Source organism: Nicotiana tomentosiformis, chromosome 1 (genome assembly GCF_000390325.3).
Source record: "Nicotiana tomentosiformis chromosome 1, ASM39032v3, whole genome shotgun sequence".
NCBI classification, from domain to species: Eukaryota; Viridiplantae; Streptophyta; class Magnoliopsida; order Solanales; family Solanaceae; genus Nicotiana; species Nicotiana tomentosiformis.
This window is the reverse complement of record NC_090812.1, coordinates 680,808-752,896: the sequence shown is the minus strand read 5'-3', so window position 1 is coordinate 752,896 and position 72,089 is coordinate 680,808. Positions and strand designations below refer to the sequence as shown.

Sequence of the window (72,089 nt, the reverse complement as noted above, 5' to 3'; positions counted from 1 at the left end):
GAGTTAGTTATTAGAGAAAGATTCTTTCTTATTTGTATATATAGGAACGTTTGTACAGTCTTTACACACAAGAAATATACAACATAAGAATATTCTCTCAGATATCTCTAAATTCCTACATGGTATCAGAGCTTTAGGTGCTCTTTCTCTCGTTTTTTTACATGGCTCCTTCAAATGAAGAACAATCAACTTTGTCCTCTACTACTTCTACTAATTCCACTGTCATGGATTCATCAAATCCTTACTATTTTCTTCCTTCTGATTCACCAGGAATGGTGTTAGTCAATACCCTCTTTGATGGTAAAGGATATGCATGATGGAACAGGGCTATTGTGATTGCCCTTTCAGCTAAGAACAAACTTGGTTTTATTGATGGTTCTTCTTCAGACCTACTGCAGATTCAGCTCAGTATAGGACTTGGAGCCTATGCAATAACATGGTCATATAATGGATCCTCAACTCTCTCTCAAAAGATATAGCTGAATCTGTTCTATACTCAAAAACTACAAGAGAAATCTGCAAAGAATTAGCTACCGGACTTGGACAGTGCAATGGTGCACAACTATACCAACTTCAAAAAGAGTTATCAGATGCAGTCCAAGGTGCTTCAGACAAAGCAGGTTATTTCACAAAGGTTAAGAAGATCTGGGATGAACTCAATACTTTAAACACCTTTGATCACTATTCCTGTAAGTGTATCTGTGGTGGTAAGATAAAAACCATGAAATTACATCCGGATGGAAGACTTATACAGTTTCTCATGGGGCTAAATGAAGGTTACTCTGGTGCAAAAAATAGCATCTTAATGATGGATCCTTTGCCCTCAATCAATCATGCTTACTCTTTGCTCATTCAAGATGAGAAACAACGAGAAGTGCATGTGGCATCATATCCCACTCAAGATGTCCAACCAAAAGTTCAATTGAGGACAGAAGCCCACAAACACACAAAAATTCAATGGAGGATTCAGAACAAATTTTGAGAAACAAAAAGGAGGAAAGTTATGCACCTATTGTAAGATGACTAATCATGTTGTTGAAAATTGTTATAGGTTTATTGGTTTTCCACCAGATTTCAAGTTCACCAAAACCAAGAGGTTTCAAACATCAGACACATCAATGCATCAGTTGTTGAGACTGAAGCAAACAACACACAGTCCATTCAGGAAGTGGGAGCAACTTTTAATGCAAATATCATAACTCAAGAACAGTTTTCACAGTTGTTTCAGTTGCTTCAAGAGGTGAAGGTTGGCCAACAAAATGAACAGAATTCTGATGCCAATGTCTCTACCAACTATGCTGGTATCATTACACCTCTTTTAAACTCTAATACTTTTTCACTATCTTGTCATACTAGCTCACATTCATGGATACTTGACTTTGAAGCTTCAGAACACATGACCCATGACAGAACCATTTTGAAAACCTCTTTTAGCAGCATTGTATGTTAATTTGCCAAACTCACATTATACTAAAGGTCACTCACAAAGGCAGTATAACAGTCCTATCTGATCTTGTTATGCATAATATCCTTTTTGTACCTGATTTTAGGTTCAATCTCCTATCCGTCCACAAGTTCACTAGTTAGTTGAATTGTTTATTGATTTTTGCTTCCTTTGGTGCTATATTGTAGGCCCCTTTAATGAAGAGGCCAGTGGTTCTTGGTAAAGTTAAGGAAGGTGTCTATCTACTCAAGTTAGCTCCACTCAAGCCTAGCTCATTTTCAACCAAAATCCAGCCCAGTTATTTCTCAGTTTCTTCTCAACAGTCTCTTTAGATAGAATAACTTCTAAGTCTATTTGTAATAGCACTATTAGTAGTGGTACTTATGAGTTTCCTTCTACCAGTAAACCTAGTCCTACTTTGGTTTTTCCTAATGTAAGCCTATGGCACAAAAGGTTGAGATCTTTGCCTTTTACTAGTATGAAGAATATTTCAAGTTTTTATTTGCCATCTCTTAGCAATTCTAATCATGATTGTGAAGTTTGTTCTAAGGCTAGACAGGCAAAACTTCATTATTCAATCAGTAGCATCTCTACCAAAGCCAATATACATGATGGTTATAGATATTTTCTTACAATTGTTGATGACTTTAACAGGGGTACATGGACCTATTTGCTTAAAACTAAAAGCAATGCATTCACCATTCTCAAATTTTTTCTAGCCATGGTAGAAAGACAATTCAATATAAAAGTTAAGATCATTAGGTCTGATAATGCAAAAGAACTGGGATCTAGTCTGTCTCATTCAGATTTCTTAGCCACTCATGGAATCATCGACCAAACTACTTGTGTTGGTACACCACAACAGAATGAGGTCGTAGAAAGAAAACATAAACACCTTCTAGAAACCTGTAGGGCACTACTTTTTCCCACTTGCCTTTGTCCTACTAGGGAAAGTGTCTTTTGACTGCTACTTATCTTATTAATTGATTCCCTTCAATATTGTTGAATTTCAGATCACCCAATAAAATTTTATTTGGCAAGGCCCTTTCTTATGATTCTCTTAGATATTTTGGATGTTTGTGCTATGCATCTACCCTATCCCATCTCTGATCAAATCTTGATCTAAGGGCAGTAAAATATGTCTTCATTGGTTACCCTTTCAATCATAAAGGTTATAAATTGCTGGTTTGGACAGTCATAAAATTTTTGTTTCTAGGGATGTCAAATTTCATGAAAATATTTATCCTTTCTCTACTCTTCCTCCCATTCCTACAATTTTCCCAAATATGAAACTTTCTTGCATGCCACACCTGGTGATCTACCCTCTTTTCCTCCTAGTTAACATGCATCTTCTCCTATGACTTTTGTCCCTTCTAATTCAATGTCAACTTCTATCTCTTCATCTCATATCTCTAGACCTATTTCTTCAAGGTTCACTTCCAGAATCCATTCACCTGCTATATATTCACCTAGAGTGTCTAGTCCCTCTTTCAGTCTTGTGCTTTCGCCCACTCCCTTGCCTGTACTCAGAAAATCAACTAGAGTCTCAAATTCCCCTCCTTATTTGGCAGATTATGTGTGCTATGATGTTTATCTCACTGACCTAACTTCTACTTGTTTTGCAACTTCTCCCTAACCTCTTATATTACCTTTTTGTTCCTTTTCTCATTTTAATCAGTCACTTCTTAGTTATATCTTACATATATAAGAACCTACCACTTTTTCTCAATCCTCTTTGCACCCATGTTGGCAGGAGGCAATGACAAATAAATTTGATGCTTTAGAAGCAAATCAAACCTGGGAAGTGGTGGAACTTCCTAGAGGATAAGGAGAACTTCCTTTCAAATGGGTGTACAAAGTGAAATATAGAGCATAGGGAAGTGTTGAATCATGTAAATCTAGACTAGTAGTTCGAGGGTATACTCAACGAGAGGGAATTGGTTACACAGAAACATTTTCCCTCGTGGTCAAGATGACCACTGTTAGGTGCGTTTTGGCAGTAGCGGTAAAGAAAGGTTGATATTTATTCCAATTAGATATTAATAACGCTTTTTCTCATGGTGACCTACAAGAAGATATATATATGCAATTTCCAGTAGGCATGAAACCTCCTACCTCTCATCATGTTTGCAAATTGAAGAAGTCACTGTATGGGCTAAAGTAAGCCTCTAGGCAATGGTATGCCAAGCTCACCGTCGCTTTGAGTTTCAAAGGGTTTTCCCATTCACTTAATGGATACTCTCTATTTTTTAAGAAGCCATCCAAGGGAGTTTGCATTCTTGTAGTCTATGTCGATGATATTCTTTTAACAGGAGATGATCTTGCAGAAATAACACTATTAAAAACTTTCCTTCATCAGAGTTCAAAATTTAAAGACCTAGGACATGCCCATTTTTTTCTTGGTATGGAAATTATTAGAGTCACAAGGTTTAATTGTTACACAAAGAAAGTTTACCCTTGAACTTTTGTTTGAGTTTGACTGTTTTGACAAAAGAGTCGTGACTTCCCCGCTTGAACCTTCCACAAAATTAGGAGTTGATGTTGGCGATTTATTGCTGGATCCCACGATTTATAGGAGCTTGCTGGGAAAATTAAATTTCTTAACTCATACGCCCCCAGATTTATCCTTTGCCGTGCAACATTTGAGCCAATATATGCAGACCCCTCAACAACCTCGTCTTAATGCGGCACTTCATTGTCTCCGGTATCTATTATCCAATCCAGGTCTTGGACTATTTTTTCTGACGGATTCCTCTTTCAAGCTTTCAGTTTTTTGTGATTCTGATTGGGGTTCTTGCCCGGAAACTTGTCGCTCTGTTAGTGGATATTTCATCAGTCTTAGTGGTTCTCCTGTGTCTTGGAAATCTAACAAACAACCTATCATTTCCCTCTCGTCCGCTGAGCCTGAATATCGCTCTATGCATCGCGTGGTTACAGAAATCACATGGCTTGTTTGGCTACTTTCCGATATCACTGTTTCTCCTTCACTTTCGGTACCCCTTCACTCTGACAGTCAGGCGGGCATCTATATCGCCAAGAACCCGGTATTCCATGAAAGAACCAAGCATGTAGAGCTTGATTGCCATTTTATTTGCCAACGGTTTCTCGCCGGACTCATCTCCCTAAATTTTGTTCCTTCTACTTCTCAAATAGGTGATGTTTTTATTAAACCTCTAACTGGGTTTCATCATCAACAACTCATCGACAAGTCGGGGGTCGTTTCTCATCCTTCCAACTTCAGGGGGGAGGGGGTGATGAGATACAAAATGAGATAAAGACAGAAGAAAATAGGGTTCTGGATTTTTTAGTTAATAGAGGAGAAGTGTTCGATAAAACTATGGAAATGAGGCCTCTTTCGTTAATGTCTATGTTTGTAAAAAGAAAGGGCCTAAAAGGTATTGGGCCTTCACAGCAGACCACCTCAATACAGCCCAACAAAATCAAAGAAAGGAAGCATAACGTTGCCTCTACATTCCTCCAGTCTGATAAAAGATCAACAAGTTTATTTCCTATTTCCTTCTAGAAGCAGTACACGTGTTTATAGAGAATACAACATTTTTTATTTTCCGATATTGGAATTCAAATTAGTTATAGTATAGCCAATAAGAGATAAGGACAGCTGGAGTTAGTTATTAGAGAACGATTCTTTCTTATTTGTATATATAGGAACGTTTGTACAGTCTTTACACATAATAAATATATAGCATAAGAAAATTCTCTCAGATATCTCTAAATTCCTACAATAATGAATATGTGTGAATTGAATACAATGTATATAGTCTAATTGAATAGAATAATATACACGCTATTTCTTGATTACGTCACTGTATTTATAAATACAGTCGCACGAATACATGAAATACAGTACAGTAGCAGCAAAATATATGTAGAATTGATTTTATTGAGTTAAATTAGGAGTGATACTCGCTAATTAATTCTCTTTTCGCTATTAAATAGTTGGACTCACTTATTTTTTAGGCAAATTCCGTTACTGTATTTATGAATACAGTAGCGTGAATATAGCGAATACAGTCGCACATCTGGACTACCCTATTACTGTATTCATGAATACGGTAGCGCGAATACAGTGAATATAGTCGCGTAGCAGCAAAATTTATGTAGAATCGATTTTGGTGAGTTAAATTAGAAGTGATACATGCTAATTGATTCTCTTTCCGTTATTAAACAGCTGGACTCCCTTATTTTAAGCGAATTCCGCAACTGTATTCATGAATACATTAGCGAGAATACAGCGAATATAGTTGCACAACTGGACTCCCCAATGTTTTTGGCGAATTCTACTACTGTATTGATGAATACAATAGCGCGAATACACACTACTAAAAAATGGCATATTTGCAACTGGAAATTTCTGACTTATATTTTTTTTTTTAATTCTTTCGACTATGTTTCCGATAACATTGGTAGCAACGTTTGGCACAAAATTTCCGGATAAAAAATTTCGACAGATTCAGTCGGAAACTAAAAGTCAAACTTTTTGGTTTGACCATTTACGACCGAAATGGACGCAAATCGGAATTAAAAAATTGGCCAATTTATTTTTTAAATGTGAGACCGAAACAGTTGTTGTTATTGCGACCGAATCAGTCGCAAAAGTCTTTTAAAACCCCATCCCCGTCCCCATTCTTTCTTCTTCTCTTTCTTCTCTTTCTTCCTCCATTGAGAACCCCCCCCCCCCCCCCTTCAGCCGATGGTTGCTGAAAAAGGTATGTCACTCACTTCTCTCTTCTTCCCCAACCCTCCTGTTTATTAAACCCATCCCCCATCTTCCTCAACCCCCTTCCCTCACCTCTACAATTTCTCCCTCTCCCCCTAATTGTCCCCACCCTCTTCCCTCACCCCCTTAGTTATACCCTCCCCCCTCCCCCACTGTCCCGTACCCCTTCCCCTTAATTATTTTATTGTTTTTTTAATTTTATTTTTAAATAGTTTGATATGGGTATTATTTTTAAATAGTTTGATATTGTAATGACCCAACCGGTCATTTTGACTTTTAGAACCCCGTTTTCCTAAATAAAACTCTCAGTATGTGCTTTTATTAATTTGTGACTTGCGGGGATGGTTGGTTCGGGATTTGGAAGTGTCTGGATTAAAATCGAAACACTTGGTTCATTAATTTGGTTTAAAAGCCCAAGTTTGACTTCGGTCAACATTTTGAGAAAACGACCCCGAAATCGGGATTTGACGGTTCCAATATGTTCGTATGATAATTTTAAACTTGGGCATATGTTCGAATCGGGTTTTGGACAACCCGAGAGTATTTCAGAGCTTAATAGTGAAGATCAACTATTTGAAGGTTTAATGTTCTTTAAATTTGGTTTGGAGTAGGTTTTGGAGTAATTGAAATCCGATTGGAATTCTGAGCCTGAGAATAGCTCCGTATGGTGATTTAAGATTTGCACACAAAATTTGGTGTCATTCCTTGTAGTATAAGTATATTTTGATACGTTCGGAGTAAGTTTGAAGAATTTAAAAATTCTAAGTTGAATCAATTTGGCTTGAGGCATGATTTTTAGTTTTGATGTTGTTTCGGGAGTTTCGAGAGTTCGAGAAAGTTTGTTTTATGATTTCAAACTTGATAGTATATTCGGGCGGGTCCCCGAGTGTCAATCGGATGAGACTCGGACCAAGTTGGAAATTGGGAGCCAAAGCTGAAGCTCCCAGTTGCTGTCAGAATTGCACTTGCGCTTGGCCAGTCGCAGGTGCGAGCTCGTAGGTGTGAGAGACGAGTCGCAGAAGCGAGCAGGCCAAGGCTGCCCAGGACCGCAGAAGCGAACAATTTTTCGCACCTGCGAAGGCGCAAGTGCGAGGGCAATGGGCGCAAAAGCGGCTTGAGCTGCAGGAGCGGCAGATTTGGCACAGAAGCGACGCCGCAAATTCGGCCCAGGCACCGCAGATGCGAAAATGCTATCTGGGCGGAACGTTAAAATGGGCGAGGCTCAGCATTTTTGCCCATTTCTCTCCATTCTTGGGTAGATTTCAACTAGCAACTTGAAGGTAAGTTAATTCTACAAACTTTGAGTTAAATACATAGATTATGGGTAGATTATAACCTGTAAATTTGTGAAAATCAAGGGTTAGAGGAAAAACCTAGATTTGTATAAAAATGAGATTTTAACCACGAAAATAATTATGGAATTGGATGAAAATTGTATATTTGAGTTCTTGAGATTATGGGTAACAATTTCCTCCGAAATTGTTTGGAATCCGGGCATGTGGGCCCGGGTTGAATTTTAGGAATTTACCATTTTGGATAAGGAATTTTATTTAACTAGTCTAATTTCGAATTATTGAGCATGTATTAATTATTTTATATAACTTTTGGATAGTTTCGAATTTTTTTGGCACCGAATTGAGATTTTACGCGACATTATGATCGGGAAGTAGGCTTTGAGACAAGGTAAGTCTCTTCCCTAACCTTGTAAGAAGAAATTTACCCCATAGGTGATTCTCATTAATAATTGTTACTAATTATAGGGGCTACGTACGCACGAGGTGATGAGAGTCCGTGCGTAGCTAATAATTATGCTATGTACAGGTAGTTTAGGACTCAAATCATGAATTACTTGTGATAATTGCATCTTTTATTTGATTAAATTACTAGAATTATATTGTAAATTGTTAGAGGAAATAGTAAAAGATCGAAACTTCATATACTCGAATTTTGTGTAAATTATTGAATTGTTAATAGAGATTGAACATCCTACTTGTTAATATTATAATAACTTCTCATTCCGGAGGTTCGTAAGAAAATGTTCTCCTTTCTTATGGAGCGGGCCGAACGCCTCGGCAGTATAGATGCATCTATGGATCGTGTCGTATGTCCCTCGGCAGTATACAAGATTAATACGACGTCAATAGAAATCATGCCTAATAATAATAATAATTACACGATACCTTAATATTTTAATTGTTGCTTGTGAAGTTAATTGATAAATTGGAAATTGTTAAAATGTAAGGAATTAATTATTTCTGCTTGTTAAGAAAATTATTGTTGTTCATCTAAAAATCATGTTTAATTCAATGTATTCTATTGTAATATTATTGACCCATAGTGAATGTCAAAGTCAACCTCTCGTCACTACTTCTTTGAGATTAGGTTTGATACTTACTGGGTACACGTTGTTTACGTACTCATGCTACGCTTGCTGCACTTTTTGTGCAGGACCCGAGACAGGTACTATCGGAGGACCTATCAGCGCACACCCACGTTATCCAGAGGCTTAGTGGTGAGCTGCCTTTCTGAGCTATTCCGCAGCAACTAGTGCCTCTTCTTATATTTGTATTCTGTCTATTTTATTTCAGACAATATTTAGAATTTTGTATAATCTACTAGATGCGCATACACTTGTGACACCAGGTCTTGGTACACACTAGTAGAATATGTGGATGTAATTATTTTACTTGGGATTTAATTTATCTTATTTTCTCATATCTTTCTTAATTTTTGGAATTTTGAAGAGTTTGATTACTCGGATAATTATTTTTCAGAAATAAATATATGTTTAAATCATTAGTTGGCTTGCCTAGCTAGGATGTTTGGCGCCATCACGACCTATAGGTGAGTTTGGGTCGTGACAGATATCTTGCCTCTAGGTTTTATATACTTTTTAGTTCCTTAATTGTATTAAATTTAAAACTATTTTAGAATTTTCATAGATGTTTATTTATAATTGCCATAGATTTATTTTTAGAATTGCCATAGATGTATTAATATTTAAGCTTGAAACTAAATACACTTTTAAAATTGAGGTTAGTACCTATATGTGGTTTTAACTATTGCGAAGTTTATGTATATGTGAAATTGTTAACTTTAGAGAAGAATGATTTGGTATTGTATTAAGTAGTTATCATTTAAAACCTTAGTTTTAAGTTTAAGAAATTAAGTTTATTATTGCTTCCTAAGTTATTAAATGGACTAATATTAAATTTAAAACTTAATAATTTCTACATTAAAAGGAATTTGTAGATTTGACAAATTATTGGCCATGTGTAGACTTTATGAACATATAAGAAACTATTTAAATTTAATTTATATTTTAAGAGATTTATAAAACATAGAATATGGATAAATGTAAGATTTCGAGTGTTAGTGAATTTTAATTTAAAAGAATATAATACTTTAAAAAAAATGAACCTTCGAATTTGTGTAACGTATTAATTATTTCAATGAAACAAGCGAGGATGAAGAATTATATGATGAAAATGAAACAAGTGATGAAGAATCATATGATGAAGAAAATAAAAATGAAACAAGTGATGAGGATTAAGCTATTTGTGTGTTTTATGACATATTTTGTATTTATAAGTTATGGTGTGCTTCATTGTAATATGTAATAAATTACTTTATATTATTAATGACATCTTTATTTTTTATGTTTATATTATTATATTTATTATGTATACTTTATGTTTATATTTGTTATGTTAAATATTTTTACATGTAAATATTTTATATTCATTACACAGATGGTTTATCGCGATACAGAAATAAAACAATCTAAGAAGAAAAAACACACTTTACCTACTAGAAGTGAGCTTCCTCCACCCATACCAAATATGAGCCCTCCTCCTATGCCTCACTGTCCTTCCTTGGTAGCTTCACAGTCATCTGACTTTTTCAAAGTCCCTCCCCCGTCTATCTCACTTCAGTATTACTCCATGCCTTCTTATGGTGGCTCAGCTTCGACCACCATTAATTTTATACCCACGCCTCATTTCCCAGCTTTTTCCCCGTGTGATCCTGCTAGTCAGTTTGGTGGCTCACCAACGATTGCATCCCCGAGTCATCATAGTAGCCAGTATGGTGGTTCATCTTTTGTGCCTCACGCATCGCCCACTCAATTATCATCTCCATCATCATCCACTTCAAGTATATCTAACTTGGATATTGGAGGCTCTCACACAGCTGCATCCCCATCTACCAGTACTTCCACAGTTGTTGGTACCATAAGACAGAGTACTGGAGGGATTGTACAGTACAATCATCTTCATCGGCTGATTATCGTTCCCCATGGCGACGGGTAAGTTTTCCTTCAATTTCCTTTTAAAATATTTTAATAAAATTTTACATATAATGAATGTTTATTTTATATTGTTAAATTTAATGCAGATTTTTGCCATCCTATCAGGCCACGCATATGGTGAGGGAATCTATGAAGCCATTTTTTCATGAGCCATGGAATTCCTGGAGACAAATACCGTACCATATCAGAATGAATATGTTGCAACAGTTTAAGGTAAGAATAAATTAATTTTTATTAATACTTATCAGCATTCGTCTAATATTATTTATTTAATTTTACAAGTTAGGTGCGTACGACAGCCTGCACTTGAAAATCTGGTGAATGAGAACTTCGAGAAGAGAGCACAGAAGCGGATAACAGATTCACATTATGTTACTAGGATAGGTGGCACCAGGCCTATTGGATATGTAAAGATGTCTGGAATCATCTCTTGGCAAAGTGGAACACCCCTGAGTAGAAGAAGAAGAGTGAACAAGAAAAGTTAAACAAAGCTTCTACTAAGGGTTGGGTATTGCATACTGGAGGCCAAGTTCTATTAGTTTTGTAACCCATCGTTTGAGATTGGTAATTTCATTATAAAATAATGTAAGTTTTACAAGTATGCAAATTGAACACACACACACACACACACACACACACACACACACACACACACACACACACACATATATATATATATATATATATATATATATATATATATATATATATATATATATCTAATTAATTTTTATTTTTTAGGAAAAGGAACATGGGGGATATGTGACTTATGTTGAGGTCTTTGCGGATACCCACAAGAAGAAGAAGAAGGACGGCACAAGAGAAGGATGGGTCGAACCGCGTGCTTCAGAGATATTTATATGATCCCAACTCCAACACTATATTATCTCTCCCTCTTGGTTTATTTTATTTATATAACGTATATTATTTTTATTTCACGACAAGTATCATATTGAACTTGATGCATGGTGACAAACTCAGCCTGAAGGAACTCAGCCAACTCCGGAGGATATGACTACAATTTGGACATAGGCGGCTGGTGGTGTGAATAAAGGTATAAATATTATATAATTATCTATTTTGGTATTAGTTTGAAAGTTGAGTGTTTGTATTCTTACTCCTTTTACTTTCTTTCCTTTATTTCTCTTGAAAATAAATAAAGGTCGAGTCTATGGGATTGGAGTACAACCATCCTCCATTCGTCCACCAGCAACATTATTCACTGGTGCATCAGTTTCCCAAGAAGACATAGAAGCTATGTGTCAAAAAGTGGATCAAATGTCGCAAGAATTTCAAGAAACTCAGGCTTTGAACCAAAAATTATTAAAAAATAAAAGCAAGAAAGGCAATCAAGATGCAATGGAGTTTGTGTCTGAGTCTGAGGAGGAAACTGAGTGTGACTAGGATTAGCTATTTGAATGTTTTAGAGTTGAAGTTAAAGACATTTTTAATTTATGTTGGTTGAATTGTTTTAAATATTACTGTTCATTTTGTAGTAAATATTGGATTTGGATTGTTATATTAGGTGTTTGGTTGGTTGTTAGGTGTTTGGTTGGCTGTTTTAATTGGCAGGTGGTGTAATTAAAAATACAGCTGTCACGCCCCGACCTTGGGGAGCGCGACCGGCGCTCAACCAAGATACCCTGATCAAGCAAGCATGTACAATACCTTCTACCCAACTCATCCATGAATAAAGAGAAGATATATATATATATATATATATATATATATATATATATATATATATCAACAATTAATCATTGAGAGGATTTCATGAACAATTCCAATTGCATCACCAACAGTTAGTTCATTCACAATTCCCAAAATATATATACAAAATTATATTTTGAAATGGGAGATGTGATACAAATACAATATATCGAGTTCACTCTTCCAACACCACAATACAACCCACACTATGTCTATATATATATATATATATATATATATATATATATATATATATATCAACAATTAATCATTGAGAGGATTTCATGAACAATTCCAATTGCATCACCAACAGTTAGTTCATTCACAATTCCCAAAATATATATACAAAATTATATTTTGAAATGGGAGATGTGATACAAATACAATATATCGAGTTCACTCTTCCAACACCACAATACAACCCACACTATGTCTACGGAGCCTCTAAGTATAACCGAAGAGTAATATGCAAGTGCCGGCGACAAGGCCCCGGCTATACCTTAAAACACAAGGTACAACATCAAGAGACATCAGGCCCGGAACAAAGTAGGGCTCATAAAGACCACTTTGAAGATGCAACGCCCTCGACACGAGGACCAAAGTTGGGAACATTATTATGCATGTGTGGCAAGACAAGGCGGGCATTTACTTTACTATTACACACGTGGCGAGACAAGGTGAGCTATGTTAGAGATTAATTTGTGATGATTTGTGATGGCCTGGGGGCATTCTTGTTGTTGATATTTGTGCAGTGGTACACTTATCTGTGTGAGCTTTATTTTGTGAAAGTTGTGAGAAAATATTCTACGTGTTCTCCGTTCTTTTCCTTATGCCCACTAGCTGGTATGAACTATGTTAGGACACTTGCACAAGCATACACGTAGTTAAGCACTCTTATTAGATAAGAGGTTTTCTTGATATTGTTGAGTATAGATGTACACCCTTGCTTACTTTCCTTCTATGTGAGAATGGCTCTATTTGGCACGCGAGTCGTCAGTGCGGTTATGAGGTGTAATGAGGGCACATGATGCCAAGTGTTAGGGTTCAGGTATTGAGGCCCGTGAGTTGTGATCTTTTCGAGGTTCAGTACCTCGTAGAGTTTATTGACAAAAACCCGGTTTGAAAGCTGTCGTATTGTTGAGTTGCTACTTTTCCTTTCTTTATCTATGATTATTGGACTTAGGTTGTGTTTCCGTTCATTCTTCTATGTCATTATTATGGTGTTCCGCTGATAGTTGTTGTTTTCCTTCCTTATTGCAATTACTGTATTAATTGCCACTTCGCGTAGTCTTTATGTAGATATCATACTATGTTGTTTCTATACTTATACTTATTCAGGTTATTTAGTCCAGTAGGTGTCTTGACTGTACCTCATCACTACTCCATTGAGGTTAATCTTGATACTTGCTGGGTACCGCCGTGGTGTACCCATACTAAACTTCTGCACATTTTTGTGCAGATCCAGGCATTTTCGAAGTCAGTTGATCATTAGCTAGCTGTGCGGATTGTTGCTGTGGAGACTCAAGGTAAACCTGTTACTGCGTTTGCAGGCTTCGGAGTCACCTTTTGATTTGTATTCACACTGTTTACTTTATTTCAAACTGTTGTATTTAGAAAATTGTAACAAACTTTGTAGAGTTTATGACTTGTACTATCGGTTTTGGGAATTATAAATTTTATAGAAATTTCTATTTCAAAAGTTTTTAGATATTATTTATTATTGTTGTTGTTTAGTAAATGTTAGGCTTACCTAGTCCCAAAGATTAGGTGACACCACGATACCCAACGGAGGGGAAATTGGGTCGTGACATTCTATTATTAATATTATGTAGGTATAAGGGTAGCATTTCATTGTTGTTATGTGTGTTGGGATATTTTCTAGGCAGAGTGATAAGGGAGGATATTAAATGGAGCGATAAGGGCGGTTATTATAGGAGCGATAAGGGTGGCTATATGAGAGATAAAGGTGGCTATTGATATTGTCAGGGCGGAGGGATAAGGGTGGATATTATTATGGAGTGATACGGGTGGCTATAGGAGAGATAAGGGTGGCTATAAGAGAGATAAGGGTTGCTATTGTCAGGGATGATACATGATGATGTGGGATTATTGTGTTGGTGATTTTCATATGATGTTGTGATTTTTTTGGTGTTTATTTTTATCTCTTGTGCAACTTGTCTTGTTGCTTCGGTAAACTTGATAATAGTTTGATTCATGTTGAAATTGTGAGCCTGTGGCTTTTATCGGGCGGTTTATATTATTGACACGTGAGTTGTCCGTGCGGTTATGAAATAAATGTGGGCACGAGGTGCAGGGACAAATATGATAATTTTATTACTGTCACGTGAGTTGTCCGTGCGGTTGTGAAAGAAATACGGGCACGAGGTGCCGGAGAAAGTATGATAATTTTATTATTGGCACGTGAGTTATCCGTGCAGTTATGACAGAATTATGGGCACGAGGTGCCGTGGAATTATGAAAGTGGGCTAAAACCCGTAATTTTTATAATTGTGAAATGAGGTGTCACATGGTGACTTTTACCTGAAAGGAATTATATTCGAAAGATATTTATTTGAAAGAATTATATTCGTAAGATATTTATTTGAAAAAATTATATTCGAGATATATTTAATTGAAAGGATTATATTCTAAAGATTTTTATATGAAAAATTTATGGATAAAGCATGTATATTTTGAAGGACTTGATTAAATGGTTGTACTTCTGTTCATTATTCGTTTGAGCAATATTTATGGTGTTCTTACGGTCTTGTTGTTTATATCACTAGTTGATTATTGTTGCTATCACTGCTATTTGTCTTTCTATTAATTTTGTGTGCTATATTGCACATGTTATTTGACTAGTGAGTGTCTTGACTGTACCTTGTCACTACTCCACCGAGGTTAGTCTTGATACTTACTGGATACCGACTGTGGTGTACTTATACTATACTTTTGCACATTTTTATGCAGAGTCAGGTATTGGAGATATCGCATTCGGATAGAGGTTAGAGTATGATCGCAAGGATTTAAGGTAAAGTTACTTGGTCGTCGCAGTCCCGTGGAGTCTTTCCATATTATTGTACTGTCAACTCTTATTCGAACAGTATTGTATATTCGATCCTTGAGATCATTACACGTATTCAGTTAGAGTTCGTGACTCAGTATTACCAGTCTTGGGAGGTTGTTATATTTGTTTCTGCTTTTGGTTTTGACACTTGTATTAAATTATATGATTAAAAAAAATGACTCGAAATGTAACTGTAATCGGTTTACCTAGTCTTAGAGACTAAGTGCCATCACGATTCCTGAGGTGGGATTTTAGGTCGTGACAAGTTGGTATCAGAGCTCTAGGTTCATAGGTTCTACAAGTCACAAACGACTCTAGTAGAGTCTTGCGGATCTGTACGGAGACGTCTGTACTTATCTTCGAGAGGCTACATAACTGTTAGGAAATTTCCACTTCTTTCATTCCTGTCGTGCGGAATTTGTTGATTTTGAAATTTAAGCCTTTGTATCTCTATTCTCTCATAGATGGTGAGGACACGTACTACCGGTTCAGTTGAGCAAACACCCGCGCATACTGCTTGGGACGCAAGAGGCCGGGGTTGAGGTAGAAGCCGAGAAAGGGCACGTGTCACAGTTGGAACACTGGTCAGATGGGAAGTTGAGGAGCCGACAATAGCTCAAGTTGGGGGATAGACACCAGAGACACCTGTTGTTACCCCCGGACTTCAGGAGACTTTAGCACAATTCCTGAACATGTTTGGTACATTGACTCATGCAGGATTAGGGGTGGCATGTGGGTCGGTCCGGTCCCTAAACGGGCCAAGTGGGCCGGTCTCGTGGGCCGTGGTCCCGGGCCGGTCCCGATCCCTAAATAAACGGTCTTAGCGGTCCCGGGCTAAACAGTCTTTTTGTAGGAATCGGCTCGGGACCGGGCCCACAAACTCATGATCCCGGGCTAAACGGGCCGGGCTCACGGGCTAAGTGGGCCCAATGGCTAAATAGTGATTTTAAAATAAATTAAATAGAAATTAGAGACAAAGAGATGTTAAAAAAATATCTAAGGCAATGTCTTGAAAATTTATTATAGAATTGTAACCTAAATTTTTTAATTCAAATTTAAAGACAAAAATATTGTAAAAAAGATATTCAAAGCAATGCCTTGTAATTTTATTATAGCATTAAAAAAATATGGCAATATCTTTCTTAGTCTTCCTCCCCCCTATGGAATGAGCACAACAAGGTGCTAATACCACCATTAAGAAGAAAAAGAAACTAATCAAGATGTGTCAAAATACAAGTTACATAATACATACTAATTTTTATTCATACAAGTTACATAGTATTTGTTACAAACTTCATAAATCCTTCAAGGTTTGGAGGAAGTTTTGTTGATGGCGGTAGAAAAGTAGCTTGGTCATCGCCGCTTCCATTGTCGGGCGAAGCAGCTTCCTCAGCAAGTTCAGCTAGCATTTCTTCGTAAGCTTCGTCTTCCCTCTGGTTGTGATTCAGCAAGTCCAAAATTTCTTCTTTCCGAACGGATCCAATCCCTGAAAAGTACTGATTTTTCCAAGCTCTCCCTCATAGACGCTCTATAATCACCGAGTTGAAGTCTTGCTTGACTGAAAGTGCTCTCCGATACCACTGTTGAAGCTTGAATAGTTAAAATGTCTCGGGCCATCCTTGAAAGAATCGGAAAGTATTTTTCTTTGTCCTTCCACCATTGCAAAATATTAAAGGAGCCATCGGAATTCACTTCCACAGTCGTTGCCACTTCTACCAATATCAGTTATAATAGCAACACGTCAATTTATATGAGTAAATAAATAGCGCAAATATTATTCATATTCATGATTATATTTATAAATATTGCTCTTTACGGTTGTGCGAGGAAAACCTTTATATGTAGGATTTAAAAACTTTCTAATATAATGCACAAATGAAGGGTCAGAAGGAAAACTATAGGGTAAGCACATAACAGTTACTATTTTTGCCAATTCTTCCCGATCCTTTTTTGGATCATAATATAAAATACCACCGGTAATAGTGTTAATTTTCGGTTGAAATTGATTTGAATCGGTACTAGGTTCAGCCTGACTAGGACTAGGTACACTTTTTTCCTCGGCCAAAGTTTTCAGACACTCATATCTAACTCTATCTTTAGGGTTTTTTTATGTGTCTAGTCAAAGTTCCCCCCCCCCCCACCCCCACCCCCGCAATCTAAAATATTTAAAATCTAACTTCGTACCACAAGTTTTACACTTAGTCTTATTATGTGGAACTAGTTGAGTAAAAATAGCCAAACAGGAGATATTTCCTGTTGATTGGTAGGTTGTCTAGAAAAGGTAGGGGCAATAACATGAGTATCAGATTGGTCATTATTTGGATTAGCAGCGTTTATCACTAGTTGGGTTAACATCAGGAGCAAGACTAGTGGGTGTATCATCATCCGGTTGAGTTTCATCAAGATCAATTTTTTCATCATCATTTTCATCAATAGTATTATAGTTATTAGAATAGAGAGCATTCATTAATTCATGGTCTAATTGTTCACCGGGTGCAATATTATGGCAAAATTGACTCTCGGTAAATTATAATAAACTATTATCAGTTTCAAGAATAGTCGGTGTAGGACGGATATGGGGTTTGGTTCGGGGAGCCGGGGGCAGGGGAGAAGGAACAACAATACCACTAGATTCGTTAGTCTTGGATTTTCCCTTATTCTTATTTTTACCAAAAATATTTTTTAAGGAAGACATCTTTATTAACCAACTAATAGCAAATAAATAAAACAGACAAAACTATAATATTAAGATTTAAGAGTTGGAACGAGTTTACCGAATTGACGAACAACTTGTTGATAATTGATTATCGTTGAAGACTTGAAGACTTTAATTCACCAACATCACAATTCTTTCACAAATTGGAACAACCTCAATATTTTTTACTATTCTTTGGAATAAAGTAAGCAATAATAGCAAGTATAGAAGAAAATTAAAGAAAGATTGTGATAGATAGATATTGATTTTGTAAGAAACATGAAAGAATGAGGTGGTATTTATAGTTGAAAATAGGAAAAAAATATAATTATAAAAATTTTGGGGTTAAAACAAAGTTGGGGGGGGAGGGGGGTTAAATGACTATTTTCTAAATAGCCAACGACTATATTTTAAAGCCCAACAACTCTTTTTTAAAATAGCCAAACGACTATTTTTTTTAACAAAATTATCGTTGGGACCGTTTGGCCCGCCAAGGGACCGGCGGGCCAAACAGTCCCGGTACTAACGGTTCCTACTCATGAACCGGCCCAATCCCATCTCTAGCGGTTCTACCTGTCCCAACCCACTTAGCCCGCGGTCCCGGGCCGGTCCCGGTCCCGGACCAGCCCACTTGCCACCCTTTGGCGGGATTGATCTTTATTTCACCAAATATCTCACAGACTGGGGGAGGAGTCCAGACTCCAACCGCTTGTACTCCAGAGCAACAGGTTCACATTGGTCAGGTTCCGGGTATAGTACCGGTACAACATGTTATTCCGGTTCAGCCTGAGTTTAGGCCAGAGGCATCAGAAGAGGAACAAAAGAGACTTGAGAGATTTAAGAGGTATGGTCCACCTACCTTCAGTGGCACATCTACTGAGGATGCCCAGGGATTTCTAGAAAAGTGTCACTGAATTCTCCGCACCATGGGTATTGTGGAAATAAGCGGAGTTACCTTTACTACATTTCATCTGTTAGGAGCAGCGTATTATTGGTGGCAAGCTTATGAAGAGGGTAGACCATTCAATGCAACATCACCAACTTGGGCTCAATTTTCGGAGATATTTTTAAAAGAGTTTGTTCCCCAGACTTTTCAAGATGTGTGGCGCAGAGAGCTTGAATAGTTGTGTCAGGGCACCATGACAGTGTTAGAATATGCTATCAGGTTCAGTGAGTTAGCCCGCCATGCACCTATCTTGTTTCCTACAGTTATAGAGCGAGTCCGCAGATTCATTAAAGGGCTCGATTATGATTTTAAAATATGTATGGCTCGAGAATCGAAGACTGACATTCCATTTTAGCAAGTAGTAGAGATTGCCAGGATGTTAGAACGTGTTCGAAGTGAGGAAAAGGAGTCTAAGGAGGTTAAAAGGTCTCGGAACTTTGGAGGATTCAGTGGATTCTACTCTGCAGCTATGACTCATCATGGTGGAGGCTCGGTCAGCCCAGTCCGAAATTCAGAGTACTCGTAGTGCTCCAATTATTACTTTTAGTGCACCACCGGCACGAGGTCCTTACAGTGGTTATTCCAGTTATCGGACACAGACTTAGTACGAGCAGCCACGACGTCATAGGGGTTGTTATGAGTGTGGTGATACTAGGCGCATCATGAGAGATTGTCCCAGATTTGGGAGAGGTGAATTTCATCAGAACACTCAAGCTACAGGCTCTATTCCAGTTACTACCCCCACATACACAACCAGTTAGGGGTGGAGGACAGTCGGGTATAGGGCGCCCTAGAGGGGGAGACCCAGCCTGTTGATATAATTGCCATGGTATGGCCGAGGCCGCTACACCAGATGGTGTCATTACAGGTACGATCCCGATTTGTTATAAAAGAATATTGTCCTTAGTTAGATTCAGTTTTGAGTATCGAGGCGTGTCCTCCTATTATGCTCCACTTAGGGGTGAGCTTCGTAATTCTGTAACCTACTTATTTATTTACTCCTGTTGGGAGATTTTATTGTGATGGCCATGTTTATCATTTTGTTTGGTACATTATTGAGGGCTATGAGTCCAAAAGTGACTTTCTATTACTCACTACAGTGGGTTTTGATGTAATTTTGGGATAACTGATTACAATTTTATGAATTATATGCCCTACCGGTATGGGGGTTCATTATGTGTTGTGAAATTTTTTCACGGAATTTATTAAAAAGAAGAAAGAAAAGAAATGAAAATTTTCAGTTGGCACAATGTGCAAAGTACTTGTGATTCCCATGGCTTAATGTGATTTGATATGTTTAACCCGGGCTACGTGCCGCGGTGAAAGTTATATCAGGATGAGATCCTTATGGTTAAATTCATGTGTTTTAAATTCTCTATTTTGTTAAATTTAATTTGTACTATAGTACTAATAGGGAGTCATGCCTGTTAGGCTTATTTGATAATTCTTTTATGTGTTTCTGTGAATATTTAGCCATATTCGAGCTGTAATTATTGAGTTTTAGCCTACGATGTGAGTGCCCATGTGGCGTTAAATGTGAATCGTTAATTAAGGTAAATAATTATGAGGTATTCATGCCTCGCGTGTTGCTGTCAGTGTTGTGAAAATTTGAAATGAGGTTTTGGATAATGTGATGTTAATTGACGATGCTGAATTAATTATGAACAACTATTATGAATAGAGATGTGGTTATGGGCATACGTATGATGTATGCGTAGGCACGAGTTGCTACAGTCGGTTGAGACTAATACCGTGTGTTGTTGTGAAAATCAGGCCTTTTGAAAATGTTTGGGGTGTAAAACATTAGTTTTAAAGTTTATAAATGTGGATAAAAGAAATAATCTCAACTGAGATGGTGTTGTTGGACCAGGTTAAAATTTTGGTGACGTGGAATCACCACGAGTAGGTGTGTAATAATACACTCAGTAATTTAATGTCCTCAGAATAATTTTTGGCATGTTCGAGGACGAACGTAAATTTTAAGAGGGAAAAAATGTAACAACCCGATTTATTGTTTTAAGAATTAACATTCCATTCAGCGATTTAAGGTCCCTAGCAACTCATAATATGTATTATGACCTGCGTGTGTGGTCGAGTTTGATTTTCGGAATATTCATAATTAAATTGAAAGAACAATTCTTATGTTTGAAGCTTAAATGAAAAGAGTTGATCGGAGTTTGACTTTTGAGCAAACGACTCCGGAATAGAATTTTGATGATGTCAATAGTTTCGTATGGTTATTTCGGACTTAGGCGTATGTCCGAATTTGGATTTGGAAGTCCGTAGGACAATTTGGCAAAAAGTTAGAAAATAAAGTTCTTGATACATTCATAAATTCAACCGTAATTCGATTGGTTGATAACGAGGTCGGATTTCAATTCCGGAAATTTAAATAGCTCCATTATGTCATTTATGACTTGTGTGACAAATTTGAAGTCATTTCGGATTAATTTAATATGTTTTGGCGCAAATTATAGAAGTTGGGAGATTTGAAAACTCATAATTTGATTCGAGGCGCGAATTATAATTTCAGCATTGTTTGACGTAGTTTGAGGCATCGACTAAGTTCATATTGTAGTTTAATACGTGTTGGTATATTTGGTTAAGGTCCCGAGTGGCTCGGATGAGTTTCGGACGGGATTCGGATCGTTTGGCAACTTGTTGAAACTGCTGAATTTCTGTTGTTTCTGTACAGCAACTGATGCAACCGCTCCTGCGAGAATTTGATCGCAGAAGCGACCTTGAAAAAGCGAGAAAACCATCACAGAAAGTGACTGGAAAGGGAGCTAGGAAGAAGCTGGCTTTAACTCGCAGAAGCGGATATTTCTGCGCACCTGCGACATCGTATATGCGATCACTAAAATGCAGAAGTGGAAGCTGGCAGCTTAGTAGTTTCTCGCAGAAGCGAAATTCCTTTCGCACCTACGACGTCGCAGGTGTGTCAACAGTGCTCACAGAAGCGTAGGTAGTGCAGAAGCATGATTTTACTCGCAGGCGCGACAAATCTGCCCGCAGGTGGGAAACTGGACAGAAACTTAAGGACCAAAAATGGTCATTTTGCCATTTTCGATTGAGAGTTTGGAGCTCGGTTTTTGGGCGATTTTGGAGGAGTTCTTCATGACTTAGATTTGGGTAAATGTCCTATATCTAAAAGTGATTATATTTCATAAATCCATGGTTATATTCATCATTTATTTCGGATTTAAATGGAAGAAATCAAGATTTTTGCAAAACTTTTTAAGAACGAAAATTTAAGATTGGGAGGTCGAGTTGTTATTGGAATTTGATAAAATTGGTATGGTTGGACTCGTATAGGAATGATTGTTCGGATTTCATAAAAATTATTTCGGGTTCCGAGAGGCAGGCCCCACATTGACTTTTTAATGTAATTTTTTAAGTCGACAGTGTTTTATCTAGAATTGTTTCTAATGAATTGTAATGAAGTTATACAATTAATTTGGATAGATTTGAGCTGTCCGGAGGTCAATTCAAGTAAGAAGGCAATTTTGGTTATCGGCCTAACTTCAAAAAAAAAAGGTAAGTATCTTGCCTAACTTTGTGTGGGAGAATTTTCTCTTAGGAATTGAGTCTTATGTGGAAATTGTGTGATTGAAAACCATGTACGCCAGGTGACGAGTACGTACTTGGTTTATATGTGCAAATTACATCGGTTAAAATTCGTATACACCCTTATGTATTAAATTGGAAAATTGTTGGAACTTAGTAAATCCTTGATTTGTCATGCCTCATTCCTTGTTTGTCGAGTTTGTATTTTATATGATAATTTCGGATGATTGCCTCTTCGATTTTTATGTGAATTCTGTGTGTTTTTTGATTTGATATTTCTTGGAATTAATCACATTATGGATTTTTTTAACGACCCGACGTCGTTTTGAGAGTATTAGCCCTGAACCCCTAATTACTGCTCCTTCTATTTCATTTTGTGGTTACGTAACTTGCCGGGAGGATTTGTTTTTGGTTTCAGAGTGAAATGGGACACATAGTCCCTGAAATGGAAGTTTAAGTCGTAGGAATCGACCGTAGTTTGAATTGTGTGAAGACGACTCCAGAATAGATATTTGACGGTTCCAATAGCTCTGTAGGGTGATTTTGGTCTTCAGAGCATGTTCGGATGTTGCATTGAAGGCCCGTAAGGCATTTTAGCGTGAATTGGCGAAAGTTGGAAAATTTGATGATTTTTGAAAAGTTTGACGGGGAGTAGACTTTTTATATCGGGGTTGGATTCCGATTCCGGAAGTTGGAATAGGTCTGTAATGTCAATTACAGACCTATAGGAATGATTGTTCGGATTTCATAAAAATTATTTCGGGTTCCGAGAGGCAGGCCCCACATTGACTTTTTAATGTAATTTTTTAAGTCGACAGTGTTTTATCTAGAATTGTTTCTAATGAATTGTAATGAAGTTATACAATTAATTTGGATAGATTTGAGCTGTCCGGAGGTCAATTCAAGTAAGAAGGCAATTTTGGTTATCGGCCTAACTTCAAAAAAAAAAAAGTAAGTATCTTGCCTAACTTTGTGTGGGAGAATTTTCTCTTAGGCATTGAGTCTTATGTGGAAATTGTGTGATTGAAAACCATGTACGCCAGGTGACGAGTACGTACTTGGTTTATATGTGCAAATTACATCGGTTGAAATTCGTATACACCCTTATGTATTAAATTGGAAAATTGTTGGAACTTAGTAAATCCTTGATTTGTCATGCCTCATTCCTTGTTTGTCGAGTTTGTATTTTATATGATAATTTCGGATGATTGCCTCTTCGATTTTTATGTGAATTCTGTGTGTTTTTTGATTTGATATTTCTTGGAATTAATCACATTATGGATTTTTTTAACGACCCGACGTCGTTTTGAGAGTATTAGCCCTGAACCCCTAATTACTGCTCCTTCTATTTCATTTTGTGGTTACGTAACTTGCCGGGAGGATTTGTTTTTGGTTTCAGAGTGAAATGGGACACATAGTCCCTGAAATGGAAGTTTAAGTCGTAGGAATCGACCGTAGTTTGAATTATGTGAAGACGACTCCAGAATAGATATTTGACGGTTCCAATAGCTCTGTAGGGTGATTTTGGTCTTCAGAGCATGTTCGGATGTTGCATTGAAGGCCCGTAAGGCATTTTAGCGTGAATTGGCGAAAGTTGGAAAATTTGATGATTTTTGAAAAGTTTGACGGGGAGTAGACTTTTTATATCGGGGTTGGATTCCGATTCCGGAAGTTGGAATAGGTCTGTAATGTCAATTATGACTTGTGTGAAAAAATTTAGGTCAATCGAACTTGATTTGATAGGTTTCGGCGTCAGATGTAGAAGTTTGAAGTTTTAAAGTTCATTAGGCTTGAATCAATGTGCAATTCGTGTTTTTAGCGTTGTTTGATATGATCTAAAGGCTTGTCTAAGTCCGTATGATGTCTTAGGACTTGTTGGTAGGTTTTGTTGAGGTTCCGGAGGCCTCGAGTGAATTCCGAATGGTTAACGGATCAAATTTAGACTTGTGAGAATGGATGAAGGCACTAACTCTAGTGTAATCATACATGTACAAGATTGACCGCAGGTGCGAGCCCGCAGAAGCGGTGCGTTGATCGCAGAAGCGGGCTGGAGCTGTGTGGGCAGAGGTAACAAATGCGAGGGAAATTCCGCATCTGCGAGATCGCAAATGCGAAGGAGGCAGCGCCGAAGCAGAAGGGACCTGACATGGGGGGCTCCACAGAAGCGGTCGTCGTCTTGCAGAAGCGGATTTAGGATCGCAGAAGCAGAAATTCTGCAGGTGCAGAAGAGTGGACCGCAGGAGCGAGTGAACCACAAATGTGGGTATGTTGTCGTTTCTGCAATGCCGCAGATGCGACTAAATATCCGTAGAAGCAAAAGTGCTGGGGCAGAACACTTAAATACAAGGGTTCACGATTTTCTTCATTTTTAACATTTTGAGCTCGGGTCTTGGCTATTTTTTAGAGAACTTTTGAGAGATTTCTTGAGGTAATTCTCTTGTACTTATTTTTTATTAATAACCTTGTTTCCCCATTGATTTTTCCACCTAGATTGTGTGTGTTTAAGGTGAAATTTGAGAGTTGGAGGCTAGGGATTTGGAGAGTTAAATCGGGGATTTGAGTGGTGACTTGGTGTAGAAGTTTGGTAATTTTGGTATGGGTAAACTCAAATCGAATGGGTGTTCATATTTTGTGACTTTTACCCAATTCTGAAACGTGGGCCAGGGTCGACTTTTTGGGGCGATTTTTCGATTCTTTGCTAAAATCATAGATTTATGATTTAAATTAGTTTCTTGTAGTTGTATTCATGATATGTAATTGATTTTGGCTAGATTTGGGCCATTCGGAGTCGGAAAATCGAGGGAAATGCATTATTATCAATTGATTGAGCGAGATTTGAGGTAAGTAACTTGTCTAACCTTGTGTGAGGGAAATCCCCTTAGGATTTGGCACTGTTGAAACTGTTTGTGATATGTGTGCGCCGTGTACGCGAGGTGACGAGTGCGTACACGGGCAAAAATGTGCAAATTCTAGTTCTTGCTGAGTTGTCTTCCTATAAATTCTTTAACTGAGTTGCCTTAGCATATGTAATGATCATGTTTATCCTAGTATCGCATGTCTACGTGCCTTAACTCTTACTTGCAATTTGTGCAACATGCTTAGTTGAATTACCTGCTTCCCTTGATTTAAATTAAATCTTTAACTGTAAGATTTCCTTCTATAAATTCGTCGTTCCTTTGGTTATCTATTGCATATTTACTTTGGGACTACGAGGCGGTTCCTCGAGAGATCTCCCTGTCTTGCATATTTACTTTGGGACTACAAGGCGGTTCCTCAGGAGATCCCCTAGTCTTGCATATTTACTTTGGGACTACGAGGTGGTTCCTCGGGAGATCCCCGTATCTTGCATATTTACTTTGGGACTACGAGGCGGTACCTCGGGAAATCCCCCTGTCGTGCATATTTACATTTGGGACTATGAGACGGTACCTCGGGAGCGCCCCTATTGTTTATTTTTATTTGTTGTGCTGTTATTTTTCGAAACTTCTCGTTGATTAAATTCTCAATCATTTCTAAATATTATTATATCTTCTACCTTGTTTATCTTTTAAACCAGTAGGGCGCTGACCTGACCTCGTCACTACTCTACCGAGGTTAGGCTTGGCACTTCCTGGGTACCGCTATGGTGTACTCATATTATACTTCTTTTTGTGCAGATCCTAGTTCTTCCTACCAGACCAGATACCAGTGAGTTGGACCGTACGTGGATACTTCAAGGTATATCAGCCAGTGTCCGCAGACCTCGGAGTCCCCCTTATCCTTATTATGTTTATTCCCTTATTCTCTTTAGACTTGATGTATAGAGATACTTAGTATTTTCTATTAGAAGCTTGTGACTTATTTCTACCAGGTTTTGGAAATTGTAATTATTTAAATCGCAGTTTCTATTTATATATCATGTGTTGAGATTTGAGTTCATATTATTATTCAGTTATTCCACAAGTTGTTAGGCTTAACTAGTCTTAGAGACTAAGTGCCATCACGATACCCTACTGAGGAAAAATTAGGGTCGTGACGATTTTCCATCTGCAAATAATTAATTAAATAAGTTTAAAAAGAGACATTTGTATATTTATCTGAAATTTGGATTTAAGAAGGCGTTGTCCTGTGCTGGGCTATTTTTCCATCCTTATTATTGTTTATGAGATTTTTATATACGTTGTGTGAGCCTTGGAGCTATTTGCTATGAAATTAATTGATTACGTTATACTTTTGGAAAGGTTGTGGCCTACGGGCAATTTGTAATTACGAGTTGATTATGTGGTGTTATTGTGATAATCTTTTGTGTAAATTGTTGTGTGATTTAGGTTACTGTTGTACGACGTATAAGGGTGGCATTCCATTGTTAATATTAGGCAGGTATAAGGGTGATATTTCATTATTGTTATGTGTATTGGGCTATTGTCTGGGCGGAGTGATAAGGGAGACTATTATAGGAGGGATAAGGGTGACTATTGATATTGTCAAGGCGGGGGGATAAGGGTGGCTATTATTATAGAGTGATACGAGTGGCTATAGGATAGATAAGGGTGGCTATGGTCAGGGATGATACGTGATGATGTGGGATTATTGTGTTGGTGATTTTTATATGATGTTGTGATTTTCCTGGTGTTTATTTTTATCTATTGTGCAACTTGTCTTGTTGCTTCGGTAAACTTGATAATAGTCTGATTCATGTTGAAATTGTGAGCCTGTGGCTATTGTCGGGCGGTTTATATTATTGGCACATGAGTTGTCCGTGCGGTTATGAAAGAAATGTGGGCACGAGGTGCATGGGCAAATATGATGATTTTATTATTGACACGTGAGTTGTCCGTGCGGTTATGAAAGATATATGGGCATGAGGTGTCGGAGAAAGTATGATGATTTTATTATTGGCACGTGAGTTATCCATGCGGTTGTGACAGAAATATGGGCACGAGGTGCCGTGGAATTATGAAAGTGGGCTGAGACCCGTAATTTTTATAATTGTGATATGAGGTGTCACATGGTAACTTTTACCTGAAAGGAATTATATACGAAAGATATTTATTTGAAAGAATTATATTCGTAAGATATTTATTTGAAGAAAGTATATTTGAGATATATTTAATTGAAAGGATTATATTCTAAAGATTTTTATTTGAAAAATTTATGGATAAACGATGTATATTTTGAAGGACTTGATTAAATGGTTGTACTTGTGTTCATTATTCGTTTGAGCAATATTTATGGTGTTCTTACGGTCTTGTTGTTTATATAACTAGTTGATTATTGTTTCTATCACTGCTATTTGTCTTTCTAATACTTTTGTATGCTATATTACACATGGTATTTGACTAGTGAGTGTCTTGACTGTACCTCGTCACTACTCCACCGAGGTTAGTCTTGATACTTCCTGGGTACTGACTGTGGTGTACTCATATTACACTTATGCATATTTTTTGCAGAGCCAGGTATTGGAGATATCGGATTCGGACAGAGGTTAGAGTGTGATCGCAAGGATTTAAGGTAGAGTTGCTTGGTCGTCGCAGTCCCTTGGAGTTTCATTTTATTGTACTGTCAACTCTTATTAGAACAATATTGTATATTCGATCCTTGAGATCATTGCATGTATTCAGTTAGAGTTCGTGACTCAGTATTCCACATTTTTCATTTCTTGTCTTTCCATGATCATCATCACAAACATCAACATATAGCATATTTCGAAAATCATAATTTTAAGTTCATCGGTAGTTGAGGCTTTAAACACATTAGATCACTTTCCAAAATATGGTGCACAATGACTTGTAATCACAACACAAGTTAAAAATCATAAACGAGTAATACACCGTATCTTTTCAAATATTCCTTCACAAAAGGCAACACACAATTTCAACTCTTAAGTACGTAAGAACTCAAATCACATTGGAAATATTTATAAAGGAGGGCATGGTGATTTACGATTTATACACAACTTCAAATCAAATGTACTAGTTACAACAATCATGGCCACGTTTTATATTTCACTCTTACTTCTTTCACTTCCAAACATAGTCATAGTTTATCAACAATAAGGGCATTGGGAAATGAAATTCGATGAGTATATGAGCTATATGATTTTTAAGCACATTGGGTTTCCTTTCCAAGTCAAGCATAATGAACTTTCATTTGAAATATGAATTGAAGTTATAATATTTTAATACCTAAACCTTACTTGAACACATTCCCAAAGGAGATCATGACGAGATAAGAGCAATTGGAATACGTTTTGAGTATATACATCTTTCAACACAGCGCTTACTTGGGATATTCGGATTTATAAGGAACAACTCGGAACATGGGAATTAGAAACTTGAGTGTCATGACCCAAAATTCACTATAGATCATGATGGCGCCTAACGCTACCGTTAGGAAAGCCAACGGTGATTCAACAATTTAATTACTCATTTTATTACTTTCAAAATCATAGTTTTTAATAAGGAAAGAGATTTACACTTCTAAATCCACAGGAACGTACAACATTTGTAGTTATAAAAGAAAAGAAAAGCGATAATAATATACAAAACCGCGAGCATCAACTAGTATAACCCCAAAACTCGGTGTCACGAGTGCATGTGCATTTACTAAGGAGTACAATAATAATCAACATCTGTCTAGAATGTAAATAAGACAGGAGAAAATAAATAGTACGATGGAGACTCTGTGAACTGCGATGCGTAGCCTGGGATGCAACTCACATAAAGTCTCCTCAAAAAGTGCGCCTATGCGCCAAGATGATCACCAAATGAACCTGTCAGATCCTGCACATTTAGTGCATAAGTGCAGTATGCGTACGTAAATCAATGCGTACTCAGTAAGTATCTAGCCTAACCCCGGAGAAGTAGTGATGAGGGGTCGACATCGACACTTACTAGAGGTCCAGCAAGCAATATAATAAATTATAAGCAGATATGAAGCACACAACAATAATGGGGTAAATCTGTAAGTTACAAAATCTACCAAATATTTCTTTCAAAGTATGAATTTCTCAATCTTGCATTCAACCTTAACAACTCAGAAAATGTCAAGTGTCAATATCAAATAAATAAGGAATACCATATAAATGCTAGACATCAATGAAAAGATAATCTCGTGAATGTTCGAACTACCAGCGATATAATACATGATTATGTTGAGGTCATTCGGCCCGATCCAAAATAATGTGTACACTGTCAAGGGTAGAGCGGCACGAACCATAGATGCATCTATTATACTATCGAGGCATTCGGTCCGCTTCACAAGAAAGGAAGGAAGTTATCGAATCACGAAACACGTGCTTACAATACAGTACATGAGCACACAGTGAATATAATCTTTACCGTTTCTCAAATAACTAGCCAATAACTCAAGGTGATAAGGCTCGGCCTAGTATACATATATTTACTTCTAAATCAATTTCAATTATAAGTTCAAGTAATTAGGCCAGCAGAATGAGTTCAAATAATTCAAATATTACATGATAAGGTCCTAAGTCTACCCAGACATAAACATGCTTTAGCTACGTACGGACTCTCGTCACCCACGTGCGTACGCAGCACCCACAACTAGTGTCACATAGCAATTACATCACTTAAGGGTAGTTTCCCCCTCACAAATTTAGACATGAGACTTACCTCGCTCTGAAGTTCCATAATCAGCTCCAACGCCACTCAAACACCTCAAACCGATGCCCGTCTCTCCAAAACTAGTCAAACAATGTGCAAATCCATAAATATATACTCTATTACCCATAATTAATCAATTTATAATAATTCCTAACTCCGCTCGAAAAGTCAATAAAGTCAACCCTCGGGCCCACGTGTCCGGATTTAGAAAATATTTGAAGAAAATCATTACCCATAACACTACGAAATCAAATATAAAATTTATTCCTAATTCTATTTCCAAAACTGTGGTCAAAATCCAAAATTACCAATTTCTAGGTTTCTTCAAAAATCCCACAATTACTATAATTTTTCATGTTTAAATCCCCATGTAAAATATGTATTTAACTCACAACGGTAGGAATCACTTACCTCATGAAGGATGACAAAATGGCACTCCAAAATCACCCCAAGGCCGGCTCCAATAAGAGAAAAGAGGTGAAATGAGCCAAAACCCGATTTGGCTAACATATACATTCTGCCCAGGTTAATCCTCGCATCTGCGAAGCCAAAGGCCGCTTCTGCGGCAACAAATCCATTTCTGCAGAAAGCACTAAAGGCCGCCCCCTTCGCACCTGTGGACAAGGTCCCGCTTCTGCGCCATCGCAGATGCGGAAATAGTCTCGCACCTGCGGCCACTGCCCAACTCACCCAAAACCGCTTCTGCGACCCTCTTGGCTGCTTCTGCAGTGCTGCACCTATGGCTAAAATCTCGCAAGTGCGGTTACACCAGATGTGCTGCCACCAGAAATTGCATCAGGCCAAATTCTCACTCCGATTTCAACCTGAATCAAACCCGAGGCCCCGGGGACCCAGGACAAATTTACCAATGCATAAAAAAACATGACATGTGTCACGGCCCAATTCCATTGTAGGCCGTGATGGCGCCCAACACCGTTGTTGGGCAAGCCAACAATGATCAACTAGTGACTTACCGCTTAGGTAAATTTGTAAACGATAGCTTTTCCTTATAAAAAAAATAATTTAGGAGTTTGCAATTTTTAACATAAATAAATAAAAGCAATTAGTACTAATCGTAATCAGATGAGCAATCCAAAACCATAAGTCCACTAGCGTGTGTGCCAAGACCTGGTGTCACAAGTATGTGAGAAATCTAGTAGATTATACAAAACAATGCTAGCCTACTGTCTGAAAGGAAATAGACAGAAAATAAAAGAACATAAGGGAGACTCCAGCTTCTGTAGAACAGCTCAAGAGGGAAGCTCACCGGGAAGTCTCGAGCTGGGAAATCAGTCTACGTGCCGGACTGGTGGCCAGATGCACTTGCCTCAAATCCTGTACAATCAAGTACAGAAGTGTAGCGTGAGTACATAAAAAACATATATACCCAGTATGTATCAAGTCTAACCTCAAAGAAGAAGTGACGAGGGGTCGACTTCGACACTCACTAGGGCCAACAATATAATAATATGAGATTCTAAATAAGCATGATACACAGAACTAGCAATAAACTCATAACAAGAAATTAACTGTATAGTTCTTCCATCATATCTAAGAAACCAAAATACTTCCTTCATTTTAAACAAAAGATCTCTAAAACAGTAAATTTATACTAATAATAAAAAGGGCTTCCACTTCTATCATCACACACAAATTCCACCGAGGATGTTTGGCCCGATCCAACATGAAATATTAAACTATACACTGCCGAGGGTCGAACGGTACGAACCATAGATGCATCTATTAACTAGCCGAGGCGAACGGCCCGCTCCCATGAGAGTAGTGGAAATAGTCACCCCGCTCGCGGAATATACTTGCGACGCGGTTAAATATAAATATAACGCAATTTTTTCTCAATTCTTTTCAAAATATTAATTTTACTTGAAACCTTTGAAATCTTGAAATCCTCAACTTAGTTCCATTTAATGCAAATAAACAATTTTGTTCAGATAACGGTACCCACAAAGCATGGTGTAAGCCTAGAACTACCCAGACATAACAAGAATAGTAGCTACGTACAGACTCTCGTCACTTCGTGCGTACATAGCCCCCACAAATAATCATACATTAATTAAGTTCATCTATGGGGAAATTTCCCTCTTACACGGTTAGAAAAGAGACTTACCTGGCTTTAAGGCCTATTTTCCTATCCAAGCTTATGCCTAATCCCTCAATTCGGTGCCGAACAATCCAAAACTATCCAAATAGTGTACAAACTAATCAATATAGGCTTAAAAGTTCATATCCCTACTTTTTAAGAAATCTCCCAACCCTAAATACAAGATTCCTAAAATTCACTGCCGGGCACACATGCCCGGATTCTGGAAATTTTCGAAGAAAGTTGTTACCCATAACCTTAGGAACATAGATATATGGTTTTCATTAAGTTCCATAACCATTTTCGTGGTAAAACTCTATTTTTATCAAAAACCTAGGTTTTTCTCTAAACCTATGATTTTCACTAATTTACATGTTATAATCTACCCATAAATTATGTATTAAACACACATTAGGTAGAAATTACTTACCTCACAAAGCTAGGTCGAAATCCAAAAATGCCTAAGTCCCGATTTTAAACTCATGGCCCAGTTGCTCCCCTTCTTCACGATCGGGGAAGAGGCCTCGCGATCGCGAAGGAAAACGGCCCAGAACCAGGGAAATTTACCCATCGCGAACACGACAGGAGCAACGCGAACGCGACAGGAGCAACGCGAACGCGGAGGTTCGCTTGGCCTACCCTACGCGAACGCGAGGGCTTCTTCGCGAATGCGAAGAATGAACAACGGCCACCCAGCTCAGCCCCTTCTATGCGAACACGGTCTAGGTCACGCGAATGCGAAGACTAGAAGGCCCAGACCTTCGCGAACGCAATCCTGCGCACGCGAACGCGAAGGGCAAAAGCTTCCCAGTCCAACCTTTGCATGGGCAACGCGAACGCGACGTCATTTACTCAAAATGTTGACCGAAGTCAAACTTGACCTTTTAAGCCAACCTTAAGGAACTAAGTGTTCCGATTTCAACCCAAACTCTTTCAAATCCCGAACTAACCATCCCCGCAAGTCATAAATTAGTGAGAGAAGGCTTGTTTAGGGAAACGGGGTTCTAGTAAGTAAAACGACCGGTCAGGTCGTTACAACATGGACCTAGTCTAAGCCTCAAATCACGCCAAACAACATCAAATCTATAGATCGACGATCGACCTTCCATAAAAATTTCAAACATCCAAACTTCGCCGAATGTGTCCGATTTATACTTAAACATTCCGGAGTTATTCCAAACTTTGCGTACAAGTCATAAATCACAATATGAACCTATTCCAAGGCTCGGAATCCCAAACGGTCATCTATAACACCAAGTTACACTTCAAACCAAACATAGGTAATTCTAAAACCTTCAAAATGCCAACTTTCCATAATAAGCGCTGAAATGCTCCCTGGTGATCCGATACTCAACCCGAATATACGCCCAAGTACGAAATCACCATACAAACTTATTGGAACCTTCAAATCCCGATTTTGAGGTTTCTCAATCAAAAGTCAAACCTTAGACAATTCTTCCAACTTAAAGCTTCCAAAATTACAATTTTCTTTCCAAAACAACTATGAACTTCCTGAAATTCTATTCCGACCACACGTACAAGTCATAAACCTGAAGTGAAGCTACTCAAGGCCTCAAACCACTGGACGACGCACTAGAGCTCAAAATGACCGGTCGGATTGTTACATTGGGCCAACCATACCTAAAACTTACGGGAAAATCATGAAATTTTATTCCAAGAGAGAAGTTTAGCCAACATACCTAAAATTTGCACCTTAATACTACTACGATATTCCACCATACCAAACAACTTCAATCTACAACAATGCAATACAATTGTACCAATAATAGAAAGTTTTTATACTTTAAGTCATTTAGACTTTTTATCACACATCTAATGTGCATATCTTTCTACAACCTCCTCCAATAAAATTTCTTTACCTAACAACCACCTTCCACACCAATGATTCACCTCACAATCGTCTCTAGGCCATCCACAACTTCCATTAGCATATACATGCCCAACAATTCACTCCCAGCCTATAAATCTTATCAATTAATTCATTTTACAATCTCTACAATACCAACACAATCAAGGTTAGGCACTTATGGATTCCAATCACCATCCCATAAGTCATAACACATATTTCATACATAATTAATCACCACAGATTAGTTAGAGATGGTATACATACCCCTTGTAGTGAGACTCTTAAAAATCCCAAATTATAGTGTTCTTGACTAATTTGGAGATTTGAATGGAAATCTATGGATATCTAAGATTAATCCTAGTTAATATATGTGTTTAAGAGTAGTAATCAACTCAAAATACTCCAAAAACATTACCTTGGTTCATGGGAGGGAAGTATAGGACGGATTCTCCTTGATAGAGAAAGCCATAGCTCAAAGAAATGACTTAGCCACTCTCTCTCCCCGACCTTGGGGGTATTTATAGGGCTCCTACGTGCGCGGCCGCGCACCTGGGCAAGTGACCTTGCACACGAGGCAGAAACCCCTCTTATATACGCGGTCGCGCATCTAGGCGCGCATATGGCATAGGTCTGGTAAAATGGCCATAACCTTCTGTATACATATCCAAATGACATACCGTTTGATGTGTTGGAAACTAGACTCAAAGGGCTTTAATTTTATAGGTATATCACCACCAAGTCTTTATATTTTAGGACTGGAATTTGTTTGAAGTCGGGTCCGATGCTAATTGAGACATCCTTTCCACTTAATATATCCAACTTGTTCCACACAAATTCTTGTCATTCACAAAACTCCTTAGTATGTTCCAACACATCTTAAACATACATTTTTATTTTAAAATGATTTGGCTCTATCCCATAGGTCTCCTTTAATAATCGAATACGTTATTCCCAAATACCGCTGGCGCACTTTAAAATCTTAAATCATTAGAAAATTTTAACGGGGCCTTACAACAACAGAATTTATGCTAAATATTTTCTAGATTTGTGACTTAATCAGTCAAAACTATCACCAAAAATTACCTAGATTTGTTGTTGATTCGCTCGCAAATTGAGAATTTCTAAAAAAAAATTAAGTAGTTAATACTCAATATGTGCGACTGTTTCAGTCGGAATATTTAATTAAAAATTAATTTTATTATTTAATTTTCCGAACGAATTGGTCAAAACATTTAATTTGTGTTTTTTTTTTGTTAATGACTGAATCAGTCGCAAATTTACCGACCAATTCGGTCGCAAATGACTTAAATTTATATTTTTCAGTTTGCGACCGAATCCGTCAGAAATTTTGACTGATTCTGTCGCAAATATTTTGCGATCACGTATTTTCTGACTAATCTTATTCAGTCGAAAATCTGTCGAAAAAAATGATTCCGATCGATTTTTAACTGATTTGCGGTTGAAAATTTGCTTTTTTCTAGTAGTGACAATGAATACAGTCGCGTAACAACTAAATAATAGCTATAGGAAGTAATTATATATATGGTAGCTATAGGAAGTTAATAGTCACTAAACAATAATGGTTTCTGAAAATTCCTCAATATTAATCAGAACTGATCCCAAGGGAAATAAACATCCATCCTAGGGAAATTAACTCAAATAGACGTCCACCCAATCACTTAAACTAAAAATAACTGGCATAGATATAATATATGCATAATTTATGTATTATATATGTATAAATATGTATAATTAATGTATAATATATGTATATGGCTAGAAAAAGCAAATAATAAATATGGTCGGCTATTTATGTAAAGATGCCCTTTTCAAACTAGACCCAGAAAGTGTTGCCGGAGAAAATCGCGTCGATAATATTGATGTCGATACATATGGAAAGAAGAGAAGTACACATTTGGCTAAAAAATGAAAGACCTAAAAGTGGTCCAAAGACAAATGCACATTTTGTCTCATCTCTAAAGAAGACACGTGGAGACAGCTCAGCCCTTGATCCTGGAGATGATAGATTAATCATCAGCCATCCGATTATTACCAATTTTACTGTTATAAATACACCATCTAGATTTCTCTAGCATATGTAGAATCTAATGAGTTGTACAGGTAGTTACATATTGTTAGCCTTAGGCCACTACGAAATTAGATAGATTTTATTCTTTTATTCCTTTTATACTTGTATAAATACATTGGTACAGTGAATAGAAAATACACAGAAAATTCTCCATACAATTTTGTTTCTTCTACTTTGAAATCTTTCATGGTATCAGAGCTTCTCTAAGAAACAGAACGTTTTTTCTCTTTTTCTCTCTCTATTTTTTTTTTCTTAACATCTTCTTTCAATCATGGCTGATGAACAATCAGAACCTAAGATTCCTTTTTTGGTTGATGCCACAAAATTAACTTTCACTCCTTCACAACAAATTGACTCATGCCATCCCTATTTCCTGTCCTCCTCTTATGGCCTAGGAATGATCCTCATCAATGGAACCTTTGATGGTGGTTGTTATGGGATCTGGCGCAAGGGAGTTCTCGTTTCTCTGTTATCCAAAAATAAATTGGGATTTATCAATGGTTCTTGCCCATGCCCTGCTCCAAATTCACATTTCTTTGACCAATGGAGAAGATGCAATGATATGGTGATAGCTTGGCTGCTCAACTCTCTTAGCAGGGACATTGCCGAGAGTGTGATATATTTCCAGACTGCAAAGGAGCTTTGGACAGAGCTTGAGTAGCGACATAGACAAGCAGATGGTACAAAACTCTTTCAGCTGCAACGAGAATTGAATATTATCAGTCAAGGAACCAGTGATGTTGCCGGGTATTTTACTAAATTTAAAAGGATCTGGGATCAACTTAAATTGCTCAATACTTTTATTATTTGCAACTGTGAATGAAATTATGGGGCTAAAACACATAACATCAAGATGAACGAGGACCAACAACTGATTCAATTTTTAATGAGCCTTAATGATGTTTACACTAGTGTAAGAGGGAATTTATTGATGATGAAACCTCCTCCAACTACTGGACAAGCTTATTCTATTGTTCTACATGAGGAATCTCAGAGAGAGGTACCTTCCTTGCTTCTGGGCAAAAGTGGTCAGCTCCTAGAATTTCTGGTGACTACAAAGGAACAATTCAATTGAGCAACAGTGAGTTTTAGAGAGCAGATTTGTTCTGCAAATTTTGCAAAAAGGCTGGTCCTGTTAAGGAGAATTGCTATAAGCTAGTTGGTTACCCCTCACACTTTAAGTTTACTAAGCCAAGGAAAGGAAATTTTGCTAATCAACAAGCTAATGCAGTAACAGCAGAACTAGAACTTACCTCAGGTTTTAGAGCAAATGCAGTCTCTACTCTTGTTGGTAGCCAAGGTTTCACCAAAGCAGGATCTGCAGCCTCCACTTATGAACCATCTGCCAGTACAAATCTGGTTGGTATGCATTATGGTTGTCATGTTTTTACTTCTTTTTTCTCTAACATCACTAATCACACATGGATCATTGATTCTGGTGCTTCTCAGCATATGGCCTTTGATAAATCCCCGTTACATAATATTATAGTACTTTCATATCCTGTCTTGGTTAATCTACCAATTTCTTATAAAGTGCAGATTACTTGTGTAGGAAGCCTACACTTGACTCCATATTTTAAGTTTCATAATGTGCTTTATGTACCTGCATTCAAACATAATCTTTTGTCAGTTTCCCATTTTTGTACACAATTTAACTGCAATCTAATTTTTTCTAAACACGTGTATTCCATACATGCCCCTTTTTTGAAGAGGGACCAGGTTCTTGGTAATCTAGCAGCATGGCTTTATGTGATGAAGGATAACACACCAGAGATGAAGCTTATTTCTCAGCAGCCTTTTGTTCCTGTTTTTTTTTAATTCCAATCATGAGTCTCAGTCTTGTTTGTCTAAGTCTTTTCCTTATTTTCCAGATTCGGTCAGTCCAAGGGTATATTCTCAGAGTCCTTTAAGTCATAAATGTACTCAGTTATCTAGTGAAGTTATAAATAAAATTGGTTCAGCTTTTACAATTTCTGATTCTGCTATCTTATGGCACAATCGATTGGGACATTTACCTTTCCATGCTATAAAGAATATTAATAATTTGCCAATAACTTTAAAGATTAAAACACATTTTTCTTGTATTGTCTGCCATATGGCAAGACAAACCAAGCCACCTTTAACTAATAGTTCGATCAATACTAAACACAGTTTTGACTTACTCCACATTGATACTTTGGGACCTTATAAGACTCCTACCTACAGAGGGGAAAGATACTTCTTAACTATAGTTGATGATTTTTCAAGAAGTACTTGGATATTTCTTCCATGTACCAAGTCCAGTGCCTTTACAATTTTGAAATCTTTTCTATTGCTTGTTGAAAGATAATTTTCTACCAAAGTTAAAGTGATTAGATCTGATAATGCCTTTGAGATGGGTTCAGGTAAGCTTGCCACATAATATTTTCAGTCCCAAGGTATAATTCATCAGATTACATGTGTTGCTACACCATAATAAAATAGTGTGGTAAAAAAAAATATATAGACACCTGATGGAAACATCTAGAGCACTTCTATTTCAGTCTAATGCACCAAAAAGGTATTGGAGGGATTGTTTGCTTACAGCTACTCATTTAATAAACAGATTTTTCTCTTCAGTTTTACATTATAAGACCGCTTATCATGTTCTGTTTGCGAGTCCTCCAGATTATAATTATTTGAGACCATTTGGATGTCTTTATTTTGTATTCACCTTGTCTAGAAACAGAGATTAACTTAGTCCTAGAGCAATACTTGGGATCTTTTTAGGTTACCTTTTTGGGAAGAAAGGATATAAGGTTCTTACCTTGCACACAAATCAGATTCTAATCCCTAGAGATGTCAAGTTTGAAGAGAACATTTTTCCTTTTCCCTATTCTTCCCCTATGTCAAAACTATTTCCTACTTGATTTCCTTCTATAGATGATTATGTATTTTCTAAATCTACCGATTTCAACCTTTTCTCCCCACAAGAACTAGTCCCTTCCAGTTCACCTCCTTTACACTTTGTTCAGCTCTTTTCCTCACCTTCACCCTCTTTATCTGATATAAGTTTCACTCCTACATCACATGTGTTATCCTCAGCACATGAGCCTTTGCTGTGCAGATCACAAAGAGATCATCATCAACCTTAGTATTAGTCAGATTATATTTGTTGGTCTGCATACTCTGTTATTTCTCCGATCCCCTATTCTCCCTTATATTATTTCTATTTTTCTGCACTATTAGCATCAAATATGGTACTTATTAACTCTATATGCCAAATATCTGAACCCTCTTCCTACCACCAAGCTATTATATATCTTGGCTGGAAGGCTGTTATGGATAAAGAATTTGAGGCTTTGGACTCTAATCGCACACGGGATATAGTTGAATTGCCAAAAAGCAAGACAACATTACCATGTAAATGGGTGTACAAGGTAAAATTGAAATCATATGGCTCTTTGGAAAGATTAAAGGCACAATTGGTGATTCGAGGAGATCTTGATGAAGAAGTGTACATGCGATTTCCTCCCGGTTTGGTCTCTCTTTCTCCTGATCATGTTTGTCGTCTTCGCAAATCGTTGTATGGCCTTAAACAAGCCTCGCGTCAGTGGTATGCTCGCTTATCTTCTATTTTGGATACCAGAGGATTCACTGCTTCCCTAAATGATTATACCCTCTTCTTCAAAGTAACAGGGGATTTGGTAACAATTCTCACAGTCTATGTCGATGATGTTTTGCTCACCGGAAATAACTAACAAGAAATTTATGAGCTAAAGGATTTTTTGAATAATGAATTTCAAATTAAAGACCTGGGGGAAGATCATTATTTTTTAGGGATGGAATTAATTAGAGAAAATGGAGGTTTAGTGATTACCCAACGCAAGTTTGTCTTGGATTTGCTCTCTGAATTTTGATGTGTAGATTCTCGACTAGTTTCTGCACCTTTGGATCCCACTATTAAGCTCTCCTCTGATTGTGGTACCCCACTGTCGGATCCTATGATTTATCGAAAGCTTTTGGGAAAGTTGAACTTTTTTATCAATTTTAGACCCGACTTATCTTATGATGTCAAGACACTCAGTCAGTATATGCAATATCCTTGTTTTGGCCATCTTCAAGCAACATTTCACACTTTGAGATATCTTAGCAAAGATCCCGACTTAGGACTATTTTTATCGCCGGAGCCCTCTTTCCAAATTTTGAAATTTTATGACTTCGATTAGGCCTCCTGTTCCGACACTAGGTATTCAGTGAGTGGATTTTTCTTGAGTTTTGTAGGTGGCCCAATTTCTTGGAAGTCCAAGAAGCAGCCTATAGTTGCCCTTTCTTCAGCAGAGGCAGAATACCGCTCTATGCGTCGTCTGGTGGACGAAATCACTTGGGTCATTCGTCTCCTCCAAGATCTGACCATTACACCTTCTTTGCTGGTGCCTCTTCGTTGTGACAGCCAAGCAACGATTCACATCGCTAAAAATTCCGTCTTTCACGAACAAACCAAGCATATAGAGCTTGATTGTCACTTTATTTGTGAAAAACTTCTTGACGGGTAGATTTCTTTATCCTTTGTTCCTTCCTCCTCACAGTTGGTGGATTTCTTTACTAAGGCTCTTGCTGGGCCTCTTCACCGATCTTTATTGTTCAAGTTGAATGTCCGATCCTTCCACTTAAGGGGGGAGGGGATGTTGCTGGAGAAAATCGCATCAATAATATTGATGTCGATACATATGGAAAGAAGAGAAGTACACATTTGGCTACAAATGAAAGACCTAAAAATGGTCTGAAGACAAATGCACATTTTGTCTCATCCCTAAAGAAGACACGTGGAGACAGCTCAACCCTTGATCCTGGAGATGATAGATTAAATATCAACCATCTGATTATTACCAATTTTACTGTTGTAAATACACCTTCTAGATTTCTCTAGCACATGTAGATTCTAATGAGTCGTACATGTAGTTACATATTATTAGCCTTAGGCCAATAGGAAATTAGACAGATTTTATTCTTTTATTCCTTTTATACTTGTATAAATACATTGGTACAGTGAATAGAAAATACACAGAAAATTCTCCATACAATTTTGCTTCTTCTACTTTGAAATCTTTCAACAAGAAAATAGACCTACGATTTGACTATTTCATTGTCAAGTTTTTAGGCTTTAGTTGCCAAGTCAATTTTAGCTAAAATCTTCCTAATAGTTGTGAGGAATTGGTATGTACATTGCCAATTTCTCTAATCCTTACTAGGCTCAATTTCGAGAATTGCAAAATCGGATGAAACCTAAGGGAATTTAGAGAAGGCATCTCCAAAACAATAGCTGGTGGGGTTTACTCTTTAGTTAGTGATATCACAATGCAAATCCATTTGATACAACATCGTTAAAGAAAATCACGATGAATATGTAGATTGTAATGGTAATAATGATGATTGAGTGATTCGAGAGGGTTTGAACAAAACATAGAATAAACGTTAATTGTCGATGTGGAGCACAATACCCTCATTTTATATGGAAATGCTTAATACTGGGTAAATCACAAATAACAGACACATCCTCGTCCCAGGTGTATTTTAAGACTTATATATTCTAGTACAATTGATAATGAGCATTATTATGTTCTTAAAACGTGATTTGTAAAATTTCTATTCTTTATTTTTTGTATAAATAAATGAAAATGAATGTAAAAATGCGCAAGATAAATATCTTACATTTTTTTTATACAATAGGTGGGTTGAATGATTTCTTTGTAATAAAGCAAGAGCCAATTCCATCCTTTGCTTTATTTTGGATGGTCTCATAATCAACTCTAATCATAGCAACCATTAGAAATCTTGCAGGTCAATTCATTTACTGCCTTCAAAACCAAGAAAGATAACTATTTTTACTATTTCTTATTAATATTACACCTCCTCCCTTTCCATAAGATCTAGAATTATAGCAAATTATAGAGAAATCAAGTGTATTTTAGTTGATAAATTACATTCTTTTTTTAATTTTTCTTTTGTCTTTGTATCTCAACTCAATCCGACATGCATACTCTGAAGTCTGAACTCTGTCTTTATGTTTTATGGACAGCATTAGTTTCACTTCGGAAAAATATGAAATATATTCTCTTAAGATTGAATTGTGAAATATGTTTGCGCTTTGCTGCAAACACTTATGAGTAAATAGCTCCAAATTATAGATAATCTCGTATTTTCTTGTTCTTTTTCTCATTCTTTATTAGAATTAATAGTAACAATAATAGTAACAAAACATATAAAATAAAATAAAATAAATAATAACCTTGCATCTTAAAAGTGCAAGGATACATTTTCACTCAACTCTTCTCCTTTTTCTTTATCCCAGACAAACACAAGAATCTGGTAGGGCTCAATGCTAAACATGAGACATGGGAAAATAAATAAATTGGAAAGGAAGCATACCGTTAGATGCTGAAAAAGCGTGCTTAAATTGTCATCATTCCCTCGGACATAAAAAGGGGAAACAATTCGGTGTAAAGCATACAATAGTATAGTCTATTTATAGGCACTAGAGGTTAATTAAATCAATTTAATTATGACAGACAGTGGCCCTTCCGTAATTTTCGGCCAAAGTATCGTAACAATGAGATTACCGGCTTCGTATTATGGAGATGGCTTACACTAATAGCTCGATTAATCTTAATTGCTACAATTTACATTGAAAAGCTTCTACCAATAGTTAGAATAACAAATTGCTTTTGTTGAAAATTGATGTAGTGAAACCTTCTCATAACGATCAAGATTATTGAATTTTTTTTGACACTATATGTAATAACCTCCAGCAAAGAGAGCTATTTTTAATCTCTGCTCAATATCAAGAAAGTCATTTCACTTTTAGAAAACATGAAAGAAATCTTTAAGTTTAAGGAAATAATAGAGGGTTATGACTTTTTAAAAGAATATTTTACTCTGCACATGCAAGTCGATGTTTTTTCACTTATACAAACACTAAAAAATATTTAAAGAGTAACACCATTTTCATTTTAATAGAATAAACGTTCGATTCTTACATTAATAATATGTTCAAAATAAAATGGGACGTAACCAAAAAAAATTAGAAGTAAAATGTAATGTGAAGGAGATAGTATTTAACAAATGAATCGTTAGTTATGACCTCTTATTCTTTTCTTTTTTTTCAGCTTGTGTGTTAAAAGATTTATTACCATTTTTGCTTTAATGAAATTTCAAAATTCTAAGGAGTCCAATCACTGTATAATTAATTATTTTATATCTCCACTTAATTTGACATCTTTATAATCTGTTAACATAGTGTTATATTAGTTTAATTTACTAAAATATAATAAGTATTATAATATACTTAAAACTGATCATGAATATTCCAGTTCAGCTAATTATGAAATTAATTAGTTGGTGCAACAATAATGATACGTGAAAGAATTGGTCTGATCTATCTCTTTCGAATTTCCTACTATTTTCCAATTCTACTTTGAGATGCAGAAGTTTTTTCGGGAAAAACAAAATTATCGTGTGAAAGTGGCCAAACTAATGCAAATGAACAGTCTACTGTGACCATACTACCATTTCCACTTACCAAAAAATGTCAATCACTTTTAGAAAGCGACGATTAGATAAGTCTGAAAATAACATACATAAAAGTATATATATATATAAAGAATATTCTTTTTCGCTTAATTTAAGAGTGACTATAAAGTATTAATTTTTCCCAAACATGTCCGAAGATTAACAGGGAGCAATCTTTTCGTTGAAGGCACCAATTTATGGTTATTTTCCACAAAAAGACAACAATAGATTAAAATAAGTAAAATAGTAACCCAGTCCTTCCTCATTATCACATGACTCTTTTTAATTTGGTACGTAACATTTTCAATTTGATTTTTTTTTAAACTTAAATTTCAACTATCACTTAGGAGTAATAATATTTTTCCGGTATTACTCATGTAATACACAATTATGATTACAAAATCCACTTAAATAATGCTTAAACGAAAAAGGATTGAGAAGTAAAAGAATTTAAGTTTTAAAAAATAAATAATTAAAAAGCTTTGAGTTTCACAATGTGGTAAGGCTTGCAAACTCAGGGTAATGATGTCTCAAGTAAAGCAAAGCCAACCTCAAAAGCAACGTCTCTTTATTTGCTTTTCTCTTATTTTAAAATACCCTCCAAAGACACTTTCACTTGTCAGTGAAATCATACTTCCTTCTCTTCGTCTTCTTCTTTTCCTTCTCCTATTTCATTTTCTAAATTTCATCTCAAAAAACATGGCTAACTATAGGATGGATTCAGAGGAGGAAGCCTTGTTTCGACATTCTCCTTATACACTTTACTTCGTCCAAAGTCCATCTACTATCTCGCATGCAAACAGCGGAGAACTCACTCGTAATAATAACAACAACAAAAACAATAATATTAACGAGTTTTCAGTATGTCATTCCCCAATCCCTCAACCCGAGGTCGGTCCATTGGCTCTCTCTCGATACTCGTCTCGTGGATCTAACCATTCATTCTCACATCACGAGAAGAAGATATCGTGTGACTCGCTTCAGAGCCATGAAACAGGAATTAATGATGAGAACGTTGAGATTGATCATGAGAAACAGTGTGGTGCAATATTATTGCTACATGGGAAAAATGGTAATAGTGTTGAAGAGGGGAATGAATATGAGGATGAATATGAATATGAAGAGGAGGATTATTATTATGGGAAAGGAAATTGGAAGAGGTTTTTTTCTTTGGGATATTCGGATTCGACACCGTGGATTGTTTTGCAAGTAACTTGGAGGCTTATTGTGAGTATGATAATAGCTTTGGTAGTTTTCTACGTTGCCACAAAGCCCCCTGCACCTAAGGTTTCTCTTGAGGTAACAATCTTATCATCTTTTTCCTTTTTTCTTTTTATAGTCGAATTTAGATCGCGTAAAGCACATTAAAAATAGAAGCACTTCCTACCTTCAATGTTGCCTTTCCCCGACCCATTTAAGCTTATTTATTTCAACATTTCCACCATACTAGTAGTTAATGATTATTTTAGATTTTATTACTTATATTTGTGTTTTCCATTGAAGCGCAGTCTTATACATTTTTTGTCATTTATTCATTATTTTATGATTACTATATTCCTTCATTGCTATTCGAAAGGCCAGACATCATTTAGGAGCTAATCTTTCTAGAGTACCAAATTAAAATATGGCGTTTGGATTTGGTTTTGGCTTACATTTTGAAGATCCTTTTATTAAAAAAATTATGGAAAACAGTCGTGTGTTTCAAAATATTTTGGACAACTTTTGTGTCTGTTCCTGAAAGCTTACATTTGGATTGATTTTTTGTTTGGAGAAGATATTTTGGTTGATTTTCTAGTATTCGATTACCAAATTTGCTTCAATTATTTAAAAACGATTGACATATGGATTTTTTGAAAAGGGAAAACTTTCCAAGTTGAAAGGACATAAGATTTCTGGTAAAGGCATTGAGAAGACCTAAGGTGTCAAATCGAGGGTAGCGTTTTTGAATGAAAGCTCATTTAGTAAAGAAAAATTGGAGAAGGTGTGAAGGGCCCTAAATTCGATATAAACTCCACATGAGGCCCTATAAGGAAGTCCAACTCAAGCCCCACTGGGCTTGATAATGCTGGGTTCGGAAACCAAAGAATTGCAGATATATGATACTTTTAGGGTTGTCTTTAACTTTTGACCCCTGCTTGCTCCGTGGGTAGAACTTCAAATCAAAAGTTAAAAATATTGACCACGAGGCAGGCGAGAGGCAACACTTGTTAAACTCGAAGTTCTGCCTATGGGACAAATAAGAATAAAAGTTTAAAACTATCGACTGTGAGAGCTATTTGTGTACTTCACCCTCCATAAACACTTCGATTTATGGTGGGCAGGGTTCTTTGTAGAAAGATAGAAAAGAAAAATTAGATGCAAAATTCCGGGAAAAGGAAAAAGAAGGAAATAAGAAGTTGACACTGTATAGTCGCTCTCAAAATAATAGCCGAAAAAATATATATTTTTTGTATATATATACATTATGTATATTATATTCAAAAATTGTACAAATTATATACACATCTTTGGCTACCGAATGTAAAATAGTTTCTGGAACGGGTTAGTAGAAAAAGTCCGAAGGAAATTTCAAATTAGAGACAAATTTAGTTACTGAATATTTGTAATTGGGTAGCGAGGAAGAGGGTAAAATACTTCTTATCTATTTATCTTAAAGAACTATAGTAGTGAAAAGGCCATTCAATCCATCCCAATTTAGCTATCCCGTTAAGTTCTGACATGACAATTCAGGTAAGTTACTAAGTTTTATTATATTTTTAACTAAAAGTGGAAAAAGTTATGTTCAATTTGACTTCGTCAAATTGTTGAAGCCTTTTTTTTACAACAAAAATGAACCTCGAAGTACCTTTTGGATATATTAAAAGTAGAACGAAAAAATGTAAAGATATATTTTACTTTTGTTCCAACATCAGCTAATATAGAAAGTAGAACAGGTATTATTTTTTAAAAAAAGGAGTATTAATAATCAGAGAATTTATCTCAGATTCAGCATGTCAAAAAGTATATATATTTAAGCCGTTGTATTTCTTTGACATCCTTGATTTATGGGATAATATTCATTTTGGTCGGAAAACATTCAATTTTTATATTTGCACATTTTCCTTATCTTTAACCTTTAATTTTTGAAAATATATTTACTCACACTCAATGTTTATATCAAACTAATTCTTACTAACACCGTTTTATCTGTATCATATCAATCCCTTCTGACAAAATTTTATTTACAATTGTGGAATTCAGCCTCATTAGCCACTCATAACTTAAAGCATCATTTCATTTATCCTTTCTACATTTGGCATCGCCATTTTTATGCTAGAATACTTGGCATGTTGCTACATAATGATTGATGAAGGAAAAATATAGTCCTTTTCATTGAATTGCAGTTCTTCAGTATCTTTAGTACAGATAATAATACGATATTTTGATGAAGAATAGTGAAGCATGTTTGACATGTGTGTGTCTGCTATTTTAGTTGTCTAAGCTAGCGCTATTCAAACGAACCGGAAATTCAAACCAAACCGATTAAAAAATCCGACTATGTTTGGTTTGACTTGGTTTTATATTGAGTAAAAAAACCCGAACCAAACTGACATATAAATATATAATTTATATATATATTTTTAAGACTTTATATTGAATTTTATTTAAAAAAATGTTAGAATATTTGGGATCCTCTCATGTGTTAACCTTGAAATCGTACATTAACGAAAATTATTGTTATACGACTAAGAAAATAACTATCATGTGTTACTAAAAAAATTCTCCCATTAGAATATTTTAATAGATCATATGTTTGTCAATTTTTTCAATATTTACTAAACATATATTCACTTATCAAAACTTTATCTATAATTTTAACAAAGTAAGATTGGAATAATATTCATGTAACAAAAAAAATCCATAAACCCGAAAAACTCGGTAAAACCGAATCAATTTAAACCGATATAGTTGGTTTGATTTGATTTTGATAAAAACCGAATCAACCCGGTCCATGTACACCCCTCGTCTAAGCTACAAAAAACTAGTGTTGTCTATTCATTTTCTTGCTTTCTTGAGTGGCATACAAGCTTATTTATCAAACCGATATTTGATATTTTTAGTGAATGAAATAATCTATCTTCTTTGAATGTCTATCATATGTCACTACTTTGCATTAGTGTTATTTTATAGAACTTATATCATGTCAATAACAAGATATGCGCTTGGCATTAACTTAACTTTTCATTTTTCTCACTTAGAACAAATATTTCTTAATTAATCTGCTATCACATGTTAAACTATGTATTACATTAATGCTGCATTAATAAAATTTTGCATTTTTAGTGTATTTTACTTAAATAATTATTTTTATGTAACTATTTATTGTAGATTGCTGGTGTTCGTGAATTTGGATTAAGAGAGGGAGTGGATGGAACTGGTGTAAATACCAAAATGCTTACATGCAATTATTCCATGAGTTTACAAATAGATAACAAGTCTAAGCTGTTTGGGCTTTACATTCAACCCCCTGCAATGGAAATGTATTTTGGAAGGGTCCCTTTCATATTAGCACAAGTAAGATTTAACCAATTGCACTTTCTTATCTATGTTATTTTCTTTTTTATTTTAATTATATGTCTCCGCAGCATATGCAGTTTAACTAATTCATCAGAAAAAAGAATCCAACTTCTTTGATTTTCAGCATTGGCCATACAACTTTTGATTCGGATAAGTTAAAATGAGCTAGAGTTACTAGGATAAAATGAGTTGGATGAAGATGAATTAAGAGTATTTTACTGTGTAACCTCAAATAATTTCCAGCTTGCTGGTTACTTTGTTTCTAAATTTTAGCAATATAATTGAGTTGGTAGAAACATGATTTGTTGTGTATTATATTAAAATTATATTGTACATTTGAAAGTATGTGTTTGTCCTTCCATTTTCAGTTTTTCAACAAAAAGTGTCATAGTAGTTGATTTGGGCTAAGAATACAGCCCAAGTTGCCGAACATCTTTGATGGTTGATTAGGCTACACTCATTTTAATCACTAAATAAATATGTCGCTCATTTTTTGGGTCAAAATTGACACCCATGATTCATACAATGTTTGCTAAGTTTACCATGTATTCTACATTTTAAGAGAATAACAGCATTTTTTGTTATAACTCTTTTTTTTTCCTTCTCATTTTAACTTGACTGAAATGAAGCTGTCAAAAATTCTTTTTCAACTTTAACAAAACAAATATAAGAAATGTATATTTTTAGCCGCTTTAAAAGATAATAGTCAGACAATTTTTTTATATATATGTATATTATATACATATAATATATAGTTTTTATACATTTTTTTGGCTAGCGAAGCTAATTAGTTTCAGCTGAACAAACCACTTTATGTATTTTGCCCAAAAAAGATATATTCTGGACTAGAGCTCCTCTTTCATGAGACAACAAGTTTATATAAGTTTAACATATGATAATAGATTAGTTACTATTTTTACCAAATTATTATTAACTATCAATAGAAGTTTACTTGTGCTTACTCTATAAGTAATATGATTACATAAATATTTTTTACATGTGTCTTTGTTCCATGCTAGGGAGAAGAGCTATCTGCAGGGAGCAATGGGCAAACATACTTCAAGCTAAATGTAGGGACAAGGGAAAAGGCAATGTATGGGGCAGGTAGAATAATGCAAGACATGCTCCAATCTGGGAAAGGATTGCCTCTCCTCCTACGCGTGCATCTCACTTCAACTTTCCATGTTGTTTGGGGTCTTATCAAACCCAAATTTCATCACCAAATCGAGTGCCTCCTTCTTCTTCATAATACTTATAATAAAAGACATAGAACCCAAGCTTATAACAGCACTTGTACTGTTCTCACTTCTTAATTCAAACTTGAACTGGTTTATGAAAAAAGAGAACATGGAGAAAGTGTTATCGGTGTTGTTGAGCTAGGTTCGACCTTTAAGTTTCTCAGTCATGTGCCTTTTTTTGTAAAGGATACCAAAAGATCCATTAAGTAGTATATAAAATTCTATGTGGTTTTACCTCAAATTTGTCTTCCAAATAGCAGGATTTTGTATTGTCAATTAGTTTAACTTGGCTTACTACAGATTGGCATTTGAGTTTTGCTTATTGTATATATAGCAGATGTTGCTAATTCATTACCTATATATATTACCTTGTGCTAACTTAGAGGAGCTCCAATATATCAATCTTCGTATATACTGCAAAATCCCTTGGCTATGCCCACGTTATTAGTTTAGCGTCATCGCTTACCAAACCTAAAATTTACTGACATATATCATAGGCGATAAAAGATACAGAAGATATTAATAGAATTTTGGTGGTGATGACTGATGATTAGTGGGGAAAGACATCAGACATGGAATAATGACTTATTTCTAAACTTTACATATCTAATAGTGGCGACCGATTTAATTTCTATATATTATTAAGATGATAATGATCTTTAATTAAGAAAGAAGGGATGTATATCTGTCTAAAGCACCTCTAAAACACATATGGTTGGATCACCGCTACGTCCCAAAAAAGATGACAAATCGGTTGAACACCATTAGAATGCAGGAGAATTATATATTGGTAAGTTATGGAACCTTATTTAGTAGAAGTAATTCATTTTGTAAAGAATCCATTTCGGTTTTCAACGCCGGTTGAATAAACCACAGCCGGAAGGAGTTCTATATCCGATAAAACCGATACTTCGAATCCTACTTGGACAAAACGGAAAATAGCATCAATAAATAGAAATATGTCTTCAAAACCATTTATTCGCATTAATTTGATTTTTTGATAAAATTGTATACGGGTGAAACCGGGCCTATGGGACACCCCGGTTTCTAATAAGGTAAATCGAGCGAGAGGCGTGATGATAAGGAACCGGAATCGAGACAAGGGTCTCATCGGGCCAGGGTCCGGGGGCACAACGCCCGCCCTCGGGAATGTCGGGGCCATGACTCCGGGATCGGTCCAAATTCCAAAAGACTTCAGAGAGCATTATCGGACAACCGAGCACGATTAACAGAAGGCCGTGATATCCGTGACCAGTCGAGTATCATGACGTGGATCTCGGCACGTACCAGCGAAAATTCGGTGATTAGTTAAACGGAAGATTTTTATCTTTTATGGAATTGTACCTAGGGTAGGACTTGGGGTCTGATTATTCACTAACGATATTGTAACACACATATCAAGGTAATCTACTATTATTTTCTCTATTATTCAAAGTTCTTATTCTTGTTCATCAGTGCTTGGTCATTATGAGTCAAAAATCGAGGGCGGATATTTCATTAAGGTTGTTGTTAAGTCCGGAATCACCCTCCTCAAGTGGTTTGATAATTTATTACTTCCTCTATCCGTTTAATCTAACGCAATATCGTTTGTATCGAATTAATCCACGTATTCTTAAAACCACAAACAAATTTAATTTTTATCCGTTTACGAGGGTAAACAAAAACTCTTATTGTAGTTGATATGAGATTAGTATTAATTTAGTTCAAATAATTGATCCAACTTTGTGGATGGATTACTCATCCATTTAGCCCTAAAATTAACACTTCACCCGCTCTATCTGCTCATGTTTGAATAGGTAAGACGAGTTACACATTTATGGATCGAAATTAACAGACATATATAATAGAGGTGCAATGAAATAAGTATAGTCGCTTTAGAATCAATCCCCTAAAGATAATTTGGTCTTCATTCGAGATTAACCAACACTTGGAGGGGGTGCTAGGCCTTCTTAATACCATTGTTCATGCCAAAGTACATATGCAAGTTCTCTTATCACTTATCAGCAAAGCATTAACAAAAATCAAATGGCACCTATAATTTTATTAAAGAATACATGAACTTTTATAATCTATTTGAAAAGCTGTATAGTAAAAGACAAACGGATTAGTGAAGTTGGTTCAAAATCAGGTTATGCTTAAAGCATAACCTTTTAGGCAGCACCTGTATTTTGCACTAACTAATTTAATTCTAATGGTCATATTATATGTACTTCGGTGACGCGACCAATTAGCTTTACACAATATCATTTTTCATGCTCGTGTTTGCCACACGACAAAGCCTAATTTACGCCAGAAATATGTTAATTTATGTCCAAGATGGACAAAGATAGTGTCAACCAACTATATAGCTGGACCCAAGAAAAGTATGTTTTGATGATTAATAAAAGAACTCAAGCATGAACCAGGTCCATACATAGAGTACGTAGACACGGTCAGATTCAAGCACAAGGCATACACGTGAAGGAGATAAGCTTAAGTGGTTATATATGATATTTCCTGAACGAAAAGGTTGCATACATGATAAGGAGGACTCCTTACTCGAAGAGAACTCTATGCTAGATAAGGGAGGAGTTAGAAGTTGAAAATAACTAGAACTCTTCCACCAAGAAAGAGTATAGCATTAGAACTCTAGTTATTCCTATTTTACAAACTTTATAAATTACAGGATGTTCTCATTTTACAGGTGACACACAAACACTGAAGTTAAACGTAAGTTGAGAGCAAAATAGCCAGGCATTTTGCAAACAATTCTCGTGTGATTCAAGTGTGCGAACCTATAGCTACATATAGAAGAACCAGTTTCAAGTATCTGTCTTTTATTCTAGTTCAATTCTAGTAGGGCTTTTCAAATTGTACCTTTCAGCTTTATCTAGAGGCAATTATATTAGGTACTCTGAGTATTTAAGTTAGAGTTAACTTGAAGTTGTCACAACAGTTAGAGGCAGTTGCCACAACAGGATTAGAGGTAATCATTAGATTTACAAAGAATTTTGTAAATGCTGTTTTGGCTCAATAATTTAGTGAGGTGTTGGGAAAAATCCTACTGAGTAGTAGGTTGTGGTTTTTTCACCTTTTGAGCTGGGTGTTTTTCACGTAAAAATACTTGTGTTCTTTACTTTCCGCATTTACTATTTCTGCAACAGTAGAATAAGGAACAAATAGAAGAACCAGGTCCTTCTATAATCAGTGCACACAAAAATTAGACACCACACAAATCACCCCCATTCTTGTGTGGCATTGAAGTACAAAACATCAATAGGTATTAGAGCGGGTTCTTCTTGAAGAGGCTTACACCTTAGGAGAAGATCAACATGAGTGTACCACCTGAAAACTGAGAAGGGCAATCCACTGCTAGGCCACCACTCTTTAACGACCAGTACTACTCTTGGTAGAAAAACATGATGAGAGATCACATTATAGGAGAGGACTATGAGCTATGGGATATTGTCACCGATGGTCCACTAGCTGCCTTGAAGAAAAATGCTAAAGGAGTAGATGTGCCAAAGACAATAGTGGATTGCACTACTGAGGACTTGAAGAAATGAGAGAAGAATGTTAAAGACAAGAAATGACATGTTTGTGGACTTGGTCCAGATGAGTACAACAGAATCCAAAGTTGTACCACTGCTAAGCAAATTTGGGACACATTGCAAGTGGCTCATGAAGAAACACCTTAGGTGAAGAGATCCATAGGAACTCTACTGTATTTTCAATATGAGAACTTTTCTATGAGGGAAGGAGAAACCATTCAAGAGATGTACACAAGGTTCACGACACTGACAAATGAGCTAAAGTCTCTTGGAAGGATTATTCCTTAAGAAGATAGAGTCGAGAAGATACTGAATAGGGTTTTGCTTATCACTTGGGAGAGCAAAATCACTGCCATTCAGGAATCAAAGAATATTGCCACTCTCCCACTGGATGAATTAATTTGAAATCTCACTGCCTATGAACTTAGGAGACAAACCATAAAAATGGATGTACCAAAAAAGAAAAGGAGATTGGCACTCAGAATCACTGAAAGTTCTGATCTAGAAGATGATGAAATGACTATGATCACCAAGGATTTCAAGAAGTACCTGAGGAGAGAGAAAGTTTCTTCAAGAAGTGGAAGTTATAGCAAGTCAAAAGCCCCCGAGAAGTAAACTAATGATGGCTGCTACAAGTGTGGAAAGACTGATTACCACATCAAGAACTGTCCTTTATGAGAAATTGAATGGAAGAAGGAAAGAGTTGAACGAAGGAACAGGAAGAAGGAACATGTTCAACCCAGGAAAAACAACAACAAAGGATCAACTAAGGCTATGGTCGACGCTTGGGGAGAAAGTTCAGATGAAAGCTCAGAAGATGATGATGATGAGGATGAACAAGCACTTATGGCCATTGGAGAATCTGATGAAGAAACTGAAATTAGGAACAGGTAAATAGACAGCTGATCACACACAACTCACTCTAGAAGAAAATTTAGGAAAAATAAAAGATGAGCTGTATAAAAGGGATGAGTAGGTAAGAATCCTAAAGGAGAATCTAAGCAAGGTCAAGCATGAGCTAGATAGAACTTGTAAATGGAACAGGTCCTCCGATGCACTTTCTTGGCTACAAGAACACCATAGTAGCAACAGAAGAGGACTTGGCTTTGGGAACCTGGCACCTTAGTGGGATCCCAAAAGCATGTACCTCACACTTCCTGAGGACAAGATTTGCACACACTGTGGTAAAACAGATCACTATAAAAGTGAATGCACTGCAAAAGAAAAGGTAAGTCAAAAGAACAAAGAATTTGTTCAAGGGAAGAATAGGTTACCAAGTTGGGCTAAAAAGAATTTGATTCATCCTTTTACCTATAGAAAGGGACCCAAACTAGTTTGGGTTCCTAAGACTAACCCCTGATTTCCTTTTGCATGTCCAAGTAAAGGGGAGCAGCCAAATATGGTACATGGATAGGGACTGCTCAAAGTACATGACAGGAAGCAAGAACCAGTTTTTTTCACTTGAGGACCTTAAAATGAGGTAATGTCTCCTTTGAAAATAGGAAGAAATGTGAGATCATTGGGGTTGAAAAAGTAGGTAAGACTGATTCTCACTCTATTAAGAACGTCTACTTGATAGATGGACTGAAGTATAGTCTAATAAGTGTATCACAATTGTGTGATAGAGGTAACATGGTAGCATTCACCTCTACAAAATATTTTGTGATTAATCTTACCACTGACAAGGTAGTTTTGCAGGGAAAAAGAGTGAACAACATATATGTTGTGGATCTATCCACACTTTCAGATAATGAACTCATTTGCTTTAGTGTGTTGGATAATGGTCCCCTCCTTTGGCACAAGAGACTTGGACATGCCAGTCTAAGTCAACTCAACAAACTAGTCTCCAAGGACTTGGTGATAGGGCTGTCAAACATTAAGGTCAAAGAAGATAAAGTTTGTGAGGCTTGTGCAAGGGGGAAGCAGGTAAGATCCTCTTTCAAAAGCAAGAAAGTGGTAAGCACCACCAGAACGATGGAACTGGTCCATATGGATCTTTGTGGACCAATGAGAACATTGAACAGAGGTGGTAAGAGATATGTTATGGTACTTATTGATGATTACTCTAGATTTACTTGGATATTGTTTTTAACATCTAAAGATGAAGAATTTGACATGTTCACTTCTTTTGTTAGAAAAACTCAGAAACAACTAGGTAATCAACTTGCATCAATTAAGTCTGATCATGGTACTGAATTTGAGAATGCTAAATTTGCTGAATTTGTGATGAGCATGGCATAAATCATAATTTTTCTGCTCCTAGGACTCCACAACAAAATGGAGTAATTGAAAGAAAGAATAGAACATTGGAAGAAATGGCTATGATTATGCTTCTTTCTAGTAAACTGCTCCATAGTTTCTGGGCAGAAGCTGTGAACACTGCATACTACATCATAAATAGGTGCATGACTAGACCTCTTGTTGAAAAGACTCCCTATGAGTTACTTAAAAGGAGAAAACCAACCATATCCCATCTTAGGGCATTTGGATGCAAGTGCTTGGTGCACAATAATGGTAAAGACTCCCTAGGTAAGTTTGATCCCCAGAAGTGATGAGGGAGTATTCTTGGGATATTCTTCACATAGTAAAGCTTATAAGATTTATAACAAAAGAACTATGTATGTAAAAGAAGATGTACATGTGATTTTTGATGAAACTAACATTCTTTCTAAGAGGCAGGAACATGATGATGAAGCAATTGGGCTAGTAAGAAACTCAAATAAAACCACAGCCCAAACTAGAGCTGCATCAGAGGAAGGAACATGTATTGGAACAGGTCCTTCCACCCATGGAAACTTGACAGTGGGAACTGAACAAAGAGGAATTGATCCTCAAACCTCGAGGGAACCTGTTCATGAACCTGTTCCTCAGCAGCAAAACATTGAAAGAACATCTTGGGAAAACTAGCTGGTTATGAAACCTTACAAGTATCAAAGTTCTCATCCCATTGAGAACATAATTACTGATCCTACCTCTGGAATCAAAACCAGATCTTTTTTGAAGGATCTTTGTACTTTTGATACTTTTTTATCTCTTATTAAACCTAAAAATATTGTTGAGGCATTGCAGGATATAGACTGCGTGAATACAATGCAAGATAAACTCAACCAATTTGAGAGAAGTCAAGTTTGGCATCTGGTACCAAGACCCAAGGACAGATCAGTAATTGGCACAAAATGGGTCTTCAGAAACAAACTTAACGAAGATGGAACAGTTACAAGGAACAAGGCAAGATTGGTGGTTCAAGGATATAGTCAAGAGGAGGGCATAAACTATGATGAGACTTTTGCTCCAGTTGCAAGATTGAAAGCAATTAGACTCTTTATAGTCTTTGTTGCTTACATGGAATTCACTCTCCATTAGATGGATGTCAAGAGTGCCTTCCTCAATGGCTATATAAAGGAAGAAGTGTTTGTCAAGCAACCTTCGGGCTTTGAAAGCAAGGAATGTCTTGATCACGTGTACAAGCTTGACAAGGCACTTTATGGGCTCAAACAGGCTCCAAGATCATGGTATAAAAGATTATCAAAATTCTTGCTTGAGCATGGCTTCAAGAGAGGTAAAATTAACAATACTTTATTCTTGAAAGAAAAAGGTAAAAATCTCTTGGTAGTTCAGATATATGCTGATGATATAAACTTTGAAGAAACTACTGATAAATTAAGTAAAGAATTCGCTAAACTAATAGGGAGTAAATTTGAAATGAGTATTATAGGTGAGCTTAATTTCTTTTTGGGCTTACAAGTTAAATAAAATTCAAATGGAACTATGATCCATCAGTAGAAGTATGTGAAAGAGTTTCTTAAAAGGTTTAAAATGGAAGATTGTGACAGTCCTATAGCAACAGCCACAAAATTGGATGTAGATGAACCGTTCATCTATTGATCAGAAGTTGTATAAGGGAATGATTGGATCCTTGTTATATCTCACTGCTAGCAGACTTGATATTGTTTTCAGTGTAGGCCTTTGTGCTAGATTTCAGGCAAATCCAAAGGAGTCTCACTTGACTGTTGTCAAGAGGATCTTGAGATACCTAAAAGGCACCACTGACCTTTGTCTATGGTATCCAAAAGGTAGTAATTTCAATTTAGTGGGATATGCTGATGCTGATTATGCATGTTTTCTTGTGGATAGAAAGTGCACCTCAGGTATGGCACACTTTCTTGGCTCATGTCTTGTGTCTTGGACCACCAAAAAGCAAAATTATGTTGCCTTATCTACTGTTGAAGCTGAGTATGTTGTTGATGCCTCATGTTGTGCTCAATTGTTGTGGATCAAACAGCAATTAATTTACTTTGGAATTTATGTAGGTTATATCCCCATCTTTTGTGATAACACCAGTGCAATTAGTATAATCAAGAACCCGGTTCATCACAAAAGAACTAAACACATAGATGTTAGGCATCACTTTTTGAGGGACAACTATGAAAAGGGTTTGATCATGTTGAATTTTATGCTATTGCCAAGCAAATAGCTTTTCTGCTAATCTAGGTCAAAGATTAGGGTAGAAGATTCGTAGGTTGTCGAGCGTTTCTCTTTGTCTTACTCAATTCGCTAGCATTAGTGTTAGTATGATATCTTTTATCCATAAATGGCTATCACTACCTAGCGTTTGACTACATTCTTTGATTTAGTCTTATTTCAACTTGTTGTTATTCCTACTTGTTGAAATTACCTTTTCTTTTTCAGTCGTTCTCTAGCCGAGGGTCTATCGGAAACATCCTCTCTGCCCTTCCAGGGGTAGTGGTAAGGCTGCGTACATCTTACCCTCTCTAAACCCCACTTGTGGGAAACTACTGGGTTTATTGTTATTGTTGTTGTTGTTGTTGTTGTTCTTGACAAGAAAATAGTTGACATCTTCACAAAATCTCTAAGTAGATATCACTTTGAAAGGAATAGGTTAAAATTAGGGATGATTAAGATCACCTAAAAGGAACTAGTTCTAACTCAAAAATTGGTTAGAAAATCTGTGAATTTTTGTACATAATTAGATTAGATTTTTCTCAGTCTCATACTTTAATTTCATCAGTATACTCTTGTGCCATGTGCTAAAATGTCTCATTAATATCTAATGATATTATCTTTATTTTCTTGAAAAATTTAGACTTACACAAGAGATTTCTCAGTGAAGAACCGGTTCATCTAGATTACATGGTACGTACTCTCTACTCTGCATATTTTGAAATAATTATATTTGAATTATGATCAAAAGGAAATTTCCATTTGATCCTAACCGCCTTGAACTTATCCGTTACGAAATGAACCAGTTTCACCCAAAAGAGTCCCAAAAACGCAATGAGTGCCTAGATTTTAGGGAGAGTCATCAACATCTCTTCAAACTGACTCCCAGTTTGATTAGACTCCTGAACTTCTGAAAAGGTTGTCGTTACCCAATCAAAGCATCTCTCTTTAAATGGATTTTGCCTAAGTCATTTCTTCGCTTCTAATTCACAACCGCTAAACAATTCTCTCTAGTCTTCTCTCAAAAATACATAATCATCTTCTCTCATCCCCTAACCATCAATGGATAACACTTCTAAAAATCCCTCATCAACACCCAAAGAATCCATACCCACTCCTTCAACCACACCCTCAACCATACCTATCTCTAAGAAAGGAAGATTCAAGATGCTTGCTCGCAAACTAGTCGCTGAAGGAGGATAAATCAAGAAAATCAATGAGCAACTGAAGGCAAGTCAGGCAGATGAACCCCAAAAATTTGAAGATTCTTTCAAGTCTACAACTGAGGGGGAAGAAACTGTTTCTTCTTAAACAGAGCAGGTAATATATGGCCCTAAAATTATATCTGAAGTAATCTTTGAGGTTGCTGCAAATATGGAAAATAGATTTGTTCTGGTAGGAACTGTGGCTGGGGTAGAGACCACTGAGTTTGGGAAAACTGGTAGTAAAAATACAAAGAGAAAAGAAAAGGAGAGTAAGGGTGCTCAAGGCGATGTGAGGGTAATGGGACAAAGAGTGGCTGAATCTTTACCCACTCCTATCGGTTTGACTGAAGAAACATGAGCTATGGTAGTATGGAGTGAGGAATCTGATGGAGAAGAAGAAAGTGTGAGAGAAAAAGGGGGAAGTGGATTTGGAGAAGTTGCTGAGGGGTTGGTTAGATTAGGAAAGAATATTCAAGAACCTGTTCCATCTGTGCAGGAACTCCTCGAGGACCTACTGAGAAAAGTGTCTGACAGTTACAATCCTAAAATGAAAAAGGGTTTAGGAGTTAAAGTCCCTGGTACTGCTAGGGAAAATAAGAAGAGAAATGTTGCCTCTTCTATCCATGTAGTGACTCATCCTACAAGAGGAAGAGCTACAAGGAGTTAGAAGAAGCAGAGTGATACTGAATTGGAAAAGGCCCTAGAAGAAAGTAAGAGAAAAGTTGATGCGAAGGGAAAGAAGAAGGTGGTTGAGCCTGTTGAGGCGGATGAAATTGAGGAGATGGACTTGGTTCTTCATGATGAAGAGGAGGCTGAAGAAATGGAGGTTGTGACTCCAACGACAAAGAAATCAAGACTTCCAAAAAGAAGTCTGCTTTAAAGACAGTCTGTAGAGCCTTCCACCTTGGCTAAAAGAACCAGGTATGCATTGAACTCCAGAAAAGTGAAAGTAGTGGAAGAAGAAGAAGGGAGTGAAGAAGAAGAAGAATCTGATGTAGAGAAGGACAAGATGGTTAAGTTTGAGAAACGAACCATCTTGAAAGGTAGACTCCTTAGGAACTTGGAGAAGGAAGGCATGATGATGATGCTGGAAAAGTTACAACTGCAGGGTTGGAAGGACATGGTCCTTCTGATGGATGGAAAGCTTGCCAGAACTGAGATTATAGAGTTCATGGCAAATTGTGAGATAAAAAATGGCAAATTTACCAGTGTGGTGAATGGGGTGACAGTGAGTTTTGATGACAAGGAATTGGGAGAGATCTTAGGTGTACCTGTTGAAGGGTACAATAATTACGAGAAACTCAAATGGCCAAGTCTAGAGAATCTCCCTACCTCCCTTGCCATTACAAGAAAGTTTGGTGATAATGAAGAAGAGCTTCAGCCCAAGGCTATATACAAAAGTGAGATGAATCCACCCCATAGATTGTTGTTCGAATTTGTTAACAATGTTGTGCTTCCTAGGCAGGAAAGAAGGCACATTTTCACATTTATAGATCTGGTCCTTATGGAGTGTCTGGACAGTGGAAGGCAAATCAATTGGATTGAATTTATTATCCAGCTTCTCGATAGGGTTCTGACTAGCACCAAAACTCATGTCATACCCTATGGTTTCATTCTCATGGCTATACTTGCACACTTCAAGGTATCCATCAAGAAATAGGAAGTTTGTACAAGCAAGGATCACTTTAGGGCAAACACTTTTGACTGTTTGTGACTATAAAGTCCACACCACTTCCAAAGAACTTGGTTCATCCAAAAAGGTTCCTGTGAATAGCAAAGTGCGAGCCTTGGTGCAAGAAAGTGGGGGCTAAGGATGCTGAAATTGAAAGGCTAAAGAAGCGGTTGGCAAAAGTAAAAACTGAGAGAGATGCTCTCAGAGCTGAGCTTGCAAAGGAAAGGGAGAAGAATGATAGCATTCTTAATGATATGCTGAAACTGCTTCAAGCCAAGAACCAAGAACCTGGTCTTTCCCAACCTTAAAACCTTCCTAGCCTAGTTAGATAAATTAGTGACCCGGATGGGATTTCTTTTTTATCTTTTGCTCATGATCTAGTGTGTTTATTTCTCTTTATGCTTTGTGGATGACTAGTATCAATGATAATCAACTATTTTTGTGCTCTAAATATTTGTTGATGCTTCTTAGATGACTAATATCATTAGATTGATAAATGATGCTTGACTCCATGGTTGCATTTGAAGTAGCCCCGGTGGCCATGAGTAATTTCTATTAAAATGTAGTTATCTAACATAATGATACAACTTTTCGATGATGCCAAAAGGGGGAAGATAGGTTGTGCTTTTTTACTTTGGACAGTGATGATTATAACCTAATGAACCCGGTCCTTGATGATTTGTGACTTTAATATGGAAAGTGCTCTAACATTATGTTGATGTTGAGCTGAGTTGACACAGGGCCTATGCTTATAAAAAGCACAATGTTTGTTATCATCAAAAATAGGGAATTTGTTAGCCCAAGTGAAGTTTGTTTTGATGATTGACAAAGGAACTCAAGCACGAACCAGGTCCATACACAGTGTATGCAAACACGTCCAGATTCAAGCATAAGGCATGGACGTGAAGGAGATAAGCTTAAGTGGATATATCCGATATCTCCTGAACGAAAATATTGCATAAATGATAAGGAGAAGGACTCCTTACAAGAAGAGAACTCTATCCTTGATAAGAGAGGAGTTAGAAGTTGAAGATAACTAGAAATCTTCCTCCAAGGAAGAGTATATCATTAGAACTCTAGTTATTCCTATTCTACTAACTCTATAAATTACAGGATGTTCTCATTTTACAGGTGACACACAAACGTAGAAGTTAAACGTGAGTTGAGAGCAAAATAGCAAGGCATTTTGCAAACAATTCTTGTGTAATTCAAGTGTGTGAACTTGAAACTACATGAACCAGATAGAAGAATCAGTTCCAAATGTCTGTCTTTTATTCTAGTTCAATTCTAGTAGGGCTTTTCAAATTGTATCTTTCAGCTTTATCTAGAAGCAATTATATTAGGTACTCTGAGTATTCAAGTTAGAGTTAACTTGAAGTTGTCGCAACAGTTAGAGGCTGGTTGCCACAACGGGATTAGAGATAATTCTTAGGTTTACAAAGAATTTGGTGATGTTATTTTGACTCAGTGATTTAGTGAAGTGTTGGGGGAAATCCTATTGTGTAATAGGTCGTGATTTTTTTACTGTTTGAGCCGGGTGTTTTTCACGTAAAAATACTTGTGTTCTTTCCTTCCGCATTTACTATTTCTGCAATAGTAAAATAAAGAACACATAGAAGAACCAGGTCATTCTATAATCAGTGCACGCGAAAATTGGACACCACACAAATCACCCATCTTGTGTGGCATTGAAGTATAAAAAATCACTTTCATATATTATTTTTTGAAGATTAAATATATAACACGAATATGCAATCTGATTCCAAACTTTTCGTGTCTAGTCGCAGATTTACTAATGCCATGACCATACCAACTTTCTTGTATTGCTGCAATAGGCAATAAACTTTCTTCACGTATTTTTGTACACCAATCATGCAAGCTTCTTGTTCTTTTCTTTTTTTTCCTTTTAAGAAAAAATTATATTCATTTTGTTTTCAGGTGGGCTTAAATGAATTCAAGTTTATATTGATTCCACCCAACATTTGAAGAGTCAAATAATTCCTAATGAGTAAGGCTGTAAAACTAATATGTTACGTTAAATCTATTTGGTTTATTGAGTAGGGCTATAAAAGTAATATGTTACCACAAAAAATTGCGAAGTACATAACTCCACTAATGCCATTATAGTTCTGAAGACTTGAAATTAAAGAACATGTCAATAAAATTTTAAAATGGTTAAGAATTTTTACAGAATTAGTGGATACATAACAAAGTTTACCGTGACATATACAGAAGATAAAAATGTTTCGGCGGCGACCGTTAGTGGGAAAATACGTGGAAAAAATGACTGATTTCTAAACTAAACTTCTAATGATGGTGGCTCATCTCTAAATATTATTAAGATGATAATAATCTTTAATTAGGAAAGAAGTGATGTATAACTAAGGCACCTCTTGAACAAATATATATGGGTGGATCAAATTAATCACGTCCATAAAATGCTTACGATTCGGCTTTTATTTAATTAGGAAATTATCATTATACGAGATCCCTTATGGTTTTTATTGAAACCAAATTTAAAAACAAAACTGTTACTTACTCAAAAAGATATGATGTATGCACTATATCACGAAAATAGATCAATTGAAGGTGAAAGTTCACTTATCAGTCACCAATCCTTCAGCTAATCCTCCTCCCTATTGTACTTCCCTACTAATAGATTGTATTTTTGATTTATTAATTATACAATCAATAATGCATTACGAAAATCAAATTAATGTCGCCTATAATTTTATTGGAGGACACGAATCTATATAAAACTATTGGACATGATTTGTTGTACAAGACAAAAGGAATAGTGAAGTTGGTTCAAAATCAGGACAACATATAAAGCATAACCTTTTTAATCGGCAAATGTCTGTTGCACTCGCTAATTCAATATTCAAATTAATGGCCACGTTAAATGTACTTTTGAAAAGCAATTTAGTAGCTTTTCGTTATATATTTTTGTTATACCCTTATTCGCGCTTGTGTATGGCACACGCACAAAGGTTTTTTATGCCAGAAAATATACTAATTTAAATCTAACATGGACGAAGTAGATAGTGACACCCACCTGTATTGCTTAACATATTTACTTTTGGAAAGACTATAGTAAACAAGAATAGGCAATCTGATTCCAAACTTTTTGTGAGTAGTTGAGATGGTCACGTAATTAGGTGCAATGACCATATCAATTTTGTTGTTTTGGTGCCATAAGCATATAAACTTTCTTCAAGTATATATATACCAATCATGCAGCTTCTTCTTCTTTTTATTTGATTTTGTTTCGGAAGTGGGTATGGTTGAAGCTTATATTTTACTCGAACTTTTTGTTGGGTTATATATATTCCGCGGAAGCAATTTAAGTATCATATTCATGTGTAAGTTAAACAATTAGCACATACAGAGATTATATGAGTTACCTCTTGAAGCGTGAACAAAGCAGATTAATCTCGGTCTCCAGTTCCAGAGTAGCAAGACCGCGACCTCAGCAAAACGACCCACAATCTTCTACTGTGTTACCCAAATAATATCCGGAAAGAGAGAATTTCGGATGGGCGAAATTTCAAGGAAAACGAGAGCAAAAAAAGGGCCAGCCCTTTATGAGATATATATATAGCCACGTTTTTTAGGGTAAAGCCTTTTTCCAAAACCTGTTAAGTTTTCTTTTTCCCAAAAGGAAAGGTTTCCTTTATTTTCTATTATTTAGATACATTAGGGACCACATAATTTAATTAACAAGGCTCCCTATTATGGAATTAATCGAAATTAATTTCTACCATAATAAATTATGAATTATTCCACAAAAAAATTCGTAATTGCACTCCTTAGTTCAATTTCGAAATTCTTTCATAAAACCTTATTTAACTCCCCATGTTAAGATTCATATACTAATCAATCAAATTAAATTACTGACAATTTAATTTATTGATTTCTTCCCTTAGTTTTTCGCTTAACTTATTTCATGTGTCGGATAAAAAATCCATCGGCCGGGTCTACACATGAAAACTTATAAGCTTTCATAAAGGAGTATCATCAATCTCAAAAGCCGAGACATAGATTCTATTAACTAATTATTACTTTGCAAATGTATATCATTATTGTCCAATTTATCAAGCTTATTGACTCACGAAAGAATCTCACAGGTTGTTCTCTTATGTGGCAAACTCTTAGTAAACGGGTCCGATAGGTTGTTCTCTAACGCAATCTTGGTGACTACTGCATCCCCTCTTTTTACTATCTCACGAATTAAATAATATTTACACTCAATGTGCTTTGCTCTATTATGGATTTATGGCTCCTTCGAATTTGCAACCGCACCACTATTATCACAATAAAGTGTTATTGGTGCTTGAATCGAGGGAACCACACCCAATTCTCTTACGAAGTTCCCGAGGCAAACCGCCTCTTTGACTGCCTTAGAGGCTTCCACATATTCCGCTTCCATGGTGGAATCAGCAATACAAGTTTGCTTGATGCTCCTCCAACTTATGGCTCCACCTCCCAGAGTAAACACATTTCCTGAGGTAGACTTTCTAGAATCTCTATCTGATTGGAAATCCGAATCTGTGTACCCAATAGGCACAAGGTCATCCGAATGGTAGATTAGCATATACTTGTCACGACCCAAAATCTAACTAGTCGTGATGGAACCTAACTTCACCCGTTAGGTAAGCCAAATAACAACAATCCGATTCAAAAAAGATTTAACTAAGAAACTAAAGATAATATATCTCACTCTAATACACTCCCCAAGGACTAGTAGTACAAATCATGAGATTCTAAGATTTAGAATTTACAAAGTTAGTATGAAATAAAATACATCACCTGTTTGAGATATACATAAACAGATTAATAATTTTAAAGCTACCAAGAACAAGAGGCAGCTATGACCGGATCGCAGGTACAACTTTAATACCAGCTCCCGCCATACACAGCAACATCAGCATCTGAAATCTGCACGCAAGGTGTAGAAGTGTATTATGAGTACAACCAACCCCTATGTACTCAATAAGTAACAAACCTAACCTTAGGTTGAAAGTAGTGACGAGCTTGGACACAGTCAGAGTCCAACATCATCAGTCAGGAAAATAACTCAGAATAATATAAATAAAACAATACAAGTAATAACTCAAGATGATTCTCAACTCGTTCCGGAAAATAGGCATGTTTTTCAAAGATAACAGTAAGACTCAATTCTTTTCACCAAATCACCAAAATATGAGTGAATTCGAAAACTGTAATCTTTTTCAAAACATTTCTTCCACAATAAGAAATTTCATTATCAAATGGCATGAGGAAAGTACATCTCTATGCCTACATGTCAATGTACATGCCAATAAAATATAACATAGTGATAAAATCATATGCATGCTCTTTGAGTAGAAATTTCACTCTTCACGCTCAGTCACTCAATCCTCCCAATCACTCATTCCTCACAATCAATCATTCCTCACAGTCACTTAATCCTCTCAATCACTCGGCACTCGCACTCAGTAGGTACATGCACTCACTGTGGGTGTACAGACTCCGGAGGGGTAGATCCAGCCAAGCGCTATAATAAGTCAATGATGTAATCAATAAAACATGCTGCGACATGCAGCCAGATCCCATAAATATCCTCACAATCAGGTTATCGGCCTCACTCAGTCATCAATCTCTCCAGTCTCTCGGGCTCAAAAATATCATGAAAATTAGCCCCAAAATGATGATATAATTTATCAATGAATAGCAACAGAGACTGAGATATGATATAAAATAAATGAACATGACTGAGTATGTAATTACAATTTAAACATATAACCCAACAACAAAAATGACCTCAGTGGGTCCTAATAATACCAGCATATACGTAAGCATGATTTCCAACATGAGTCACATCTCAGTTTCTCAAACACATAGCATATACATGGAAAAATAACAAGTCATTTGACTACATAGTTCCACGAAATCAATTGAGTCACCATTTCTATGGTGCACGCCCACACGTCCATCACCTAGCATGTGCGTCACCTCCACACCAATCACATAACACGTATATTTAGGGGTTCATACCCTCAGCTCTAAGTTTAGAAATATTACTTACCTCGAACAAGCCGAATCCAATACCGACCAAGCTAAACAATGCTCCACAAATTCCATTATGTGCGCATCAACCTCCAAACGACTCAAAACTAGCCAAAAGCAACTCAATTACACCAATTAACGCCCAAGGAAACAATTCCAAATAATAAAGGTCGAATTTAAAATTATAACTTTGAAGTCAACCAAAAGTCAACGTGGGGCCCACCTCTATGAATCTGACAAAAGTTACAAAATCCGAACACACATTCAACCACGAGTCCAACCATACCAAATTTACCAAATTACGATCCAAACTTGACCTCCAAATCCTCAATTTAAAGTCTAGAAAATTTCTATCATTTTCAACCTAAAACACCATTTTAATGATAAAAACAACAATATATTTATGTAATTTAACCAAAACCGAGTTAAGAACACTTACCTCAATCCATATGGTGAAAATCGCCTCAAAAATCGCTTCAATCCGAGCTCCATAGCTCCAAATATGTTAAAATGGTCAAAACCCTTGAAATTTGATGTTTAATGCACTTCCATGGGTCTCTCTTGATGATCGCGGTCCCCAACATCGCTATCGCGATTCAAAAAAAGTTCCAACTCATTTTTTACCCTTTGCGATCGCGGAAATTCCTTCGCGATCGCGATGAACAAATTCCAACAAGCTTGCCTAACTCTTCTAGACAACCTCAAGTATAATGGTCATAACGTTGCGTATAAAATTTTAAATGATAAATGGTTTAATTTTCTAAAAACTATACACCAAGATCTACAACTTTCCTTTGTGGATCATCTCCAAATTCCTTATAGATTGCAAGATATAAGTTTTCAAAGTTAGCCGTGTGTAGCAGAAATTTCTTCTTCGCGAACGCAAATCTGTCTTCCATAAAACCTTATTTAACTCCCCATGTTAAGATTCAGATACTAATCAATCAAATTAAATTTTTGATAATTTAATTTATTAATTTATTTCTTTAGACTTTCGCTTAACTTATTTCATGTGTTGGATACAAAATCTACTTGCCGGGTCTACACATGAAAACTTATAAGCTTTCATAAAGGAGTATCATCAATCTCAAAAGCCGAGACATAGATTCTATCAACTAATTATTACTTCGCCAATGTATATCATTATTATCCAATTTACCAGGCTTATTGACCCGTGAAAGAATCTCGCCTTTTAATAAATCAAAACAATAAATGACACACGCAACTAATAATAATTATGTCAAGATTAAGAGTATAAGTACATTTAGTGGACTAGAGAAGTTATTTTATTAAGTCAGTATAAAATACTTATCTCTACGTGAGTTCAATACATACAAAATGTACTAGCACAAGAAGTCAAAATTAAACCATTCCCATAATCAAGATAAATTACATTTAATCTTGTGCTACAACCATTCCGATGGTTTGTCCAATTCCATCATTAGATTGTGAACATAAAATTTATGACTTATAAGAATCGATGATTTAATCTTCTGTGTATAAGCTAAACTCTATTCACTAAATCATCTAATATATAAGCAAATGACACACAAACAAATACATGATCTATTTAAAATAAAACTTTATTAAATTGAATAAATAAATAAACAATTATCCCATAAAGAATACTATAATAATACGCATGGTTTATAGTATATCCTAACACTTTTGAAGAGTAATAAGTCACAACAATCATTAATAAGTAATAACAGTAATATGTTATAGTGAATCTGGAGTCAGTATCCTACACCACCAACCACCTCCAACATGCCGCATCCAATTATCATCAACAATCACCTTCATTACCAAGCACCATCACCAGCCACTACTATTGAGTCCCACATCAGATGAGGATGAGGGGCTTGATCTCCTTATACGGCTAGGACAATCTGACGTTTTATACTTCAATTCTATACATGGGGGATGGGGTGATTTATGTGGTATCCAATTTTCCGCGTGTACGGATTATAGAAGGACCTGGTTCTTCTATGTGTTTCTTACACTATAGTTGTGGAATAATAGATGCAGAAAGTAAAGAACACAAATATTTTTACGTGAAAAACACGTGGCTCAAAAGGTAAAAAAATCACGACATACTACCAAGTAGGATTTTTCCTAATACTTCACTAAATCACTGAGCCAAAAACAGCGTTTACAAAACTCTTGTAACCTAAAGATTACCATTAACCCTCCCTTTGTGCAACCAGGCTCAGGCTGTTGTGACAATTTTAAATTAACTCTAACTTAAACAGTATACTCAGAGTACCTAGTACAAATGCTTCAAGAGAAAGCTAAAAGGTACAACTCAAAAGCCTACTACAATGAAACTAGAATAAAAGACAGACACTTGAAACTGGCTCTTCTATCTGGTTCATGTAGCTTCAGGTTTGCACAGTTGAAACACACAAAAATTGCTTGCAAAATACTTGCTATTTTGCTCTCAACTCTTGTTTAACTTCAGCGTTTGTGCGTGCCTGTAAAAGAGAACATCCTAAAATATATAAACTTAGTAGAATAGGATTAACTAGAGTTCTAATATTATACTCTTCCATGGTGGAAGAGTTCTAGTTATCTTCAACTTCTTACTCCTCCCTTATCTAGGATAGAGTTCTCTTCAAATAAGGAGTCATGCTCCTTATCAATTATGCAACCTTTTCGTTCAGGATATTTCAGATATAACCACTTGTGCTTATCTCCTTCACGTGCATGCCTTGTGCTTGAATCTGTCCATGTCGTGTGTATACTATGTATGGACCTGGTTCATGTATATGTTTCTTTGTCAATCATCAAAACAAACTTACTCAGGCCAACAAACTCCCCCTTTTTGATGATGACAAACTCTATGCTTTTCATAAGCATGAAATCTATTTCAACTCAGCTCAACATCAACACAATGTTGGAACAATTTCCATTTTAAAGTCACAAATCATCAAGAACCAGGTTCATTAGGTGATAAATATCACAGTCCACAGTAAAAGGCACAACCTATCTTCCCCCTTTTGGCATCATCGAAAAGTTATATAATTATGTTCGATAACCATATTTTAGCAGATCTTACTCATGGCCATTTAGGCTACTTCAAATGCAAGCATGGAGTCAAGTATCACTTATCAATCTATGGATATTAGCCATATAAGAAACATCAACAAACAATTAGAGCAAACGTAGTGATTATCATTGATAAGAGGAATCCATAAAACATAGAAGAAAATAAAAGTACTGCACCATGAGCAAAAAGACAAAAAAAAAATCACATTTGGGTCACTGGTTTTCTAACTAGGCTGGGAAGGGTTTAACGTTGGGAAGGACCAGGTTCTTGGTTTCTGGACTGAAGCAACTTCAACATGTGATGAAGAATGCCTTCATTCTTCTCCTTTTCCTTTGCAAGCTCAATTTTAAGAGCATCCCTCTCAGTTTCTACTTCTGCCTGCCTCTTCTTCAGCCTCTCAATCTCAGCATCCTTATCCCCACTCTCCTGCACCAAGGCTCTCACTTTGCTGTTCACAGCAACCCTCTTGGATGAACTAGGTTCTTTGGGAGCAATATGGACTTCATAGTCACAAGCAGTCAAGGTGTTGGCCCCAAAGTGATCTTTGCTTGTGGTAATATCTATTTCTTGAGGGGAAACTTGAAGTGAGCAAGCACAACAGTGAGAATGAAACCATAGGGTATGGCATGAGTTTTGGTGCGAGTGAGTACCCTATCAAGGATCTGGATGATAAACCCCGGCAAGTTGATATGCCTCTCACTATCCAGGCATTCCATAAGGACCAGGTCTGTGATGGTTGCAATGTGCCTTCTTTCCTGCCTGGGCAGAACAACCTTGTTGACAAATTCAAAGAGCAACTTGTGGGCAGGCTTCATCTCACTTTTGTACACAACCTTGGGCTATAGCTCCAAGTCACTGTTAGCAAATTTTCTTGTAATGGCAAGGGAGGGAGGTATGTTTTCTATGCTTGGCCATTTTAGCTTATTGTAATCATTGTATCCTTCAGCAGGTACCCCTAGAATTTCTCCCAGTTCCTTGGCATCAAAGCTCACAGTCATCCCTTTCACTACACTGGTTACCCTGCCATTCTTGATCTCACAGTTAGCCATAAACTCCATAATTTCTGCTTGGCCTAGTCTTCCTTCCATCTGAAGGACCATGTACTTCCCTCCCCGAAGTTCTAGCTTCTCCAGCTGCATCACCATTACATCCTCCTCCAAGTCCCTGAGGAGTCTATCCTTCAAGATTGTTCTCTTGCCAAACTTCACCATTTTGTCCTGTTCTTCATCAGTTTCCTCTTCTTTCTCACTTTTTTATTCTTCCACTACTTGCACTTTCCTAGATTTCCTGGCAGACCTAGTTCTTTTTGCCAAGGCAGAAGGCTCTGTATCAACAGGCTTTGAAAGGGACTTCTTTTTGGAAGTCTTTCTTTTCTTTGCTTTTGGAGTCACAACCTCCATCTCCTCTGCCTCGTATTCATCGTGAAGGACCAGGTCCATCTCCTCATCTAAATTGCCTCAACTGTTCACTCACTTTCTTCATTCCTTTTGCAACAACTTTCCTTTTACTCTCTTCTAAGGCTCTTTCAAGTTCAGCCTCACTATGCTTCCTCTGACTCCTTGTAGCTCTTCCTCTTATAGGAGGAGTCTCTACAGGGATAAAAGAGATAACCTTTATCTTCTTGTGTGCCGTAGCAGTTCTAGGGACTTTAACACCTGAACTTTTCTTCTTCTTTGGATTGTAGCTATCCGTCACCCTTTTTAGTAGATCTTCGAGGGGTTCCTTCACAGATGGAACAGGTTCTTGGAACCTCTTCCTCAACCTAACCAGCCTCTCCGCTGCACTTGCATCCCCAGATCCACTACTTCTTCCTTCTCTCTAACTTTCTTCCTCCTCAACAGCTTCCTCACTCCATAACACCATCGCTCATGTTTCCTCAGTCAACCCAACAGGAGTAGGTGAAGATTCAACTACTCCTTCTTTTCCCTTTCCCCTTACATCTCCTTGAACACCCTCACTTTATTTTTCTTTTTTCTTTTTATTTTTACCACTAATTTTACCACACTCAGTAGTCTCTACCCCAGCAATAGCACCAACCAGAACATATTTATTCTCCAGATTTTTAGCCACATCAGAAATGACCTCAGAAGTAATATTTAGACTAGAGGTTACATGTTCTGTTTCAAACAAAATAGTTTCTTCCCCCTCAGTTGCAAACTTGAAGGATTCTTCTGATTTTTGGGGTTCCTCTATTTGACTGGCATTCAATTTCTCATCCAATTTCATGGATAGTTCACTACCAGCCACTGTCTTACGAGCAAGCATTTTGAATCGCCCTTTCTTAGAGGTAAGTATGGTTGAAGGTGTGGGTGATGATTCTTTGGGTGGGGAAGAAGGGTTTTCTCACGAGTTTGCCATAAATGTGTGTAGAAGAGATGAGTGTAGAAGAGATGAGATAGGATAGAGAGAATTTTGGCGGCTTGAAAGATTAGAAGTGAAGAAATAGTTAAAGACTAATCAATTTAAAGAGGGAGAGTTGGAGTGGGTAACCGTTGCTTTTTGAAGTTCAGAAGTCTAATCAAACTGGGAAAGTCAGTTTAAATGGACGTTGGACTCTTCTCTAGAATCTAGGTAATTATGGCGCATGGGACTCTTTTTTGGTAAAACTGGTTCATTTGTAATGGATAAACTTAAGGGAGATTGGGATTAAATGGGACTCTATTTC

The 72,089-nt window shown here is 36.5% G+C and overlaps 2 protein-coding genes and 1 long non-coding RNA gene across 3 annotated transcripts; 2 read left to right on the top strand and 1 right to left on the bottom strand.

Annotated features, from left to right (window-relative positions):
• The first annotated feature begins 161 nt into the window (after positions 1–161).
• On the top strand, positions 162–3,272 carry LOC138904171 (uncharacterized). The gene is made up of 6 exons (XM_070192703.1): positions 162–300; positions 474–916; positions 1,052–1,441; positions 1,633–1,694; positions 1,808–1,877; positions 3,198–3,272. The coding sequence occupies exons 1-6, from the start codon at positions 162–164 to the stop codon at positions 3,270–3,272; spliced, it is 1,179 nt and encodes a 392-aa protein (XP_070048804.1).
• A 33,002-nt stretch (positions 3,273–36,274) lies between these two features.
• LOC138896439 (uncharacterized) lies at positions 36,275–40,815 on the bottom strand. The gene is made up of 3 exons (XR_011409622.1): positions 39,976–40,815; positions 37,391–37,740; positions 36,275–36,834 (listed from the first exon to the last, which is right to left on the bottom strand). It is a non-coding gene; the product is annotated as an uncharacterized lncRNA (long non-coding RNA).
• A 3,452-nt stretch (positions 40,816–44,267) lies between these two features.
• LOC104101001 (uncharacterized) lies at positions 44,268–49,815 on the top strand. The gene is made up of 3 exons (XM_009608396.4): positions 44,268–44,963; positions 48,033–48,218; positions 49,241–49,815. The coding sequence occupies exons 1-3, from the start codon at positions 44,364–44,366 to the stop codon at positions 49,532–49,534; spliced, it is 1,080 nt and encodes a 359-aa protein (XP_009606691.1). The 5' UTR covers positions 44,268–44,363; the 3' UTR covers positions 49,535–49,815.
• The last annotated feature ends 22,274 nt before the right edge of the window (positions 49,816–72,089 follow it).

Bases quoted from the DNA above. Each gene is read 5' to 3' on its own strand.
- LOC138904171 (XM_070192703.1), top strand. From the start codon at position 162: ATGGCTCCTTCAAATGAAGAACAATCAACTTTGTCCTCTACTACTTCT. The intron at 301-473 runs GTAAAGGATATG...CTCTCTCAAAAG, and splicing joins AGTCAATACCCTCTTTGATG to ATATAGCTGAATCTGTTCTA. The intron at 1,878-3,197 runs GTAAGCCTATGG...CCATGTTGGCAG, and splicing joins CTACTTTGGTTTTTCCTAAT to GAGGCAATGACAAATAAATT.
- LOC104101001 (XM_009608396.4), top strand. From the start codon at position 44,364: ATGGCTAACTATAGGATGGATTCAGAGGAGGAAGCCTTGTTTCGACAT. The intron at 44,964-48,032 runs GTAACAATCTTA...TATTTATTGTAG, and splicing joins CACCTAAGGTTTCTCTTGAG to ATTGCTGGTGTTCGTGAATT. The intron at 48,219-49,240 runs GTAAGATTTAAC...GTTCCATGCTAG, and splicing joins TCCCTTTCATATTAGCACAA to GGAGAAGAGCTATCTGCAGG.